The sequence below is a fragment of the Tripterygium wilfordii genome, chromosome 22, assembly GCF_013401445.1.
Source record: "Tripterygium wilfordii isolate XIE 37 chromosome 22, ASM1340144v1, whole genome shotgun sequence".
Lineage (NCBI taxonomy): Eukaryota > Viridiplantae > Streptophyta > Magnoliopsida > Celastrales > Celastraceae > Tripterygium > Tripterygium wilfordii.
This window is the reverse complement of record NC_052253.1, coordinates 6444152-6514427: the sequence shown is the minus strand read 5'-3', so window position 1 is coordinate 6514427 and position 70276 is coordinate 6444152. Positions and strand designations below refer to the sequence as shown.

The 70276-nt window shown below is 36.0% G+C and overlaps 8 protein-coding genes and 2 non-coding genes across 19 annotated transcripts in view; 3 read left to right on the top strand and 7 right to left on the bottom strand.

The window, feature by feature from the left end:
- LOC119991455 overlaps positions 1 to 3363 on the bottom strand; it is a 4728-nt gene extending 1365 nt beyond the window's left edge. The window contains exons 1-8 of the mRNA XM_038837808.1: positions 3357 to 3363; positions 2469 to 2539; positions 1933 to 2133; positions 1176 to 1607; positions 672 to 1057; positions 388 to 487; positions 213 to 272; positions 47 to 133 (exon numbers count right to left, since the gene is read on the bottom strand). Coding sequence (XP_038693736.1) covers positions 47 to 133; positions 213 to 272; positions 388 to 487; positions 672 to 1057; positions 1176 to 1607; positions 1933 to 2133; positions 2469 to 2539; positions 3357 to 3363 — 1344 coding nt within the window. The remainder of the gene's footprint in view (positions 1 to 46; positions 134 to 212; positions 273 to 387; positions 488 to 671; positions 1058 to 1175; positions 1608 to 1932; positions 2134 to 2468; positions 2540 to 3356) is intronic.
- Positions 3364 to 12085: 8722 nt separating this feature from the next.
- Positions 12086 to 34291, bottom strand: LOC119991132 (phospholipase A-2-activating protein). Of its 2 annotated transcripts, none has more exons than XM_038837362.1 (24): positions 33548 to 34291; positions 33236 to 33482; positions 32475 to 32806; positions 32186 to 32289; positions 28910 to 28978; positions 27516 to 27576; positions 26856 to 26995; positions 26029 to 26218; positions 25589 to 25650; positions 24938 to 25026; positions 24186 to 24258; positions 24023 to 24082; positions 21333 to 21479; positions 21188 to 21226; positions 21018 to 21058; positions 19930 to 20016; positions 18738 to 18903; positions 17944 to 18021; positions 17465 to 17604; positions 15946 to 16022; positions 14998 to 15067; positions 14385 to 14450; positions 13533 to 13682; positions 12086 to 12568 (listed from the first exon to the last, which is right to left on the bottom strand). In XM_038837362.1, the coding sequence occupies exons 2-23, from the start codon at positions 33293 to 33295 to the stop codon at positions 13548 to 13550; spliced, it is 2286 nt and encodes a 761-aa protein (XP_038693290.1). In that variant the 5' UTR covers positions 33296 to 33482; positions 33548 to 34291; the 3' UTR covers positions 12086 to 12568; positions 13533 to 13547. The 2 variants fall into 2 exon arrangements, with proteins under 2 accessions (XP_038693290.1, XP_038693291.1); XM_038837363.1 differs by having other exon boundaries at positions 17465 to 17601; positions 33548 to 34286.
- Positions 29533 to 32177, bottom strand: LOC119991133. Of its 2 annotated transcripts, none has more exons than XM_038837364.1 (2): positions 29958 to 32177; positions 29533 to 29878 (listed from the first exon to the last, which is right to left on the bottom strand). In XM_038837364.1, exons 1-2 carry the CDS (start codon positions 30435 to 30437, stop codon positions 29720 to 29722), a joined length of 639 nt encoding a protein of 212 aa, XP_038693292.1. In that variant the 5' UTR covers positions 30438 to 32177; the 3' UTR covers positions 29533 to 29719. The 2 variants fall into 2 exon arrangements, with proteins under 2 accessions (XP_038693292.1, XP_038693293.1); XM_038837365.1 differs by having other exon boundaries at positions 29963 to 32177.
- Positions 34292 to 43229: 8938 nt separating the features above from the next.
- On the top strand, positions 43230 to 47331 carry LOC119991796 (probable 1-acyl-sn-glycerol-3-phosphate acyltransferase 5). 3 transcript variants are annotated; one of them, XM_038838269.1, is made up of 6 exons: positions 43230 to 43426; positions 44364 to 44512; positions 44656 to 45233; positions 45462 to 45592; positions 46770 to 46970; positions 47160 to 47331. In XM_038838269.1, exons 2-6 carry the CDS (start codon positions 44402 to 44404, stop codon positions 47195 to 47197), a joined length of 1059 nt encoding a protein of 352 aa, XP_038694197.1. In that variant the 5' UTR covers positions 43230 to 43426; positions 44364 to 44401; the 3' UTR covers positions 47198 to 47331. The 3 variants fall into 3 exon arrangements, with proteins under 3 accessions (XP_038694197.1, XP_038694195.1, XP_038694194.1); XM_038838267.1 differs by adding an exon at positions 44088 to 44232 and having other exon boundaries at positions 43232 to 43426; positions 46770 to 47331; XM_038838266.1 differs by having other exon boundaries at positions 43232 to 43426; positions 46770 to 47331.
- Positions 47332 to 47822: 491 nt separating this feature from the next.
- On the bottom strand, positions 47823 to 49890 carry LOC119991797 (UPF0496 protein At4g34320-like). The gene has a single exon (XM_038838270.1). It carries the CDS (start codon positions 49170 to 49172, stop codon positions 48048 to 48050), a length of 1125 nt encoding a protein of 374 aa, XP_038694198.1. The 5' UTR covers positions 49173 to 49890; the 3' UTR covers positions 47823 to 48047.
- A 1420-nt stretch (positions 49891 to 51310) lies between these two features.
- On the bottom strand, positions 51311 to 54423 carry LOC119991454 (pentatricopeptide repeat-containing protein At4g33990-like). Its single transcript, XM_038837807.1, has 4 exons — positions 54234 to 54423; positions 53544 to 53643; positions 52252 to 53047; positions 51311 to 51535 (listed from the first exon to the last, which is right to left on the bottom strand). Exons 1-4 carry the CDS (start codon positions 54421 to 54423, stop codon positions 51311 to 51313), a joined length of 1311 nt encoding a protein of 436 aa, XP_038693735.1.
- Positions 54370 to 67611, bottom strand: LOC119990987 (HVA22-like protein k). Of its 6 annotated transcripts, XM_038837141.1 has the most exons (11): positions 61961 to 62062; positions 61748 to 61884; positions 61267 to 61320; positions 60321 to 60338; positions 58724 to 58782; positions 57807 to 57904; positions 57274 to 57325; positions 56228 to 56291; positions 55882 to 55977; positions 55314 to 55386; positions 54409 to 54799 (listed from the first exon to the last, which is right to left on the bottom strand). In XM_038837141.1, the coding sequence occupies exons 1-11, from the start codon at positions 61971 to 61973 to the stop codon at positions 54636 to 54638; spliced, it is 828 nt and encodes a 275-aa protein (XP_038693069.1). In that variant the 5' UTR covers positions 61974 to 62062; the 3' UTR covers positions 54409 to 54635. The 6 variants fall into 6 exon arrangements, with proteins under 6 accessions (XP_038693070.1, XP_038693071.1, XP_038693074.1 ...); XM_038837142.1 differs by lacking the exons at positions 61748 to 61884; positions 61961 to 62062 and adding an exon at positions 67237 to 67611 and having other exon boundaries at positions 54370 to 54799; positions 55882 to 56022; XM_038837143.1 differs by lacking the exons at positions 61748 to 61884; positions 61961 to 62062 and adding an exon at positions 67412 to 67610 and having other exon boundaries at positions 54370 to 54799; positions 55882 to 56022.
- Positions 60482 to 60589, top strand: LOC119992363. The gene has a single exon (XR_005466367.1). It is a non-coding gene; the product is annotated as a small nucleolar RNA snoR83 (small nucleolar RNA).
- LOC119990986 (pentatricopeptide repeat-containing protein At4g33990) lies at positions 62166 to 65304 on the bottom strand. The gene is made up of 2 exons (XM_038837140.1): positions 62963 to 65304; positions 62166 to 62868 (listed from the first exon to the last, which is right to left on the bottom strand). Exon 1 carries the CDS (start codon positions 65011 to 65013, stop codon positions 63109 to 63111), a length of 1905 nt encoding a protein of 634 aa, XP_038693068.1. The 5' UTR covers positions 65014 to 65304; the 3' UTR covers positions 62166 to 62868; positions 62963 to 63108.
- A 2055-nt stretch (positions 67612 to 69666) lies between the features above and the next one.
- On the top strand, positions 69667 to 69789 carry LOC119992362. The gene has a single exon (XR_005466366.1). It is a non-coding gene; the product is annotated as a small nucleolar RNA snoR83 (small nucleolar RNA).
- Positions 69790 to 70276: the final 487 nt, after the last annotated feature.

The window sequence follows — 70276 nt, the reverse complement described above, 5'->3', positions numbered from 1 at the left end:
TCTTGTCTACATTTGATGACAGAGGGAAATCCAGAAAAAGTCTTACTTGTCCTGGACGAGGCAATCGGCAACCAAGAATAGAAGTCTGTATCATGTCTACACTAATGTCGTGACCTCCTATATTGTATGCAGCCTGAAGCATCCACCATGTTATGATTTATAAGCTACAGAAGATTTTCTTCTTTGAAGTTGACCAGAAAAGCTTAGCTCACCTTAAGTAGGATAGACATTCTTTTTGTACTACTTTGTGGAATCCTATAAACTAAAAATGCCTGTAAAGACAGCAAAAACAGAAATGGTGTTACTATTTATGTCGGCAAAAAGAAACAAGAGAAAGAAACTACAAAATAGAATCTCCATGCCAAAATTTTTGCTGTAGAATTTTACATGCATCACTAGTGCATTGTGCACATTAATCCAAAAGGCTAGCTTCTCCTCATGCTTCAACTTTCTAGTATCAACTTGTTCCAACTGATAAACGAGTGACCTGCAATTGAATAGTTGTCATACTGCATTGAATGTGTGCAGGAGAGTAAATAAGACCAGAGATGGATAAATGGTCAGCACTCGGCAGTTTCTTCTTACCCTTTAAAATTATTTCAAACCACCAAGCATGAAAGAAATATAGAAGCATGATGAGAGAAAGTATAAAGAACTCAGAAGAGACGCACCTAAACTTTTGCAGCTTATCTTCAACATCTCTCAACTTCTGACCATCTCTACAAATCCGTTCTACCTTTGCCATCATGCAATAAGGTCCACTGAACTCATTGGACTCTCTAATGTGGAAAGGGTTATCAAATTTTGAATTGAAGGATGAAAATTTCCTGGACTGTGGACTCCACATGTTACCCTGGCCTTGTGCTGGAGATCCATTCACTGAAGATGAGTATGAAATAGGAGAGGAGTAGTCGGAATTGATCAAAGGCGGGTCTGCAAGTTCACAGTAAATAGCAGAGATGCACTTGATCATTTCCTCTGAAAGATCATTTGGTGTTTCTAGACCATGATTGCATGTACAGGTCCCAATATGATCAGGATTACTGCTCTGAGCTTTCTGCATAAAGAGCATTCCCAAATTATATGGACGCTAAGCACGCCACTAATTAAGGAAACAATATTTGAGGCAACTAATAGTACAAACGTCCCTTCAAGTATGTTTCATATTTAGTTACCTCTAGCATTGACAAAGGTAGAGAATGGTATGAGTCTACTGCATTAACCGGAGATTTGACCGGGGGAGGAGAGATTCTAGCTGAACGGTGAGATAGTGAGGAGTGGCTGCGGTGAATACTAGAATCTATCAGTCCATGATTTGCCCACTTGTCACTAAGGTCTTCTGATTGATTTTCAACAGAATTTAGAGGTGAGATAAGATGACTAGAATGAATAACTGAATTGTCTGCCTTTGATGTGATCCTATGTCCAGGAACTTCTGGAAATTTCCCTTTGTGCATGCTTGAATGGGATTTCAACATCTCATCCATAGTTGACAGAGATGATACTTCTTGATCGAATTTTTTCCTATACATTGAGAGAATATATCTTTCCAAGTACACAATTTCAAGCTCAAGTACTGCAACTTCTTTCATCAGATCCTTGACAGGCTGAAAGTCAAGTAAAAGAAATATCAAATGACTACGCAAGACATGCTGCTCGAATATATATAGCATGCGTTAAATTTGTTGAAATTTAATCCTTCGAAATATAAGTATTGAACGATGCAGTGCCAAATGCAGCTACATGGGAAACATGTCCGATATGATTTTCCATGAAAATAACACAGTTAGTTATTCTTCTATCCAGAAAATTAGAAAAGAAATAAGAAGGAAGTTAATAGTGGTCAATGCAAAATACTTATTGAGCAAAGCTATTTTGCAGAACATAAGTAATTAAGCATGGTAAGAAGCTACTCGAATGAACAAACAATACCTTGGGAATTGATGGATCAGACATAGTTTCATAGGAAAAAGGCCTGCGACTTAATGCCTTTTCCAGAGCACACCGTACTGCAAATTGGTCCTTTGAAGATGTGCTATCTGCAGAAGAAAACAAACAAGAGATGGTAAATAGAGTTGATGCGTCCCAAAGGCTCTTACTAAACCATTTAGAAAGAGGGTCTCCTGTGTTTCCCTGTCTCAAACAACTTGGTAGGGCAGTATCGATATTATTAACCAAAATTTAGATGTCTATCAGAAAAAGGGGAAAAAAAAAAAAACCTTAGCTTGTTGTATAATAAAAGATCCGTGCTGTTTAACATTCCTTTTCCTTAAAATTTGTGCTCTATACTGGCACTCATTGTTTTAGACTTTAGGATACTAAGAACAAAAGACACATGAAAGAAAGTCATTCTAGATAGATCAACAATTGAGGTCATTGACGAAGCAACCATTCTAGATAGAACAATGACAATCAAGGTTCCAATGCACTACACATATCCCAAACCTACAAAAATGTGAACTTTATACCTCTAGCTTTAGTGAATTTTGAACCACTAGGTTAGGGGGTTGCCTCTTCTTGGGTTCAACTGTCCCATTTCCTTCAGTGAAAAAATTGTACGGTCAAACAGTTGGATCTTATGGACCATAATTTTAAATAAGCTGGAAAATGTTCGGACGGAAAATGTTCAACTGTAAACATGCGAACTTTTTCCAGTTTATAACTACCATAATTTGTAAGTGTAGTTAATATGGCACAGATGATTAGAGAAATACATTACAGGGGACATAACAGAAGTGAAAGTTTGTCACTGAGAAGTTTTGCTCATGATGCTATAGAGTAAGTAGAAGAAAGACACTCACACCCATAATGGCTTACAATAATTTTTTGCAAAATTATGTGATAAAATCAAACACTGAATTTGATTTCTCTCTCTATTCTCTTCTAATTGAATCACTGTTTATTGAAAATAACATAACGGTTCCTGCTGAAATCCAGCAAAAGAGGTTAATAAAGTATGGAAGGCAAGAAAAAAAAAACTCATTCTACACATAATAATATAAAGATTTCTTCTCTCAAAATGGTCAAATGAAGCAAATTTGCTTGAAGTTCTTGAAACTTCTCACTTAATAGCGCGCCTGCATTATACAAATCTTGAGATCTTCTTCCTAGCAAAACCCATTTCAGATTTCTTGAGAGAACTTGCACAAACTCTAGTTAGAAGTCCTAAGAGGCATTTCATCTAACGGCTGGCGGGCGAATGTACACATAAAGCTGCCCGAAGTGTAAATGTTTTGTTTAGGCAAAAACTGTTATGTTTAGCTGCTTTTGAATTCTAAACTCAGACACAAACACACACACACGCACACATACATATCATCAATCATCACCTCTTGAAATGCATACACGAGACTTACCTGACATCCGTGGTTAATGATGAAAAAAAAATATTGTAAGAGAAACCAAAAATGAAAGTTATAGTGCTGGTTTGCTACCTCACAGAATGCTTGTTTCTTGCCACTTACAGTTCCACAAACTTGTTGTGCTTCAAACGAGAATAAACCAGCGCTTTGTGCAAAGAAGTACCAAAATTGGTTTCAGACCCCACAGTTCAAAATTCCCTGGAAACGTATCAATGCAGAAAATACTCCCATTAGATACCGACAAGTTCATAAACAAAAGGGTAAAGATTGTAGAAAAACAGAACATGACAGAAACATCCAAAAATATTAATTGCAACAGAATAAACTCTGATTATAGAGGGAGACCACTCACACAAATGGGGTTTTGGATTTTATAAGAGCTGAACCAAAAACCCAACAATTTAGGGGACCAAATGCGTTTGTTCTGAGCTATATCTGATACAAAATGCAAAACCCACAAAAGACCACTATTCTCCTTACTGATATGAATTGACACAACAATGATGCAAGCATTGGGTATGCATAAGTGAGACATAAATAGGCGTATATAGAAATGGATAGTACTTGAAAAGGTTGGACAGTCTTTTCTAGTCCCTTGTCCTTAGAAAGCAAAACCACATTTGAAGCTTTTCTGCAATGGCGGGCTTTTTGCATTGCATGAAAAGAAGCAAATCTGTTCGTGGGGTTTAGATTGATTGAAGGGGATGTGCTTAAAAAGGTGGAGGAACATATGGAGAAGAAACAAACAAAGAGGGGATTACTGATTAAATGTCATATATGGCTAGAGTTCATGTGACTTGGACTCTAAAATCTAAATACAATTTACTCATATATTTCTCATTATGTCATGAAACCATGGTGATATGAATATTATAATCATATTAATTACGAGGGAATGGGACCCATTTTAGGGTTTGGTATCAACACCAAGTGGGGACTGGTCAAACTAGTTGGGGTGAATCTTTTCATGTTTGAAGACTCAAAGTTTGACTCATCACAATATTGTCATCTATTAAGGTGTTTCAAAACAATAAGAAGATAAATCAGTCCAGGAACTCTACAATTTCTTAGAGTATGAGATTCGCATCTTATGATTTAGGAGATGTACCATATCATTCTATTAAATTTTGTATAGATCACATCACTCTATTATGATTATTTCTGTACCATTAGATACGCATTTGAAGGAGGGTCAATCGAATTGCAGAGTTCAAAATAAACACTCATAATTTACACAAAATCACTTGACTAACTCGTAAATAGTTGAATTTACTATGAAGAATCATTTTAATTGAAAAATTCAAGTTCGATTCACTATATGAATCCCAACATTACCAAATCAATGTAAAGAAGTTGTTTACCTAACTTTAAACTTGTAACGCATACATTGGACAAACATCTATGTATTTAATAGAACATCTCATTGATGGGTACAAATGATTTATGCTTTTCATTGATAGTGCATAAAAGATCTTTGTTTGTGTTGAAAATCCGCACTTTCAGACATATCAATAATATTATTTATTTTGGATTGTCCGGTTCTCGTGAATACATCAAGCCCATAATGAGTTATCCGATTCCCGTGCATAATATATCTCATGCTTATGAAAAAAAAAAAAGAGAAAGAGGATCTTTGTTATATGTGAAAAGCAAGGCAAACAAAAGCAGCTTAACTTGTTTACACAACATGATTGCAAATAGTGGTGGTTGAATCTTGCTTTATATATCTCCCAAATCATGCAACAAATTAGTGCTAGCTGCTACCAACCATGCATATCCAGAGGAATAAAAATGATTAGTGCTGAAAAAAAGCAAAAAAGGTGCAGCATTTTAAAGAGAGGTTAAAGGCACCTCAAAAGGGCTGAAAGATGGGAGGGTCAAAGCATGTGTGATATGAAATGACTTTGTTTTTATTTAGAATTTTTCTTATTATCTTTGTGATTAATCGACAATATACAAACCATGCAAAGCCCTTTTCTGGGGTCAAAAAAATTAGTTGTAAAGCTTATTGCCTTTTTTTCTTCGTTAGTGTGATGTGGGCAATACATCACATAGCACATGATGCATATACATACACCAAATTAGAATGAGAATTAAATTTGTGGCTGATCTGAAGTATGTGTTGGGTCGCATTGTTTTTCCTAAGTTTTAACATATAGAATAAGGATTTAGGGTGCAAACTTGCATTTTGAACATCCAATATAAGTATAAATTCAAATCGTCAAGTTAATGTACACAGAAGTTTTTTCATTTGAATACATGATAAGATAGGACAAAACTAAGCACGTGGTCACAAGAGTATTGTTCCCAGTGGGAATCGAAATTAAGACATCCCAAGTCCATACAGTTTGACCCCAGATAGATTCACCAATCAAGCTATCATCCAAATGGTTTTTACTTTTTAGACAAGTTATCGTTCGAGAATAAAAAAATGTATTCTATAATATCTCTAATGTATTTTGGTAACCGAGAATTGCACTATACAACTTTGTCTTTTAATTTTGACATCCTAAATGAATCTATACTCGAGTTGTCAGATTCGCGCGTATAGAAATTTCTCACCTGATCGCAAATTGGACTAGAGCTCAACGTGTGACCACAAAAATATTTTTCTCAATAGGAATCGAACACAGGATCTTTCTGAGTTCATACAGTTTGGCTCCATATCAGAAAGGTTATCATCAAAGAAGAAATAAAGGAAATGTAAATTATAGTATCTCTAATGTAGTTAGAAAACTAGAAGTAGATGACCATCTATGGTTGTATATCTTAATCGAGATAAATAGTTTTTTGGTATCTCAAGAAGTTTCTACTTTGTTGTTTGTGTGATGGGTCAACTTACAAGATCCATAACCACATGATCCATTACAAGTTCAGTAATTTATTCTTTCTTACATACACCAATGCATGTTTCTTAAAATAAAGATATATGGATCATAAACAACCAACAAAACAATCCTGTTCTCCAAGATCACAAGACTGACAGACATCCTTGTAGTTTGTTAAAAAAATGAACCTGACTTAATTGCATTAATTATTTTGTTCAACCAAAAACAAACAGAAATTCTACACACTCCAAAGCCCATTTGAATTATTGCAAGAAGATGATTTTCATCTTCTTCTTCACAAAAGTCAAATCCAACAAACTTGAACATGAAACCACTGTACATATATTGAATTCATAGTATATAAAACACTTGGTTAATTTTTCACGACCCAATGTCAGTGCAATCGAAGAGCTAAGAACCGAATCTCTCTACATCGATATTGATAAAATTATAAAAAATAAAAAAAATAAAAAAAACCCTGGTTCTCACTAGCAGAAGAGTAGAAACTAGAAACCCAAGATGAGACGTACATGTGAGTAAGGCTACCTTTCCAAAGGCAAAACCTCCTCCGAACGTAGACACCAAAAGACATTTCTATTTCAACTTCTTTTCTTCTCTTCAATATGTCAGTCTACACTAGAGGTGGCAAACAAGCTGGTAGCGGATGAGCTCAACACGGCTCGCCTCGCCCGATATAAATAATACACTCAACACCACTTTTTATCATGAATTCACCAATTTATTCTAATTTCTCTCTACCATATAATTCTGATTTTGCCTTCAACAAAATTGATATGTTTCGGTGTCCATTATACGGTGCAACCACATTTCTTCAAGGTGGACCTAGATCATCCCAAGATGCTTAATTTTGGTCTTTTCGATTTTTTTTTTTTTTTTTTTTTTATATATAGTGGGCAATTACATATATATTACAAAAACTAATCGTTTAATAGGGTATTTTGGACTTTTAAACACAAAATTTTAAATTTAAATAGGTGGCCCGCTGGTCCGAATAGGCCCAGCCCGGCCACTTATTTTCAAAATTGCAGGCCGGCCCGTCCCACCACGACAACAGACCTCATTGTGAACCGTTTCGAGGCAGACCGAGCGAACCCATATTACACCTCCAGTCTACAGTAATAACCTATTATATTATCCCATGTTTAAATGCCAAGGCATATATTTGTAGTCCAAACTTCTTATTAACCAAACAACAGTAGCAAACAAGCTTGTCAAAAGAATAAAAAAAAAAAACCAACAGCAAACAACAAAATCGTCAAACAGATATGCAGTGGAAAAGGTCATGAATTCAAAATTTTCTCACCAGAATAACTTGTCTTTACTTGAGATCTTACCCAAGACCAAACATATTACAAGTCCACATAAACTGTTGGCGACCTCAACAACTCGTTATATATGATTATTATGATACGACCTATAAAACTGTTAAGAAGATTTGGAAATATTATACTGAATAAGCTAGAGCATAGAAGTATGTTGCTAGTAACTTCTGCTGCTATCAAATGGTGGACAACAAGTTTGTGGTCTGTGGTAGATAAAGCCCAAGAGTTCCAAATGTAAGCAATCAAGGTGCGATCCGAAGGCATGAAAATGTTTGACATCATTGTGGCGGGATAATTTACAAGCTATTTCCAAACTGGAAGGATATCCAAAAATAACTACTCCACAAGCAAAAGGACTTACCCTCGATGAGCCCATAACACGTCTCCGAGTGGATGAGGAGGTGAAGAGTCAAGATGTGAAGATGTCACAAGAACACAACAACCATTTCGCCTATAAGAAAAAGCAGTTTTTCGCAAATCTTAAATTTCCTAGAGATTACAAAAATACTAGTTTGATGCCAAATAGAAAACCTATGAAATAGCAAACCAAACCTCAAAGTAGTAGAAACTCAAGACCACCTTTCACAAATTCAAGATGAAATATGTTTTGTTTGTGGCAAAGTTGGGCACATTGCTCTCCATTGCAGATTCCAGAAACATAAGCCTGCTCCGCAAGCTAACGTGGTCAAAGAACCTTTAGTAGTTATATTACATACATTAACATAGTGCAAAGTGTGGAAGGTTGGCAGGCAAACTCTTGTGTCATTAGGCGCATCTGCTATGTCAAAAATTGGTTCAACAAGTACACTCCTTCTGAGGAGGAAATGCCGAAAATACTTGTTCACTCTAGCAATACTAAGGTACTTGAAAGTGGATACGTTGACCAAAAGTTCACATTTAGATGCGTGCTTATTCTCAAAGATGTGCTATATACTTCATTAATGAGGAAGAACCTGATGTCATGCTTCTTGCTTAACAAAGTTGGCTTTAAACATACTTTTGAGTCTGGTCAATTTATAAATAGTCATGATAATATGCATGTCTTAGTTAATCTCTATATTGATGATATGATGATCTTTGACTCTAACTTGCATATTATTTGTGAGACTAAAAATATGCTTAGTAATCATTTTGATATAAAATATCTTAATGAGACTAATTTCATAATACTATGTATGAAAATAACTAAGACATATGATAAAATATTCTTAGATTAGTCATATTATATTAAGAAAATCTTCAAAAATATGATTTTCATGATTGTAAGTATGTTCCAACTTCTTTCCATCCTAGTGTGCAACTCCATTGGGATAGTAAAGAATCATTATTATAAAGGAAAGCCCATACCTATCAGGAGAAAAACATAATAGTAAAATCTTATATGTGTAATGGTGTTATAAATGTGGATTATGTGAAATTTTGTGATAATATTGCAAATCCACTAACAAAGGCCTTAACAAAGATAGGGTCTGGACTACATCGAGGGGATGGGTTGAAAGCCCATAGAGTCATCAATCACGTATGAAGATACTCAACTCAAGGACCAAAGATCTTGAAACTGGGTTCAAAAGGAATAACGAATCATGAGTTGGTTGACAATACACCATTTCATCTTCCATCCTATGATGAGTGTGCACTAATTAATCTGTACTGTTTTGGATGGTGAGTTTTTTAATTAAAACTCTTAATGAATTTTCGTACCTCATGTGAGTGAGGTGTTAGATGTACAGGAACACCATTGACAGAATTCACCAATATATGTGTTGGAGTGGGGTCGCTCCTAATGAGAATTTTGGTCGAATTCTCAAAAAACACTTATGTAAACTAGGATCAGCACAAGGCCGTAACATGCTGGTGTGGAAGTCTATGTCTACACCTGGACTATAATGTGTGATCGTCAACACTTCATTTTCTCGAAACAGTCATATATAGTTCAAGTACGATATCACTATTGGCTCTAGAGTAATGGTTGCCAGTTCACTAAGTTGAGGTTCAATGCAGAAGAACACCTTCATGATGCATAATGATCAGCGCTGCCCGGGTATATAAACCCCTTTAATCCTAGCCACCACACTTCTCAATGCTCTGCACTAACATAACCAAACCAAGAAATGATTAGAATCTATAAGAGCAGAAAACCAAAGCAGAACAAGATAGAGAGAGGAGCAGAGGCACAACATGGATTTTTAAAGATAAACTCATGCAAAGTGCTTGCATGAATAGAAAATCAAGCTATATTTGACCCCCCTCTCCTTCTTTGGAAAAGCAGAGATGTCCGTCCAATATCAATGAATCATGTAACTAAAACCTTTACTCTAAAAGCAGCAGTGTGATAATGATTTCCAAGTTTTGGGATGCAGATGAACAAGAAAATGTTTCTCTTACAACATGCGAAAATATGAACATATAATCCAAACCATAACAACATATATCTAGCAGCAGACAATACTACACCCATATATGTCTTCCACCCTTGGAAATATTATGACAACATTTGTCCACTCCCCCTTAAAGGCTTCCAGCTTGAGTCAGGGTCAAGGTAGGGTAGGCTGGAAGCCTTTTAAGGGAGAGTGAACAATGGTAGCCATTCTCGGACCACATTTACTTATGGAATAACAGCTTGTTCGTAGACCTTCCACAAGCTCTTCCAGCCTGCAGTCTTGCTTGCTCAGAAGTAAAGGATTGAGACCTTTTTATAGGCCACCATGGCCTTTCTATGAGCTAAGAAAGTGCTTTATGGCGGGGGACAAAGAACAATGTTGACAGTCACTCCACCTGAATAAAGAATAAAGCGGGTTTATGCATGATTGTATGACAACTCGAGTCTCGTTAATTTTACGCAAAGGAAGTTCTAAATATAGTTATATTCCATACCCATTACAGGAGGAACAATGTTCTCGATCTCTCTCATGTCTTTATCTGCTGGTCACTATACAGAGGTTCTCAAACAGTCCCTCCCCACCGCACTTATACACAATCATACGCTAGCATGCATGTTAATGAATTTGAACCTGACGAAGGAATTTCCTAGTTTCAGGAGAATTAGTCTCTCTCTCTTTTTTTTTTTGTTAGAAGTGTATTTCTCATAGATTATAAGATCATTAGAAATTTTAGTGTCTTACTAAATTGGTATTTTTAATTTTATTATAAATATATTTTTGGTAATTTTGTGTTTATTAGGATTTTATGGTTTTAGTATTTAGAGGGTTGCATTGTAACTGTCTTCAGCAAAAAGAATGAACCATGAGTTAATATAATTTTTGAGGTTTTTTCAATTTTCTTGATGGATTCCAAATTATATTGGTTAATTTAATCGTGAACAAACCAATCGATCTTTACTTTCACATTGCGTCAGAACCCCAACCTCTCAGGAATCTAAAGCACTACAAAATTTTCATGCTGAGACAAAACTAAGCAACAATCTCACCAATCAAACTGGAATCAATTAGCCCCTTGATACATCCATCTAGGGCGATAGAAACAAAGCTTGTTCAGTCTCCTTCCAGTTCCAGTTCTTTCTTTGATGTCAAGCAAATGCTGGAAGAGATCTGCCTGATGAAAAACTATGCCGAGTTATAGAATAGGGTTGGAGGATGATGGTAACCTTATCCTAAAACTTTGTCACACCCTGTAAACCTGAAATGAAAATTCTATATCGTTCAATATAAAGCTGAAACATTTTATGTCCTTTACACATTCAATATAATTTTTGTTTGGGACGAAAAAATATTGTTGGAATCGTAAACCCAATCAAAACATATTCAAGATTTATTCAAAAAAATAAATAAAATTGTAGTGACTTTAAAGGCCACTAAAGCAGGGTGACCCCATTTGTTCAAACCAGAAATCAATCTTCCTTATCTACTTCATTACAATCCAAAATAACGACTGCAAAAAGGTATTCTCTTCAAACTAGTTAATCACCTCCACTCTTCATCAAATTCAAAATATCGTGCCACGAAAATCTCTGGTACCTCTAGCACATTGGCATAATCGATCTCCAAACAAAAACCCACGTCCACGCATGGTTTAAGAACTGCAAGTACGGTTATAGACAGACATTAATCGCTTTAACATCATAGGTGTAACCTCGCCTCAATCTTTCGTTTGAAATATTGTTCATTCGTTCTTATAATTACATACTCTAATCAATATACGTTTGTGTTAATTTTGCTAACCAATTTATATTTTCTTAGTCTCAGATCAATACAAGTTATATCTGAGCTAAATACCCAATTGAATGTCCACAATATTTAAATGCACATATTCTCTACGCAAGAGTCATAAACTACGAGCCAAGATAAGTTCCTCAAGAGCTAAGGGTTTTCATACGAAGAGGCAAAACGAGCTTGTGCAAGAATGCCAGCCATATTTGGTTACAGCATTGACACAAAATGCTGTTGCTCAGTGACACGAGCTTTTACAAGAAGTGGAGCAAAACTCTGGCATGTAGGTCTGTTTTCTTTATTATTATTATTTCCATTTGGGCACCACCCACAAGATTTTGAGGTAAATTAATCCTTCCAGCAGTGCCTGCGTAAATAAAAATCTGTTATGCAAAATATGATAACTTCTCTTGATTCTTTGATGCTATAATTTCCAGCGCGACAGATTTTGAAAGAGTACCACTTCAGTACAATGTGTTTACAGGCTGTGGAGGCAAATGTTGGCGAACCAACCCAGAATCAAAGATAAGGAAATCAGATGAGGCGCCATACTAGTAGCTGGCCTGGGGAATAAACTAGTAGAGCAAATGAAACCAGAAAAGAAACAGAAAAGGTTTTGATCTGTTCGTTGCTTTTACAAAGATGTATCACCGTAACTAGATGTAATCTGCAGTTGTTTTTTTCCTCCTTTTGTATCTCCCATCAATGAGGTAACACCCCACAAATGGCTCGTTACGATTATACTACAGGCTCAGTCAACCTTTTGAATGAATCAGTCTACGCATACAATTAGAGGTGCACCTTTCCCCTGATGCAATATGTCTGGTGTAATCAACAAAGTTTTGTCTCGAATATGATTGATACTGAACCTGTACAGAGTAAGATTTATTAGAATATGAATGCACGCTACTAAATCAATCTAGATCTCAAATGACTATAGTTATGGATGACCAATTGACCACACAAAAAACATAAACATTGACGAGGGTTAATAACTCCTTCCTTGATATGTATCACAGTTCCATCATACATGTAAACTTGATCAAGTCATATAAAATTGAGATCCTTACGAATGTAGGGTAAGCAATCGTGTAAGATTTAGTCCATTGCACAGACAGAGTTATCTAGACTGAAATTGAGAGTAAAATGTCGCACATAGACTGAAAGGCATCACCTCACCAAAAGCTCAGTAGTTAAAATACCATCTACCAGAGAGAGGAATCTAGAAAGGCCTAATTGCTCATCTAGACTGAAATTGCGAGTAAAATGTCGCACATAGACTGAAAGGCATCACCTCACCAAAAGTTCTCTAGTAAAAATACCATCTACCAGAGAAAAAAATCTAGAGAGGCCTAATTGCTCATCTCGACTGAAATTGTGAGTAAAATGTCAAATTGTGAGTAAAATGTCACACATAGACAGAAAGGCATCACCTCACCAAAAGTTTTCTAGTAAAAATACCATCGACCAGAGAAAGAAATCTAGAAAGGCCTAATTGCTCATCTAGACTGAAATTGTGAGTAAAATGTCACACGTAGACTGAAAGGCATCACCTCACCAAAAGCTCTCCAGTAAAAATACCATCTACCAGAGAGAGAAATCTAGAATGGCCTAATTGGATATATTGACATTTATCAATGGAGAAAGATTCTAGACAGTCAATTGAAAGTACTATAGATCAAGGGGTTGTCACTACCCTGTAATAAGGGCAAGAGAGAGAGAGAGAGAGAGAGAGAGGGAGAGAGAGAGAGACGCTTTTAGCCACATCGCCTGCATACATTCATACATCCAACTAGAATGTGACGTACAATTGACAGAACGGATAATATTTACCAGGCTGTGAAATTTTCAACTTCGTTGTACTAGCAACTCAATGTCAGCTCCAACTTCAGCAATCTTGGTTTCTTTAGAAGCCTTTGCTATCTTGGCAACATTTGCAACATCAAAGTCCAACGCAATTTTTTTCACAAGACCATCTAACATCTGTTTTGGGAGACAAAAGATTAAAACATTAAAATGAGAAAAATAATAAGGCACCTAACCGGATATTTCAGACAAACTAAAATCAAGTTAAACTATATCACAGAAGTTTCCTGCTAATAATCACAAAGGATTTATAAAATGCAGCAAGTAGTATAAAATAAGTTTTCTGTTCATGCATCCACTTTTACAAATCCACGTGACAATAAATGGCTAAGTCAACCACCGTCCAAGTACACTTCAAATCACGAGGGTTTCTTTACATGCATGTGGCATCCACCATTAACTGATCGATATACAACTTGACACCAGTAATTTAACCAAATATATTCAGACCACTTAGCGATCTGACTAGATTTGGCCTAATCACCAAGACACCAACAGATGGTGCTTAGAAAAAACACTAATTGACGATGTTATCCCATAGCTTTTATTTTACGTGTATTGTCTTCTATAATGAGAGCCAATAGGACATAGCACAAGAGACAAGCACACTTGTGTCCAAAAGTGAAACTCAAATCACAACCCTGAAATAAAAGTCAATATTTACTGATGGGAAATATCAAAAGATTTTATAGGCAACTTATAAGTTATAACATGCAGAGTCGCACACCACAATTTCTAAGTTAAGGCAGAGTTGACTAAAACTGGTTTTTGCAAATGCAATAATGCTTCTAAGCACAAGTATAGTGTTTCCAAATATACCAGTGATCCAATGGCAACTAAAACTCGGAATCTTGAATCAACTTCCATATTTTCTTCTTCCGCAATCTGTCAAAACCAATAATACCGTCATAATGATTAAATTATAAGAACCCTGCATCCAGATATCTAATGGAATCTAATGAAGACTACCCACCAGACATCACTTGTTTTTGCTTGGTTCACAGTTAATCATAATACTGCAGTAGGTACTGAAAGTGCTAGTGAAATGGAAGCCTGTACCAGTTAATTATTAGTACTTGTAAAGCATGTGCCACCATATAGCGTTTGTCGTGTTTGCCGAATAAAAGAACCTTAAGGCTGAAAACTTTCCCCATCACATTTGCTTTCATTTTATCTTTAGAAGCCTTTTTACCTTTTTCTCTCATTGTTCTTATAATCTTATGTCCTTAAGATTCATTCAAAAGTTTTATCTTTTTCACCTCATTTTATCTGATTTTCCTGTTGTTTGATCTTCAAATTGCATATACATAATGCGACTGCATACTACTTTTTGTCCTTTCATCATTACAACCCCCATTAGAAAGAGCACAAAGTCATGAAAAAATGTAAAATATTCCACTTACAATTGGTCGATATAAATGACAAGATGTACCTCAAGAGCTGCAGAAAGAACTTGAGATTGACCCTCTTGATCCTTCTTATCAATTAATAGTACTCCATAACTGTAGTAAAGCATACAAATGATAAGCTTAGACCAAGCTAATGGGACTGTCTCGAAACAAGAACAGCATTGGTCTTAGAACTTGCAGCAACAAGACAAGATATGACATATGAATGTAGATCATTCAGGAGGTTTTCCTAAATATTGGCCACACCTTTTTTTCCCTTTCGATTTCCTTAGTATGTCACAAGTTGACAAATGGGAGGAAAAAAACAGTTTTCGATCTCATTTACCAGGAAGCCTTTTCTTGGTTTTACTTTGAAATATGTTCTGTATTAATACAGCTTTTAAAAAAAAAAAGTCTCACAGCCAGTGTCATCCTATGATAGACTCTGGGTTTAGAAGGCTGAGTATAAGGAAGAGCGTATCAGCCGGAAGGAAGGGGCTAAGAAACAGTTTTCGATCTCATTTACCAGGAAGCCTTTTCCTGGTTTTACTTCGAAATGAGTTTTCTGTATTAATGTTCAAAAAGAAAAGGTCTCACAGCCAGTGTCACCCTATGTGACTTGATCTTGTTATCCAATGGAAAATAGAATTTATTAATTTTCCACATGGGTGCTGTCAGAGAGATGATAGGTACCATACAAAATAAAATCATAAGAGTGATTCATGATAAGGAGCCACACTAAAAACTGTAAGACAACAAAAGAGGTGGAAAACAGAAAACCCATGATTTGAGTTAACAGCATGGTCAAATATACATCGACAAGGAGGAGAAAATGAAAGATAAAGAAAGCGGAATACAAGAAAGGCCGAAAAGAGCTTCTTGGGGAATATAACCGAAAAATCCTGCACCAATTAAAATATTGATACAACCAATACAATTGTAAGAAGGCTTAGTCAATTAAATATTTCATGAAGTTTGAAGTCAATGCTTACTTGAGTATCAAGGTGGAATAAGACAACTGCAGATTCTTGTTTCCAGATGAATAACAGCTTGAAAAAGCATCAAGTATCTGCCAGAGAAATTAAAATGAAACAATTTGCAATGTACAAAAATTTTAAAAATTAAATGATTTGCAACATATATGGTTATACATTATCAAGAAAACAAAACGTACTCAGTGTCATATGTCATCCAAACTTCACCATAATAACCAGACTCAGTACAATTTGACTACAAAAACTCTCCCTAGTGAATTGACCAAAGAAAATCTCTTTGCTTAACAGCCCATTAAGGGTAACAATTTCAAAACTTACATCAGCCTAACGTTTTGCTTTCAACTGTAAATTTTTAAACCCATGACCTTCAGGTTGTTGCAAAATAACCTTACAACTAGACCATGGGTCGTCTTTACCGTGATATGTGGATGTCATTTTTGCAATCAACATGCATGTTAACACACAGTCATGATTGATATATAGATTCAAAAAGCTGGAAATCAATGGCGAAACATGAAATTATCAATTATGTTGTGAAACAGATTGGGAATAGTGTTAAAAGGAAAGCATAACCTCTACTTGTATAATATTTATAAAGAAAAAAATTCCACATGCATGCTGAAGAATGAACGAGTCGCACTCACAAAGAAGAAAAAGAAGACAAGAAATACGACTAAAGCAATTGAATATGCGAAATTACCCATCATCTCATATTTCAGAAACCCAATTGGTTATAATAGTTGAACGTAAAAGACTAGATAGGATCTAGGGGTATTTTATGTTTCCTGAATCCATGTACATATACCAATACAATGATATGGTCAACCATAGCAATTTAAACCGCATGAACTTTTTAACTACATGTGTGATGCATATGACAAATGGGATTAACATCGATGATTGGTAAACAGCATTACCGAGCATTGCAAGACTTGCTCCTCACCGGCTTCCTAGTTTCTGGATCACAACACTCCTCTTCCTATAACCAGAACTACCACTCCAGCTAAATCAGATACAATGGACCTAACAATAACTCAAACTCAGCAACCCCATCCTAAACCTACTACAACCCCAAGGCAATGCCTCATCTCAGAAGTCTCTCTTTTCTCCCAAATTCCTCACCAAATGCGATTCTTCTCAATTTCCAACCTACCAACCCGACCCGCATTAAGATACACAAACAATAGCCAACTTCCATGTTCACTGCCAAAACTTATTTTGTACAACCATTTTTCATTGAAACACTGTAATGTACAGCCAACATCATTGGCACTTAGCAGTGACTACCATCACAAGTTTTACTGCTGTGTCAGACATTCAACCCTCACTTGCAATACAGTTTTCTTAAGAATATACACAGAGGAGACTACGAATGAGATGATACTCAACAATGTATTTTTTTAAAAACCTCTCAGGACATAACAATGCATATTCACCTTGCAGTAGCCATTATCATTTAGTTTCTAAGGTTTTATATAATATGCGACCACAATAGCAGAGCAGAGGATGCACCTACCTCACTACGATGCTTTAGAAGCCAGTTGGAGTAGCACGAATTCTTGAACAAATTAGTCACAAGACGGATGCTAGTTAAAAGATTTGGAGGAAGAGCAGGATCCGTTGTGATTCTCTTAATCATTTCTTTTAGTTTATCTGCTACAAGCATATAAGGTAATGTAAGGTCTATGATAAAGACCAAAATGAACCCAAAATAAATAAAATAAATCTGAACCAAGAACATGCATCATAAATAATACTCCAACGCACCAAGCACCGGACATAAGAATGTAAGGGACTAATTTCAAAGCAATAATTACTTAAAGGCCCATAATTGAACATCTGGCCCATTAACTAACACGTGCATGCTTCATCAATTAAATGAAATAGTTCAAGATGTAAGGCAAGAAAAAGTAAAAGGAACTGTTCTGAATCTTCTGACAAAAAAATAGCATAAGGAGAAGGTCAAAATATATGAAAAGTCCGAGGCTTAAATACCATTCCCATCTTCAAAATGCTTGCAAAATACAGTTGCCCCATCTGGGTGTAGAACAATCATTCTCAGAATATCAATCACTGCAAAGACAAAAGGTTAGTAGCCTGAAACAGATAATTATTGGCAGAGACAAAGCAGAAAACAAATTACTCTTGTGAATTTGCCTGGTTTAATAACATATTGGAAGAAAATGGATTTCAGAATTCCCTACTTGTGGACTTAATGCGTGACAAATAAGCAGCTATTTATATTGTTGTAACCCAGAGTACAGCGAAATGGAGAGCATATTGAAGTTGACTGTCATTTTGTTCGTGAGATACTAGTAAGTTCTAAGGAAAGCAACTAAAAGACTCAAGCGAGATTATAGATCAGCTAGCTGATTTGTTTACTAAGTCTTAAAAGGGTAATTGTGTGAAGTTAATCTGTATCAGGGTTGGAATTTATGATATATATGCTCCAAATTTTGCATAGGTCATCTCCAGATCTCAAAAACCAAATATAAATAATTCAACTTGTGATTAGGGTAATCTCTGAAATGAACTCAGTTGGCAAGTCATCAGCATTAATTCATTCTTCAATCAAAAGTAAAATAATATGTAGCCAACTCAACATGAGCCTAATTGAATGTAAAATTGCAGATCAGAAGCACAGAAGGATATTAAATTACTCCAGGTGCCATACAGCAAAAGTACTGTCTGTTTGCATCGAGAATTTAGTAGCATACTAACATCAAGAATGAATGTCACAAAAGAAGTTGAGGAGAAGAAAATACTACAATGAAATATAGCAGATTTACCTGGAAATATCTTTTCAAGTGGCCAAGATTGTACCAATTTCAGTAATAACGAAATGTCAGCATCTGCAAATCTACTAGAATGGTAATGTGATGTGTCCTTCAAAATCTTAACAGCATACCCAAGTCTGGATATCTCACTCTCAGTCAGAGACAAGTTCCTTTTGTCCTTTCAAAAGAGAGCAACAAAATGGGGTTAAAATCTATCAATAAGCTAAAAAAAATGTTGATTTTATAATAAATTAAGATTCAAATACATATCTCTCAATAAGCAATGATATTCATGCACAAAAATGGGGTTAAAAGGTAAACAAGAGACAGCTGAAGCTCAAGCTGGCCAAAGATTGATCTAAACGAACAACAAGTAAAATATAATATGCCAAATGTACAAGGGAAAACATATTTACATTTTCAAAGGAATGGAAACTGATGCTGAATACCAGTGTTTTCATCATCATCTAAGCATGTACCCCAAACAATGTGGGGATTTTCAAACACCGGTGTTCCGATCAAAAACTAGGATACATACTAGTCTTATAGAGCCCACATTGTTTCTCAGAATAGTGGTTTTCCAATGAAGAAAAAGTGAATGACCAATCAAAATATAGAAACGCCAGTAGTGGGAAGATATATACAAAAAGACAGGGAGAAGAAAATAAAGTGGTAGTGAATCATTATGCAATATATTTCTCAAGAAATGTCTAAAAATTATAAAAGGTAAAAAACTCCCGTGCACAAGGCTCTCGCAGTGGACGGGGTCAAAGACATGCAGAATGTACGCTGACCTTACCCCGCATAATATACGGAGAGGTTGTTTACATGAAGTGAAAATGTGACCTCTAGGTTGCACCACTGCAACTCCACCACTAGGCGACATGTTCACCCGCAAAGTAAACAATGCTCGAGCACAAGGAATTTAACAATCTATCATTGAATAAGTTGAGGTGAATAAGCTTCACTAACTTTTAACATCAACCAAATAAGCTTTCCAAGGTACACTACAGTATATATGGCAAACCTTGCCTTTTGTGACATAAGAAATCAAAAGCACAGCCATACAAGGTTCATGATAAAAGATGGGGAAGGAATAGCAGAATAGCAACAGTGTGCAACATAAACTGTTTTATTTGCAATGCAGAGAGAGAGAGAGAGAGAGAGTACACAAATAAAAATTTAAACCATATGAATAACCTACCGGCTCAGATAGCAAAGCATTGTTGAACTCTATTATCTTCTTGAAGATGCCATCAAACTGGGCAAGATCAAAAACAAGCATTCCTTTCTGTAAAAAAAATGACAAATAACAATCGTAAAACAAGCCATTCCTTCATGCTTCCTGAACTACAAAGGAAAAGGCTAACCAGACATAACTTGTAGCTAAAGCCAATGAGGAGAAACAATTTTATCAAAAAGGAAGTAGAAATGGAAGCTCCAATCATTTTCAGAGAAAGAATCAAACCTGCTGTGCACAAAAAAAATGTAAATGAAAAAAAGAATTTATTCAAGAGACCCCAAGAGGTCTGCCAAATTTGAGAGAACTGAATTTGGGCAATAAGTTCTGGAATCTTTTTTATGAAGCAAAACAATAAAATCTGACTGTTCCTAGAATTTAAAAACAATGTCGACATAAGAAATTAGTACACCACATAACTGTTGAATAATAAGCCTGTTGTCCGCCATGAAAGCCTTAATAGCAATATTTGAGGTCGTCCACACAAATATGTATCATGTAATGAAAAATATTTGCTAGTTCACTATACTTCATGGACAAGATTGTACACTGAGTTGTAAATATAATCTATTTAAAACTCAACCACGGGTTCATTCCTTCTAACATAGAACAATATTTCGCATTTGCGTAGATCGTGTGCCAGAAAAGGATGTCAAAAGCCTCTGTCAGTGAGGTGCGAATCTACATTGCAATACAGTGCAACAACGCCCACTTTGTTGGCTTTTGTTAGCATGTGGGTTGTCGGGCTTGGGCCCATGTTAACTTATTATGTTGAATTCAATTGACCTAGAGTAAAAAAGATATAAATAAGAGGCTCTCTCAAATGAGAGGGTATGAGTTTTCTCCTCTCTAAACTCTCTTATCTCCTCTCAACTATCTCTTCTTCTCAAACAACACCTTTAATTTGAGAAACATTCAGATAACCTATGCATGTTTATATTACAATCAATATATTCCCGTCAAGATTTACAACCATAAAATACAAGGAAAAATTCACTTTAATTCTCAAACAGTTTGACAAATATTTCCAAACAAGAGCTGTATAAGCACACCTTAGGGATATGTCTGAAAGAAGGCTTCACCGTAACGGCAGCTACACAAATATGAATATGAAATATATTAGATCCAAAATACAGATCAAGAACAATATAAGCAAATGCATTGAGCAAACTTCTGACACAGGAAAACCATGGGGAAAGGAATGGTGTTAATTGATACGTACCAGATGTATTGGAAAACTGTCCAGGTATATATGCATTTGCTGAGAAGCGAAAGATAATGAATGTGTCATATACAACATAGCCATTGATAACAACACACGCCATCTGCCATGCCCACTTGTCATGCCAGCATAACATTATACTTACAGCCAGTAAAGGGGTCACGAAATGATGGGTCGAATACAGCACTGCTTTGTCCAGAATTTTGGAGTATGAAGTCTACAATCTGTTGTCGGTAAGAAAGGGGAAGATTCTCCTTAAGAAGCCACTTGTCAGCAGTAGCATATGGATTATCTGAAAAAAATTAAATGTCGGTACTTATTCCTCAAGTTTAAACATAAACGCAAGACTCGTCTCATACAAGCAGACCAATTAAGTAAAACAAATTACATTCAAAAGTTATTATAAGAAGTGACTACAACAGCTGAAATAATCATTTAAAAACATAAATGATTTAGCAAATGAAGGTACAACTGTTCCTCAAAATGAAAATATAGGTGCAACGGGGAAGCGCCGACACGGGATGCGGGTGTGGGGACATGGGGATTCGCAAAATCTCCAAGAATCCAGGATTTGAGTGCGGGGAGACTCGGCAAATAAAAAATATATTTATATATTTTATATACATATTCTAGAATGGTAAACTGTAATATAAATAAGGGCCTTTTATATACATATTCAAGAAATTAGATGGAGAGGAGATGAGAACAGACAAAGGAGGATGAAGAAGAGAGTTCAGACGATGAGAGAAGAAGAAAGATGATTGTATTCAACTTGAATTCAAAAGTGTACAGCTCATAATGAAATGACCTTATAAATTAATAAATTAGTACATAAAATAATTGGAAACCAAAACGATGAGTATTGGCCTAAACGGTGCACTTAAGTTATTGACCCAAGTAAATAATTTTGACTTGACTAAAAAGACTACAGTTAACTAACTCTGGTATGTGAGATACAACCCACACGTGAACTAGGTTTAGAACCATCTTCAACCTCTGAAAGACCAAAGAACCTGCCGCCATAGAAGTCGACGACCAGACCAGCCGATTCTGAGAAGAAGACTTCAACATCTAAAAGACCAAAGAACCTTGCCGCCGTAGAAGTAGATGACCAGACCAGTCAATTCAGAGAAGAAGTCGACGACCAGACCAGTTGATTCGAGTTCAGAGAAGGTGTGAGTTCTGAGTTTTAGGGCTTTAGTCGCGTGGATTTAAGTTGCAAAACGAGTCCCTCCCGCGTCGAAGCCGAGTCCAAGGTGAGTCTTTGCTGTGTTGACTATTCCAACGCGTGTCACAGCAGTATTTTGGCTCGTCAATCACGCATACGAACTGAATTCGTACTCGGCACCCATTTTGCTGAGTCCGTGCTTCCTAGTACTGCAACCACACTGATATTTCTGGAAATTTATGAAGAGAGTACTTACCTGATACAATTCCCCCCTCGTATTAGCCTAGGTCCTAACAACCATGAGTCAGCATCTAGGACTCAACATTTTCAACATGTTCACTAGTTTGAAAGCTAGAATAATAGAAACAACCTCTATACATATTATGTGGGGTAAGATCTGTGTACATCCTATTTGTCCCCCACCCAGCCCACGGCAGGAGCCTTGTGTACGGGGGTTGTTTACCTTTACCTGAAAGCTAGAATAATCCTAATTATGTGCACTGAATGGGTGTCAAAGATAGATTGTAGATGCAAGAGTAATGTTTTTACTTCGAATGTTCTGGTTATTGCATTTCTCAGAACTATATCGAGAAGACCTAAATAACTACCGTAACACTTGATCTTGGACCAAAACATCTCCAAAGTAAGCATAGTAATTACTCTAGTCTTAAGCCACCATACTATATTTTTTCTATCCATGATATGGATGAGCATCACATCAACCGAAATAGATAGGAGGTGAAGCTTCTCAATTCAATTTACGGCATCTTTGAGTGTATATTTGTAGAGAATTTTCTAATAGTAACTGAGGATTCCTCATTTATCCAAGGAAATAGCCTGGGTGGTGAGGAACTAATTTCCTTGGGAGCCACCCCCACTGCCCATGGACCTGGTAATAACCAGGCGCATGTGAGACAGGGGGACTGGATATGGCCAAGGGTGGATACCCTTGTTTGGCAAAAAAATGAGGATTCCTCGTGGTGTTTGAAATACTTGTTCAAAACTATCTTGCAAATCCAATACTATCACCAAGTATGCCATTCTCCATCACTCTCCCAAGCTATTCTAATCTCCAGGAATGCTTCACCCTCCCAATCTATTTTAAAGTGGTGAGGAAGGGAGTTGGGGATAGAGGAAAAAAAAAGTTTATTACATCTGCATAACATAAAATGGAGAGAAAGCAAAACTAAGTCATACTGGCTAGGTTCCACAGTATAATGAGAGCCTGCCTAAGTAGGAAAAACAGAAAAATGAGCGAATTAATATCATAAACCAAACTCCTCGAAGAATAAGAAAAATAATCCATAAGCTGAAGATAATCATATTTTGATGACTAACATTGATAATTATATCAATTATGCTTGTCCTGCAAATTATATTTGCTTCTCATAATTTCTAACAAAATATCAACAAGTAGAATCCTTTGCAGCACCATGAAATCAAGAACACAACAAAAAATCAGAGAAGCAACAAAAATTCTAGAGCCGTCTTTCAAAAATTGAAACAATATGTAAGTGAGATTTTGATTTCGTAATGGCAAAGAATGGGAAGCTACAGTAAGTACGAGAAAGCAACAGAAAGCACCAACATCCACCAGATGCAGTGGCAATAAAGTAAAAAAAAAAAGGGGGCAACAACAGTCATACAAGCAGAAAAAATGATCAAACCTGATCGATTGTAAGGAAGCTTACGGATAGGCTCTCCATCTCCAATATCGACATCAAATACTGAGTGACAACAGCACAAAAAGGCAAGATATACAAAACTTTAAATTGAGCAAAACAGCCAACGAATGAAAATGAAAATAGTGAAAAACTGTACACCACTAACCATGATCATATTCAACACCGTCAAGAACAGGGCGCTTCATGCCATCATCTGGTCCATCAATGACTTCACCAATCTTCAGGAAAGTAGAGCAATAAATAGTGAGTTTAACCATTGGGAAGGATATTCAACTCTTTAAGTGGTTAAAATATCAACCAACATATTGAATTTATTGGAGCATTTATAATCATATCTTCCGAGTTTCATCAGAATGAAATAAAGAAGAGTTTCTTCTTCATTAGGTGCAGAAGGATGTTAGACAACTTCATTAGTTACAATCAGCAACGACATAGCCCAAGTAATTTTCACATACCCCCAACTATTCTTATGCTAAGATTTATTTCTGTAGTCCATATAAATGCCAGAAGAGCTTCACTAGAAATGTTTTACAGGTAAAGATCAGTGACCCTCCCTTTCTTTATATCAGTGACATTTTACTAGCTAATTCACAAGGAGATTCCTTTTCTACCAGGGGAAAAGGTGCTCCTCCAAGTTTCAAAACCTTGTATGCTAAAAACATAACCAGCCATCAAACTAAGCTTTCACCTATTGAGTTTCCTATAAAATAAAGTAAAAAGCTTTTCTTTTTTTTTAAAATTCCTCACCTAAATTTCTAAAGAGTAAATTGCTAAACAACAATGGTCCTTCACCTTTTACCAAGAAAAAGATATTAGAACTATTTTTTTTAAAAAGAAAAATTTTATAAACAGCACCAAGAACAGACGACCACACAGTATAAAATGCCAAGAAATTACCTTATCCCACTTTTGTTCTCTCAGATTCCAAGCATATGCAACACCATTGTCCCCTTCCCTGATAACTTTAGTCTGTCCATCATGGGCTCCTGATCAAAAGATTATTAAAATGCCTTTAATTAGTGACTGCTTCACAGCATTAATGAACTTCTAATAACTCTACTGAATGGAATATTGGAATCCCCAATAAACACACCTCCCCAACCTGATAAAAAGGTACAACAAGAATAGGTGAGTGGAACAATTTGCTATAGCAATATGGCAACATTTTAATATGTCAATAGTTTGACATGTTAACAACCTGAGCCTATGCATACTATAAACAAAAGCTGATGAAAAATGACTTGGCAAGTTGGCATGCATATAAAATGTCATCACTTACTCTCCCATATAACAAATATTCAGACAGAAGGTAATTTTCACTCAGTCTCAATATATATACTGGTATTGACTGTCTATGGAGATGAAAAAGAAAAGTTCGCAATTTCGCAATACAATTACAAGTCAAGCTCGTTAAACTTGGAAATCTTTAAATGGATTCATCCAGCAAAAGATAATAACTAACAACATCAAAAAATAAAGAGTCAAAATCAAACAATGAAGGTTAACATGGAGCTATATGCTACCAAAGAGCATGCATTAAAACCCCACCTGGAATTTGTAAAGCTTCTAGCCCAGGTAAGTCATCCAACTTCATTCCCCCGACCCGCTTCCTAAGGAAAACAAACAGCAAAGTGCATATAAGGCAATTGAAAAGTCACTAGTCACTGCCAATAAGCTCTAAATACAGTCAAATGACTAATGAAAAACTAGTATATCTACTTATATATAAGTTGAGGATAAAGCTATTGTAAATTCAAAAAAAATCAAGTAACAGATTTCAGATAAAGTAATGTGAGTCTACGGTTTACTAGTGGTAAAAAGCCCACAAAACAAGAAGGGAGAAACAAAGATCAGTATGTATCATGCGACCTTTATGGAAAATTGGTTGTTAATTAATACCAAGACCAAGAAGAGCATAAAACCCATATCATTAGCCACGAAAAGTGCATAGATATTTATCCATGTAAGTAGCTGGTGGATTATTATACCTGCTTAACTTGTATCTAGAAAGTTGGGAAACATAAGATTCAAGTTCTTGGGTTTCTGCAACTTTATCGTTGTGTACTGTCCAAATACGTACAACTCCATCTGAACATGCTGTGACAAAATCCCCAGTATCCAAGAATCTGGCATCCCAAACACAACCAGGATGCTCTATGCTCTGAACACATATTCCATCTGCCACACACCCAATACACATATATTTCAGGAAAACAAATGATTAATTTCATAGCAAGGGTATTACTTGAACCTTTGATATTCTACAACAATGCCAATACCCAGTACGGCGGAATCAATAATGTAATCTCAGTAATATATCAAAAATGGAACAACATAACATTACTGATGAGGATTAAAAAATGAAAATGGCATCACAACATCACGGCAATATAATGAAGTCGAAGATATCTCCTAGTCATTTATGAAAAAAAAATTTTATCTCTCCAATTACATAATAAAATTTTGTACATCCACTCAGTTTCCATGATAAAGCATTTCCACGTCCTGAAGCCAACAAATGGACAAATAAAGATACCAAAGAAAAAATATCAAAAGCAATAAGATCTGTGATAAAGCTTTGATGTTTATTAATGTTCACCAAATAGCATTGGCCAACAAAGCCAAAGTGATATCACAAATATCTTATTAACTGTTTACAAGAAAAGCCCACTAACAAACAATCAAGACACAAGAGATTCAAAACCCAGACCTGAGCCAGGCAGAAACAGGGCAATTACAGCAACCGTAGCTAAAAACAGCAAGAAGATACAGAAAATTTCTACATGGAGAAGCACAGAAGACAATAAATGAATACCCTTCCATATCTTCGCAGAACAATCTTCACTGCTACTGACAATGAGGCCAGATACATGAGCATCAACTGAATAGACAATTGAAGTATGACCAACCATCTCCATTAATACTTCACCACTTTGTGCCCATAACCTGACAGAACTGTTGGAAAAGAAACATACTAAATATAGGGAATGCCAAATCAATAAGAACAGCCAATACATGTGAATGCACTTGCGTATATACAAATTTCAACATATATAATTACATGCATTTGTATACACATAAATGCATGTACCAGCACCAATAAATATATATGAGAAACCTGGAGTCTAGGTGAAATGCGCAAGTCTTTAATTTGTAAGAACCTAGAGCAAGCCAAAACCAATTGGCAAACTTTTTCCAAGTTTTTCATCACAATTTTTTTTTATATGCTCAAAATCAAAGTAAAAGATTTATTAAAACACATGATCTTACTAAAAATCATCAGCAACCCGATGTGAAATTTATGAGCAATATGATTCTCCTGCATCAATTGAGTTCCCATATATAGGCACCGTTATAGAACTTTAGTTTTTTTAGGCCCCTTATCATCCACTTATTACTACTCCATGAGCTATTACATTGAGCTGGAAAACCAAATATGGGCTCAAAACCACTCAAACAGTAAAGACAAACTCACCCATCATGTGATGCCGAAAGAATCCCCAAACCAGGCACTGTTGCCAAGCCTCGCACTGTATCTGAATGACCATCAACATTTATGGAAACATACATTAGAGTTCAAGAGCTTATATATGTATAAAAGAATATGAGAAAATATTCTTTACACATGACAAGAAGTGATAAACAAGTGCGGATGCATCCACACTATGAGGAATGGCATATCCTGCCATTCACAGCTCAACAAAGGAATTTAAAATAAAGTTAAAGATGCAACAAAAGTTTTCCCAATTATGCAAGTCAAGGAAGTGAATCTATTTTACACATCTCTTACACAACTTTAAATGAGTCAGCATTCAATTACCATTTATGATTGGGGGAGCGAAATGGCAATGAAAAATAAAAAAGTTGCAACTTTCTTTCCGTCAATAATTTCATTAAGCAAAAATCAGAAACAAAATCAATCTTTCAATCTAGAGTTGTTAATAAGAATTTAACCCAAATTCCACATGCAATCCCATGGAAATTTTAAAAAAAAAAAACAAGAAGGAGTCTAGCAGAACTAGGTACAAAGACAAATGGAGCCCCAAAGGAAAAGAAAGCAACAACGAAGAAAAGTAAAGACATAAAGGAAAACAAAGTCCATAACAGAGGATGCTACTCAATCTGATCTCACTATTCTACAATGCATGAACATCAAACACAAAAAGAGATAATAAGAAGCCGTGAAGCATGAGCTGAGCACCTTTTTTTCAATGGAAGAAAAGTTTATTAGCCGACCAAGGAGTGCGACCCAAAGGATTACAAGGGAGCTAGGATAATTGCCTCGAGAAAATTGAAACAGTGAGAGGAACAACAAAATTTAATGCAACTAAACCAGTTATCAACAAAAAAAATCAAAAGAGGTCTCCTTTGGGTAAAAAAAATCTAAGTTTTCTCTCTTTCCAGATGCACCACAATGAAATGGCTAGCATTATAAGGATTTCTTTTTGGTCTTGTCACTGGAGAGAAAGCTCCACCAGAGTAACTCATTGTCTACAGAGCCACTAATGGCCCAAATGAGATGTGCAACTAGGATTCTGAAGAATCAGCTTTAGAAAATTAAAAAGTTTTAAAATCCAGTCCATGGCTCAAAACAACCCTCATACTTAATGTCTATACAGTTAAAACCCATTCGAAAACCAGACAAATAAAGGATCTGCCAAGATAGATCAAACAAGCTCATCTCACTAAAATGAGACATCCAACAAGATGTATTATGTCATATGAACGTATGTAAAGACAAAATAACAAAGCGTACGCACACATGTGCGCGTCTTTAAGCACTATGTATGATAATCAGTATTGTTAATACCTAACATTAACTCACAAAAATAATTTGTTTAGGAAAAGACCCCAAGAAAAAGAACAAACCCGTATGTCCAACAAAAGTATGCACACATGTCTTTCCTTTCCAAATTTTCAAAGTTGTGTCGCTTGAACCTGCAGCACAAGGAAAACAAAATCAGTTCATAATTTCATAACGATCAAATATTGGATCTAAGAATTGCAATCAGCTAACCACACAGTTACTATACCATGTTAAATAAATAGAGGTGCAGGTGTGTTCATTTTTCACAAGAAATTGAAGCAATTATCGATTGCTGAATGCAATGACATATACGTAAACAACATTAAATGCAGAAAAAGTAGCATATGATGAAAAAAAATTGCACAAAGAACGTCACAACTGGCATTCAAAAGGAATATACAGCTACTTTTTGCAGATGGCAACAGGCTCAAGCACAAAACAACATTAAAGGCCAAGGCGCCAAAGAAACTACTATTGCAGTCTGAATATGATATAGAAATCAGTAAGCCTAATAAAGGCCTTAATTCATCTTCATTTCAGCTTTTAATTAATCAGTTTTCTTACTTTTAATGCTTATTTGGGTTACATGGTTGTTTGGTATCTATTGAATAAGTAATATTTCATTCTTAGAGCCAAACAGCAAACAGTCTAATGTACAATTTACTTTTATGTAACTTTTTCTTTCTTTTGAACGGAAAAGAAATTTATTAAACACCAATAAGGTGCAAAGGAGCAAATACAAGGAGGCTAGAGCGAAGGCCTCCAGAAAATTATTACAAATGCCGGAACACCATAGTTTCAATGTGCTAAAGTAAAATTCCTTGACAACATTTATGGAGGTTTCCCTACTGTTGAAGATGCTATTGTTCCTTTCATTCCATAAAATCCACATTAGAGCCATAGGAACCATCTGCATAGCCTTCCTCTTGGTCTTCAGTGGCTAAGCGAATTCCATGCTCAGATCTATCTCCAATATTGCAACTTGTTACCCAATTTATCACCACTATATTCAAGGCAGTCATCCAATGCTCCTAGACCAAGGACAATGAAGAAGCATGTGATTTATCAGTTGATGGTCAGCATTACAAAGAGTGAATTTGTTAACCATACCAAACCTCTTCTCAAAAGTTTAACAATCGCCAGAATTCTTTCCCAAATAGCTTCCCAGCAAAAGAAAGCCACCTGTAGTGGAGCTGTGGAGCTCCAAACAGAGTGCCAAGCATGGTAAGTATTACTGTGATGGCAGCTTTCCTTAATCAGATCTATACAATAGGAATTGACAGAGAACAATTGTCCCTCAAATGCTTGTAGCATATTTTGTGATTTTATTAGGATCCGCCTTAGAACAACTAGAGCAAATCCCAAGAAAGAAAGAATCAGCTTCCCCGTCTTGGACATTTCATAGTCCAACAAATGCCTGTTGGGCTGAAAAAAATCCTTGACAAGACCTTCCCTCTCAGATGCAAAGCTTGACAGATGAGAAATAGACTTTCTTTTTTTTTTTTTTGATTGGAAAAGAATTTTATTCAAACACCAAGGGGGTGCAACCCAGCAGAAATTACAGGGAAGTATCACCAGTCCAATGATCATCCAAGAATTATATGGTGTTGCTCTCGCCAAATTTGAAGAAAAGTTACCAATCCGATCTTCCCACCACTTTCTAATGAAGATCCACAAACTAAAGCCATAAGATTCCCTTCTGAGAATGGAGGTCCATCCATTGATTGAAATGCCATACTTTGAGAAAATTACTTTCCTCCAGAGGCGCTCATTATTGATGTAGAATTTCCATAACCATTTTCCAAGAAGAACTTTGTTGAAAGAATTGAGAGATCTAATGCCAAGAAGACCAATTTCCTTAGGCAATTTGACCACATCCCACTTGAGAAGATGAAATTTCTTGCTCTCTAGAGAGTCACCCAAAGAAACTGAAACTGAATTGCCTCTAATTTAGAGACACCAGAGGAGGGAGGAGGGCATATAAAAGAGAGACATTTGATAGACTGTAAGGTTTGACAAGATGCCCTTTATGTGCGTCAATCTACCAGCTTTAGAAGACAGTTTCTTTTCTACTCGGTGAGCCTTTTTCAAATTGTCTACCACAGGATTCCATATGCCTACAGTGTTATGCTTAGCACCAAGAGGGAGACCAAGGTATTTGATGGGAAGAGGGCATATACCATATGCTAATACAGCAGCCAAGGCTTCTAAATGTTAGTTACTTCCAATTAAGTCCAAGTGCAAGCTGCAGTCTCAGTCAATCAAAAGTGAAAGTCGTAGTCTTATTAGTTTTGCATTAAAAATTCATGGAAAGGTAGACAAAATTCATGTAGCTATTATAATTAGGATTACTAGGAAGTCTTCAACACATGTAACCCATATGAAGAACGCATCAAACCAATAATTCTGACAATAAATGAATCTTTAGATAAATCCCATCACTAATATGCTCTAAGATTGTGAGACATGTTCTGTAACTTCTGATTCCAAGCAAGCCTATCTATAAATCTGTCTCTGCTTCTTAACAATGACAATCCAAGTACTTATAGAGCTTATTTTCACTCAATAAATTGCTTTTTGCTGCTACAAAAGATTTCCATTATCTGAAACCCAATAACTCTCTATATAGCCTATACATATACATTTTTCATTTCGATAACCACAATGGTAGTGAAGCGTTTTGCATTAAGATTGACCTTCTCTTTTCTTCCTCCTTAGTACGTGTCCAATTATTTAAAACAAGCTTTCTGAATTAGACGCCAAGGCCAATGCACCCACTCTCTCCACGTCGTCGAAATAGGTATGAATTTTTTTATGTAAGAAATAAGCATGATTTTAGAGTTGGGTATATTCAACTCCGAGCTCCACCGTCAACTTTAGCACCAATCAAACACCAACTACAACCTGGGATTGTTGATCACCTCCAACATCGCCGTGACCATTTTGTTGACCTGCACTTTAGTGCACCACCACCCCTTATCGTTAGTAACTTAGTATCAATGCATCAGCATCCCACCACAACACCATGACTGACACCAGTTCAATGAGGGTATAGCTTAGCCTTAAAAATTGAACCAAAAAGCAATTGGTACTGTAAGACCTCTTAGAACCCAGTTTCACAAAAACAAATGCAACCTCGATTATGAGACCAATTAAATAAACTCTGAGCGCACTGGAAGAGTAGCTCATGCATAAGTTCATATCACATTACTCCCCCACAATTATCTAACATTCATATGAAAGAATCATACAAGTATTAGTTGGAGAGGAAAAAAAGAAAAATCATAACTCAACCAATAATCCGTATGACATTTCCTACAGCAAGCAAAATCTCATACCAGTAACGAGCTCGCCTGATGGAAGCTTTATAACAGCTTGGATGGCCGCCTTGTGAGCCTCCCAGAACTCAACAGGTTGGCCGTTCCTCCACCGCCTAAGAGTACTACAAACAAGAAGCACAGCAAGTTAAGATATTTCCAGTAATTCAAAGTTCATAAAAAAAAAAGGTCACCTGATCATAACCTCGGATAGTAAGCAGCATTTCCAAAATAAATGGCCAGATTTAGCATAAAATTGGTTTGCCATGCATATTATACATTATTGATTATCATGCTTGCAAAAGCTCACCAGTCAACTGAGCATGAGACAATGTCCCCATCATCAATTGTGATGCCAGTGACTTGCAACTTATGGCCCTTCAATGTCTGCACTTTCTCCCCAGTCCTCAGGTCCCATACCAAAACATGTGTGTCCATGCCACCAGAGACAATCTGACCTTCCGGATATTCATCATTTGGTGAAATCCAAGTCAATGGACCCACAAAACTCGTATGCCCCAACAGAATCTTTGATGAAGTGTACTTGCGGCTATCTGATGGATCCAGAGACCAGAACCTTACAGTCCGGTCCCTTGATGATGTCGCTATACCCCCATTGCCACACACACATATACCACGAACCTGATTTTCATGAAAATACATATCACAATGATCAGAGTTGAAATTCTGTTCACAGCAAGAAAACACATGAAAAAAACTCAATAACAAACCGTTGGCAGTTGTAAATTCCACTGAATTTCTCGACTATGGAAAAATGTTATTATACATTGCAGTCCGATTCAAAGAAATACAACCCAAAACCATTCTCATACGAATCTGTGATTAAACACTGCCTAAGAATTCAAGTGATTTTCTTCTACGAAGTGGATTTAGGCGATCAACAGCTCAAACAGAATCACCTTAAATTCAAGTCATAGATAGCACGCAAACAGGCGTGCATATGATTATATCCGTTAATAATTATACTGCAAAAAAAAGTTAAGTAAAAGAAAATGATAGGGAAAATAATGGCGAAGAAAAATACAAATCGAAACAAAATTTGAATCTTACATCGTCATCGTGGCCTCGAAGTTCGCACCTCAGCTGGTATTCTTTGAAATCGATATCCATTAGAGCGAGAGATGGTTGTTCGGAGAAAAGGAATAGAGTTTGATTGAAAGACACGATAGAGGGTTTTAACTTTTAAGACTTGGGAAGAAACTAAGCGTAGTTATACTGTGCGATCGGCCTCACAGGAAGGATAATGTGAGCGGCGCTTGCCTCGTGTGCTTTGCGTTTGCGATCGCAAGCCATAAGCCTACACATAAAAAATTAAAAAATAAATAAAAAACAAAGAAAAATTAGTCACACCCCAATATTTACCATGTATATCTCGATTTTGGTTGACTTTGCATTGATCGTGTCTTTTTTTAGAACTCAGCTCTCAACACTAACACGATGTATATGAAGAAGAAAACAGAATGGATTGCCTCCTTCACCATGAGAAGGCTAGGACACCGTTGAGTACGTCGTGGAGCAAGGCTCTGTTGCTAGTCCCATCAAACTCAACCATGGCTGCGATATAGCCATCAATTAGGCCGGTGGCCTTAATTAATCCTCAATTGGGAAGTAGAGAAGAAGTTGCAATGTCCCACCAATGCTGGCGGATCTTGCTGTCATCTTTTGACTCTCTTCCCCATCAATCCTCAATTGGGTTAGCGTCCCTTCTCTCTCTATTTTTTCTTTATGAAAACCCACTAAACCCTACTTTGGATATGATTGTCTTGCCTTCTTTTCCAAAGTTTGAAAATACCAAGAAGGGAAGCCTCTACAAAGAAGAAGACCCATGTTGTTGAGCTTTTGAAGGAAAAAATGGGTAGGCCACCTTGTTGTGACAAATGAGTATGAACTTGTTGTGACAAAATTGGTGTGAAAAAGGGCCTTGGATCTTTTGGGTTTTAATTTGTATGATTGCTTAGATGCAGCAAGAGTTTCACGTTTACTTCTGTTAAACTTATGTTGGTGGTGCAGTCAAGCTCAACTATGGTTGCGATATCGCCATCAATTGAGGCGGTGGCTCTTTGGCAGCTCCTTCCCCAATTTTTTGCTCTTTTTATTGGTTTGGGGTGTACTTCTAAAAAGTATGAGATTTTGTGTACTTTTGGTGTCTTTATAAAAATCTAAAAAAAAAATTTGGTGCAGTTAACAAGGGGTGTCTTTATAAAAATATGGTGTGTGACTAAAGCTTTCCAAAAGCAAAAAATTCATGGGCTTGTAATTTATCATGGGCTTACCAACATGAATTGTGATTTGTGGTTTATTACGTAGACAGTGGATCTAATAAAACTTAAATGAAAATGTTTTATGTCCATAATTTAGGTGGCATGTCAACTCAATATTTCACCTAGATTAAAATGAAAAAAAATCAAAATAGATGTATAGAGTGTGTTTGGAAATGTTTTTGTAAATTCATTTTTAAAATCATTTTGAATTTAGCTTTTTGAAAGAGTTTTAAGAAATAAAAAACTGTAAAAAATTCATTTGGTTTGTGTTTTTCAAAATTTGTTTTGGAAACAAAAAACACAAAAATCCATTTGGAAGATGCTATTTCTGAAAAATTGAAGCAGAAAATTTGTTTGGATAGATGCATATTGTTAAAACAGAGAATACAAATACATACTATAATGATATTTTTTTATGACTATAGATTACATTATTTTATTCATCATTTGATGTATTACAATGATCGATCCACATCATATTAGATATGTGTTTACAATATTGGGACATGATAGTAGCTCCTTGATCATTCGCAATATTGTTGCTCGAGTTTGCCCCGCTTGAGTTTGCCCTGCTTGAAGTTGACGGTTGCATATATGAAGGATCATTACAAAAAGCTCCAAAACAATCAATTATAGAAAAAGACAGAAAACAGAAAAAGCAAAGAAACTAATAAATATGTTATAGGGGATAAGACAGATGCATATACAAGTCCATGAAGTGAAAGCAAAGAAATTAATAATATGTTCCCTAAACCCATAAAACAGATAAAATGAAGTTGCAAATAAAGTAACCATGTTGTGAAAAAATGAAGTAGCAAAGAAACATAGACTAACTAAAGCATGATACATATTTTACCTTCACATAATTTTCCCATACTTCTTCCGCAGCCATAACCGTAATGGTACCTGGATTCCATCCAAACCCAGTATGGTTGAGCAAATTTGAAAAAGCACGGTGCTCATCTTCAACCGTTGAAAATTTTCTTTTATTTGTTTTAGTGTGTAGGTCCTGCCAGTCTTCGTATTAATTTCCACCAGTATTGCGTTCCAAATCTTGTTATGGAAGACCCCATTCTTCATGTTCCCTCTACTAGCTTGCTCAACCATAATATTAATAAATAACTTCTCCAAGACAGTGTTCCACAAAGAATTTTCATCCGCATTCTTATGCGATGACTCCATATCAATAATAATATTTGCATATGTAAGAGTTCAGTTTAACACCACGAATTAACTAATCACTCACAAACATTAATGCCTAATGGTGTGAAGCAAAACCAACCAAACCAAAAAACCACTTATATAATCGGTATCGTAGCATATCTAATTGATCATATGCAAAGTAACCACACAAAAAACACAAAGCAGTATATGCCCAATGTCAGGTGAGATTAGCCAATAACAACATATAATAACTAAATAAACATGTCTAATTGGGCACACTCTTAAGAAGATCCCTAATGATGCTAACTCAAAATTATACTAATAGCACATAGAACATAAATAAATTAGAGTACGAAGTAATCATGAAAAAAACATTGAGCAGACTGAAACATATATGGTGGATATGCTAATTCCTAGACAAGTATGTTAACAACTGTATTTCTCTTCCTTTTGGTGATACAAACAAAGAAGATAATTACAGAGTACTTTCTATAGGTACGAGACATACAGAGCAAAGATATACGATAATGGCTAAACCCTAAAACCATAGTAAAATCCAAACCAAATCAACATAATAAAGCCAAAAAAACTATTCAAAGGAAATGAGTTATACAAAAACCCAGTAACATCTACCTCCACTAGAATTCAGCAAGACGTAACCAAAAATCGACAAAGAGAAGTAACCGAAAGATAGAAGAATCATAGATGTATAAAAAATGGAGGAACGAAAAAGAAGAGATGCAAGATTCATACTTGAATTAAGATGGCTCTGGTAAGGGGAGAGGCACTTCTTGCGTGCGGCTAGGGTTAGAGAGAGAACAAAGAGAAGCGTTGAATAAGGAGACGCACTCGTCTTTACAAAAAATTCATCCCGTCAGTTTTCAAAATCAGAGATGTAGACAAAATGGAGGAAAGAAGAAGCGACGATGCAAGATTCGTACCTGAATTGAGAGCTCTGGTAAAGGGAGAGACACTTCTCGCGTGACGGCTAGAGTTAGAGAAAGACGAGAGAGAAGGGTTGAATGAGGAGACGCACGCGTCTTTACAAAAAATTCATCCCGTCAGTTTCCAAAATAATTTCGCGTGTTTTTGTTGAAAATTGTCCAAAACTATTTTTTTTGTTTTCATTTTCTGGTTTTTGAAAACCAAATATGAGTTACAATTTTTCAAAATTATTTCTTTCAAACTACAACTAAATTAATTTTCAAAACCAAAATAATTTTTTAAAACAGAAAATTGTTTTCAAAATCCTTTCCAAACAGACTCATAATGTTTTCCCGCTTCTCTTTCCTAGGGATTTTCATTTTTACTTTTGCACCTCTCTTTTCTTCTCTCTCAATCATTCTCTCTTTATTCCTCTTTTCTCTCATCTCTCTCTCTCTCTTCTCACCCAAGCTCACCACTACCCAGGTGCGTACCTGAGTCTACGGGGGCCCTGGCGAATTCTAAAAAGGGACCCACTAAATTTTTTTTGTCGCAATTTTCATATAGTTTTTAAGAGTCTAACTCTAAAAAAATATATATTACTTAAATATAACTCGTCAAGCATTTTGAGATGCAAAATCACTAATTACATTAGTATAATCAACCTTTTCTGCCAAATCACTCTCAATAGATAACATAGCTAATCCATTTAACCTTTTTTGCGACATGGTGGACCAAAGATATTACCTGCAACAGTGCAACTCTCAAGGCCCCCTCCTCCTTCTAGTTCCAAAATCCCAAACGGAAACCAAATCAATGTATGAGAGAACTTAGCAAAATCAAAGATTTAGAAATAATTATAATTATAATTGCTCAATTGCTGTAGATAGTAGAAATGAAGCGAAGTTGGAAGTCGAGAACTGAGAAGAATAGGGAATAAGGAATAGTGAATGAGCCAATGAGGCCTTTTGATATTTTTTCCTTAAAATTTATTCTCTTTTTGTGGATTTTAACATTAACATTTTTTAATGGGCTGGTATTGGCCTTTTTAGTTGGGCCACGACTTCTCAAATTTTCTTTATTTCTTTATGAGCTTTATAAACTAATACATATGGGGTTTTAAAATGGGCTGAGAGGATAAATGGACTACTATATATAACTAACATTATTAAAAATTAGGGGCCCTAAAATTTTCAAGGGACCTGGGCTGCGGTCCAGCTTGCCTAGCCCTAGGGCCGCCCCTGCCACTACCTACATGGCAAATATGTCGTCCAATCATCCTTTGTGACGTGGCTAGTCCCAAAAGAACCATAAACAAACGCGACTAGTCTCAACAACAATCTCGATGGGAGAGAGGATTGGGGTTTGGAAAGAGGCATGTAGATCTTGTCGGTGTTGAAGATGTAGATTTTGTAGGTTTTTTCTTCACGCACTTCTTCTTCTTGTAGGTCTCCAGATCTTGGGTTTGAGTTTTCTTCAAGCTCTAGTGATTGATGAGGTGAATCTGGGCAGTATAGGACCGTTTTCTCCAAGCTCTTGACAGTGGATTTCCTCTTCATTAGAGAAAAGGAAGATAGAGAGCAATAATAGAGTGATCGAAAATTGAAAAATATTTAGGATCTTTATGTGGATCTAAGAGAGACAACATAATGGAGGAGAAAGAAGGTTAGAAATGTTCATATACTTGCAGATTCTTGCTTCTTTTGGGGAGTTGGTGAAAGAACATTGTTAGGACTCCAATAACCACTGAAGTCGAATCGATTTGTGACCTGGGTTTGTGGGCAATGAAGAGAGGCCGAGATATGAAGTTTTTCAAGTGAGAGAGTCGAGTAAGAGGTAGTAGTGAAATTTTTGGGTTTGTGATCTTGTCGGAGATGGGAGCTTTACTGGAGAAGACGATTATGATTTTTTTGATTTTTTGATGTTTTAATTATTAATTCCAAAATGACATGTATCATCATTTTATTGGTCAATGTCACATGTTATGCCACGTCAATAATCATAAAAAAAAACATGGCATAAATTTAACGGCCACTTCAGTACTGTTATAACATAATGAACACTAAATGTCCATAAGTGTACATACACTTGCCACATAGATATATAGGTGTTCAAGTAATTACATTATATCCACGTAGGTATTAGACAGAAGCATTGGTTCGTGTGCTGCCTTTTGCTCATACAGAGGAGGTTCTCTCTCCTATGTCTTATTCATGTAAGAAATGTATACTTACCTAGATCAGCGTTTTGAAAAATCTGAACTTTTTTACTTTTTTTCTCTCTCATCCACGAGAACCAAGACAACATGTATATCACATGTATAAATATGACCACAATAATGTAATTAGAAATTATGAATGTGTTATTCCGAATTGAAATAATGTAATTATCCCATGTTATTTTGTAATCCTCCAGACTGTTTATGATATATAATTAAGAAAATATGATGTGTAATTATAAATTTCTCTAGTGTAATTGCACTTGCAAACAATGTAATTACATATATATTGTCAAGTGCATCAAAACAGAAAATAAATTGGTTTCACATTTATATTTGTATGTTTTGAACTCAGTCTTTTTGATGATTCAATATATTGTTATATAATTTTGAGAAGATAATTTTTAATTATGACGTTAGAGCAATATATTGTGAACTATGTAATTAAACCACTATAATGTAATTACAAATTATCAACGTTTAATTACGCATTGGAATAATACAATTTTCACTGTTGTTTTGTAATTAAAAATTATTAATGTAATTACACATTGGAATAATGTAATTAAAACATATCTATATGTAATTATGCATTAGAATAATGTAATTATTCACTTCGAATAGAGATTTGAACGTCCAGAGAAAGAGAAAAGCACCCCAACTAGCTCTAAGACAAAAACAACACAAGCACCAAAGATAGTTATTCCCACAACATGAAAGGCCCCAAACACCAAAGCCACAACATGGAAGACCCCAAACAAACAAACCCACAACATGGAAGACTCTAAACAGCAGGCGTAGTAGCTAAAGCCGCCCTCGCAAATAAGAACAGTGGTCAACCAACCAAGAAAGAACAGTAGCGGCCCATAAGCCTAAACAAATCAAGTTATGAAGATATGACTATCTCATTTTATACAGGTCTTAATTACATTGTTTCAGTTTATAATTTCACAATATATAGCCTTCAATTTACAAACCGATTCCCAAACAAAATCAAAATTGTTAAACAAAATCAAGGTCGTTCACTCTTCTCAATGATAATCCTAAAAGAATCAATTTTTTTAGAGATTTGACACTCTCTTCCCTTACTTTAAAATGTCTCACCTTTATAAATCTTCAAGGCCACCACCAACCTCCACTATTGCTTCTCCACGGCTTCCTCATCACCATCTAACAGTAGTGTCATCATCTTCCTCGTCACCAGATCTACGGCATCGTCTGCTGAAGATGAAGAGAGAGAGAGAGAGGTTGTAGGTGGAGAGTGGTTGGAGAGAGAGAAAGGTTACAGATGGAGATTGGTTGGAGAGAGAGAATGGAAATAAGGAGAGAAGGGAGAGAAGTTAGAGAGATGTGAGAGAAGTGAGACAAATGTGAGAGAAGTGACTGAGATGTGAGATAAGTGAGGGATAAGTGAAAGAGACGTGAGAGAAGCGAGAGAAGCCCGCCCATTTTTTTTTCTTGATTTTTGTTTGGTTTGAATTTGTCATGTCAAGTCCCATGTGGCATGCCACATAAATCTATGTATACTTATGGATGTTTGTTTTATGTATGACTAGTGCTACCGTAACAGAATAAGCAGGAGGGCCTTGTTTAGCCCATTCTTCAAAGTATGAGGGCTTAACCCGAAAAAGAGTAAGAGGGCTCAATTAACCTGTTTTGTAAAGTATAAGAGCTTTTGTGATGCTTACCCCTTTCAAAAGCATGAATTCATATGATACTCTTCACACACAAAAAACTAAGAACACAAATTTTCTCATAATATCCATTTCATACCCCTATTTTATAGTATTACATAGATTGAATGTGTTTTGCAAAATTTTGATGACTGATATCCATGAGCGGAAGACATAGTTTGAAATTCACTATCACTAAAGATAAACTTTGAAATTCAATGAAGTCATACTAGAATGATAGTGATGATATTTTTCATTGTGTTACACCCTACATCTTTCAAATTTAAAATTTACCACACACGAGACTAACATGTCTAAGCACACCGGCCATAATGATAATAATGATACATATAATAGAATTAAACTTACTTGAATCATTATGAACATTATTAACTTGTCACCAACCTAGAGAACTAAATTAATGAACGTTGAAGGAAGTAATTCTTGGACTAGTGGCCAAGCCTCATATGCTAAGACTCTTGACCTAAAATAAGTCATGGGTTCAAATCCCCTTCCCCAACTTGTCTATAAAATAAAAAATAAAAAAATAAACGAATTTTGCAAGGACTTGGAAATTGAATGGCCATTCCCGAGAATGAAGTCTATTTGCTGAGTTTAAAAAACTCTTTCAAGGGCGAGAATGAAAGTGCTTATTCTCGACAGAATACTCAGTTTACTTCTACGTACAAATATTGTTCCATTCAGTATTCTCATTCCCATTCCTATCCAAATCAAAAAGACATTTTAATTTTCAATTTCGTTACTGTCCCATTTTTATACTCAATCCCCTCTTCATTCCCTTTGACAATTAAATGTACTCTAGTTTGTTCCAAAAAAAAGAACTTTGAGTGTCCATCACGGAACATTCGATAAAATACATATATATATTTTTAAGATAAAATCTCGAAGAGACAATTACATTCGTATCTTACACCACCCTAAATTCTAAATAAACCCTCACCCCTATTCCCAATGGGTTTCTCTCCAAAAGGCCTTATTTCAATGGAGATGGTTCATACTTTATATAATCAACCATCTTCCCATATTTAACCAATGTGGTATTTTTATTTGCACACAACAATTCTCTCCACGAACAAAGGACCATAATGCCTCCCCTCAAGCGATATCCGCCCATCCATCTTCCTCACTTAGGAAGGGTCTTGCTTAACTGAGGTCAACTACTCCACTCCATGTGTTGGAGGCACACGCATTACATTAAGCTTCAGAATGTCAGCAGCATCCCGCAAACATTGACACGCGAGCTAATAGGGCACCACCTTTGTGAAGTTATCCGCGGATTCATCCACATGGCTAAGTTTAGGGGCCGACTTCGATACCATTTATTAGGACTATGGATCACACACATCTCCATATTGGAATAATATTATCCGTTTTGGGCCCAAGCCCGCGTGGATTTGTTTTTGGGTTTCTCTCCAAAATGTCTTATTCCAATGGAGATAGTCCATACTTTATATACTCAACCATCTTCCCATGTTTAACCAATATGGTATTTTTGTTCGCACACAATAATTTGAGCCCACGAATTTTGAGTGTACAATAACATATTTAACCAATGTGATATTTTTGTTCGCACATAGTAATTTAAGCCCCCGAAATTTGAGTGTACAATAGCAGTAGAAATCAATTTTTTAATGGAAATTAAAAGGATATAAAGAAATAAACACCGACATAAATTAAATTCTCATTATTTTTCTTATAAACTTATGTAACCGATCATAACTTTTTGGGATAAAAACTCGAATAAGAAATCAACACCAACATTAATAAAAGCCAAGGGAAAATTTTGTGATTGTTAGACATAAAGGTCAAAGAGAAGACAATTAAGAATGAAAAAAAGAATATAAACAATATAAAAGAAATGATAATGCAATGTAATGTAATGTAATAATGAGAACCAAGAAAAACATATGCCTAGCATAAATATGAGCAGAAAGAGAGAAAGAAAATGGTTACATTATTATAGAAAAAATAAATAAAATACATGGTGCCTGTTTGGTGCAGCGGATCCGCTTCATCCCGCTCTCATCATTTCCGCTGCACGGGTTGTCGCGGAACCGCTGCCATATGAGAAGCTCCAACATGGAGCTTCTCAGGTGGATCCGCCTAAATATTATATTTTTTTGATTTTTTTAATTGTAGGACCCATGTAATGATTATATCTTTAAATTTTATAATAATTAATGTGGACCCCATAATTTAAATAATATATACACTGTTTCTGCTTAATATTATAATATTATATATTTTTCTACTTAATAAAATTATTTTGAGTTGTGATATAAATTCTTTTCTAATATACTTAATTTTTTTAATAATAAATTATATTTATTAAATTTAATTTAATGATAAAAACAATTTATTAATATTTAACAGTTATAATACTTAAAATAATGTAAGATTAATAAAAATAAAAAATATTATAAAATCATTATATTTAATATTTAATAAAAATAAATTATTTTATTAGTTTATTAACAAAACTATATTTATTATATTAAATTTAATAACAAAATTTGATATAAAAATTATACAATCGAATATTATAATATTTTAATTCAACAACTTTTCCACTAGCATCAATTTTTAGTTCGCCAAATATCTCACAACATATTCCACAGCTTTAAACTCAGCATATTTCATACAGCATTTCTGTTAACATTGAAAATCAAGATTTTCGCTATGTCAAACAGAGCTATGATTTGGCAGAGAAAATGCTAACGTCATGTCCAAAGCTCCGACAACGGCCAAACACCGTTATTGCGATCACACTTCACACGCTGTCCAAACTCTCCATTTTAATGTTTCCCACCCAAACCAAAGAGAAGAATCTCGAGGGCAGTGGCATAATTCGTAATTTCAGCCACTTCTCAGCCCATTTTCCTTTCCTTCTCCCTACAATAACCATACTCTCGCGGCACAGTTCGGAGGAGCATTGCAGACTCTAGTTCACTGTACTGTCGATATCTAATGATGCGAACAGGTAACACTGCTTTCGTTTCTCCTTTTCTGTTTCTTTTTTGCTTGTTCGGAGCTTTGTTTGGTTGCCGAGAAAATGTGAGAAAAGCACCCTTTTGGATTGCATTCGTGTTCTTTTCGTGGAATTTTTTTATTTGAAATTTGATCGGATGCGTTGTTGCGATGTTTGTAATGGCGATTCTTTTAGTACTGTTTGGCTACTGATGCTGATATGTCCGTTGTGGTGGTTTTCTTAGCGTATGTGGTTCTTATTGCTTATTAGTTAATTAATTGATTAGCCGTCTTGTGGATTTGATAATGAGAAATGAAGTGATTCTCAGCTGAGCAAGCTTGTATACAGGATTTGATTGAACGACTAATGGACTAGGATTTTAATGTAATTTGTTATGTGCATTTGAAAAGGTATATGTATATATACATATACATATGCATATGCGTGTGATTTGTCCAAAGTGCAAGCTTGTATGATGTCATTCTCAGTTACTAAAAAAAGTCTGTGTAATTTGTTGCTAGCATGTATAGATGTAGGACTCCTGAATATAAGCAAGGATATTTGGTGTATTTCCACTTGTGTTAATTGAGGAGCCGTCTAAATTATACAGAGTGGTTTGATTTACTTAAATGTCTTTCTGAAGAGTGTGATGGCTACTGGTGATCTCTTGCAGGAATAAATTGACTAAGGAAAATTTGTGCCATTGTCATTTGGTGCTCCTACTATAAACCTTGTAGCAGCAGTAATTCAACCTTGTTACATACTGCCATACTGGAAACAATTTGCACTTTTGCACATTTTGATTTTGCTTTCTGCTGGTTAGGGCATCTTAATTTCGCAAATCATACCGCTGTTATCTTTACAGCCATTCTTTCCACAAATGTCCTTCTTTACTGACTCCTTTTGTTAAAATTGAAAATTGAATCTTTATATGACTTTGTTTCTGCAGGATAAATATTATAAATCATCCAGCTGTAGCTTTTTGTGATGCTTCTATGGTGCTGTGAAATTGCTGCATTAATAATTGATTATCCTTTTCAAATGGTGTTATCTTCCAGTTGGTGCTGGGCCTCAACTTGGAATCTAAAACTGGACTATGTAATGTAGCAAACTTGTCTCTTATCTCTCGGAGCCTGTTCTAAACTTAAATTTTTTACACAAGGACCTTGTGGGAGGTATTAAGCAGGATTAATATCTCAGGGGGTTAGCCTAGTGTTTTCTGAGTTGGTGATTTTCATTAGGTTGCAGTCATGGAAGTTAGAGGAGCTAAAAGTTCAAATGACAGAAGCCGCTATCTGTTGAGCCCTGTGCGAGCTGTTAGGGGTCTGATATGCCTATTAGTGCTGCTTTCCACAGTATTCTTTATGCTAGTATATGTTGGCTTTGTAACTGCTGTCATATTGCGGCTTTTCAGCATACATTACAGCAGGAGAGCAACATCCTTTTTCTTTGGTGCTTGGCTAGGTTTGTGGCCTTCTCTATTTGAAAAGATAAACAAAACTAAAGTCATTTTTTCAGGGGAAACTGTTCCTGCAGAGGAACGTGTTTTGCTTATTGCAAACCACAGAACTGAAGTAGACTGGATGTACTTGTGGGACCTTGCATGGCGAAAAGGATGCCTGGGATACATAAAGTATGTCCTCAAGAGCAGTTTGATGAAATTACCTATATTTGGATGGGGGTTCCATATATTAGAATTCATCTCAGTGGAAAGAAAGTGGGAAATTGATGAAGCAAGGATGCACCAAACTCTTTCGACTTTCAAAGACCCCCGTGATTCAATTTGGCTTGCTCTTTTCCCAGAAGGAACTGATTTCACGTAAAAAATTTTCTGCCACTTCTTTCTGTATTCCTTCTGTTCAGTGTTCACTATACATCCTTTTAAATACATGTTATTTTTTTCCTGGTAGTTCGCTACAAGTATGCACAGGTAGGTTTCCTGCCTATGTGAATCTTATTCAGCAATGGGCCATGAAAGTAATCTTGCTTCCTGCATAACATTTTTTATGCTTTCAGTTATTAATTTCCTTGTTTCTTTTGGCTGTAGTGAGCAAAAGTGCTTGCAAAGTCAAAAGTATGCAGCTGAGAATGGATTACCTATACTGAAAAATGTTTTGCTTCCAAAAAGAAAGGGTTTCTGTGCCTGCTTGGAAGATTTGAGAGGCTCTCTGGATGCAGGTTGCCTTCTTCTTTTCTGCACTGCTTTAATGTTTTGACTTTTGAATATGCTTCTTTAAATGTCCATGGCAGTTCGTCTTTTAAATACATTTCAAAATTTGAAATATAATCGTGCAAATGATGTAGAATATACCTGCTATGCACTGCAAGTCTTATTCTGAAAAACCTTCTTTCTTTTTATGATTATTTTTGGGTGTGGGATGGAGGCCTTTAATAGAGTAAGAAACAGTGTTTTCCTTCTGGAATGACCAAATAAATTTCTCCTTCATTGGGACCATGTCAACAATAGAACTTTCAGTGCACTCAAACAACTATGACTATAACAGATGCTCCTTGAAGAGCAACAACTAGAACTCATAGATTGGGGCCATGTCATCTAGGACTCATACAACTAGTACTCATACAATGCAGCTTATTCCGAGGAAGACAACAAGATCTCACACCACTTATAAATTGATAAATTTCCCCATTTATGCTATTCAAATTGTATTTGGGCTTTACCAATTGTCTGTACTTCATTACCGTCAAGGGCCCTTGCTCTTGTATGGTTAATGGTTGAAACCTTTATTTGACCCCTTTTATTGTTGTTTCTTACTAGTCTGTGAAAAGAGACTTATTAAATTTTCATTCTTGGTTTCTTAAATACTTCGTTTTCGTTGTTAAAACCTCTAATAATACTTGTTTGACTTCAAAATTCGTTGCCCAGTTGATATTAGTTGCTAGCTTGCTGCCAGTGGAAGTTTAAAAATCATACATTTTAAGGGCAAAGTAAATCTTGGGAGGAGTCGTAATCCCATTCAGATGAAATGAAGGCTGCATTTCCTGTCTATGGTTGTCAAAAGCTGGAAGGTTATGCTATTTGCCTACATAGGAGACAGGCAGCAGACTTACCAAAATCCTTCCATCGGGCACATACTTGAATTTTTCATATGGAAGAGACTGAAGCTACTGTGGTATCCAATAGGATGAAAATTTAACCGAGGCTTACTTGTCCATTAATCATTTTATCTAAGTGGCATATTGATTAATTAGATTTTTTACTACCAGTTACTAACACTATGAAATCAGATTGTTCAAATCAACTTACAAAACTATTTTTTCAAAACTTTGACACTATTCTGGTAATTCCCTCACTTACTCTTCATCTTCCTGACGCTTTATTTTGTACTCGCTGCAGTTTATGATGTGACCATTGGGTACAAGCATCGGTGCCCAACTTTTCTGGACAATGTCTTTGGGGTGGAGCCTTCTGAAGTCCATATTCACGTTCAGCGTATAACACTTGATAATATCCCATTATCTGAAGAGAAAGCCGCTGCTTGGTTGATAGAAAGATTCCAGCTAAAGGATCAGTTACTATCTGATTTTTCTTCTCAAGGTCAGTTTCCTCACCAAGGAACAGAAAGGGATCTCTCTACAGTAAAGTGCCTTGTTAATTTTGCTGCAGTAACTATCTTGATTGGCACATGCATGTTTTTAACTTTTTTCTCATCCATTTGGTTTAAGATTTTCGTGTCTTTGTCGTGTTCATACCTGGCATCTGCAACCTATTTTAATTTTCATCCAGTGCCACTTCTACACTTGGAGAAAGCTGTGAAAGGTTAGAACTTGGAAGTTCACGTTTGAGTTTTTAAATTTTAAGGCAAGTGTTTAAAAACTTTAAATAAACAGCAACTTATGAATAAGATGTTCACTATTGATGCATGTAAACAGCTGAAAAGTCTTATGTTCTTTGGCGTCATCCAGTTATTTGTGGTATGATTTCTAAAGATTGTCTTTTTTTCATGATATATTGAGTTGTCATTATCATCAGTTACTACATTAAAGCTCTATGCTCCAGGGGTAAAAAAAATTTGTATGCAAAATTTGGTTGTTAGAGGACCGTTGAAGGGGTAAATTGATAGAGAAACAGCTACATTCAGTAATCCTAGAGAGATGAATAGGACAACAGAAGAAAATAGAAAGTAAGAAATTCATGCAAAGAACTCAAAAGAGTCCCTGCCACATAATGGCTTGGTTTGATGGTATGTCCTTCAGGCCTTGTCCCTTCAGCCACTAAAAATCTGGATAAGTTTTGAAATGGATCCTTTTTTATCTGTCAAACTGGGTAGTAATCTGGGAGGTTTTCAGAGTGTAGTTTTAGAAACATCTTATAGTCTTAACATGGTAAAAAGACATAGGCTTTGCTTCTGTTCACTGGTCAATTGATAAAGATATCCATACGTAGTCAAAATAGAAATTCAAAAGAAGTCCATTCTTTTGTCTAAAAATAAAAAACAAAATGGTGAAATGAAGTACAAAGTTTTAAATCAACTTCTAAAAACATGGATCCCATCACTGGGGGTCCTAAATACAACAAATAAAGGAATTAATCATTATAACACAAGATCAGACAAGTCCTTAAAAATAACAAACCAGTGGTCACCAGTTGAAGGTAACTGGAGGCACATCCTTTTCAGTGATTGGGATGTCTTATGATCCTCTGTAGAACTACAGTCCTAGCCCTTCTGATATCCCGGCTGCACATATCAGCATGTACTCCCAGCTCCTCAACATTCTTCATAAACACTCCCAGCTTCTTCTTAATCTCCTCTATTGCAATCTTCACAGCTTCTTTTTCAATCGCGAAATCCACGTTTACCATTAATGCTTCAATTTCAATCTCCAATCGATCAATCAGAACCCGAATGTTGTCCAAGTCCTTAATAGCAACATATGATCCTGCTTGCATTGAAGTAATCACCTCCTTCTGCCCCTTCAATACATTCTCATAGTTTCTCCATAGAGAATCAATCCATTTCCCCATTGAACCCAATGGAATAGAAGTTGCTGCTGCAAGTGCTGCTGCCACAGGCGGTGCAGCCATAGCTGTCGCCACGACAGAGCAAATTAGTACAGCAGCAAAAGTTGCAACAAATATCATACTTGAAACTTTCCTCCAGGCATGAATGTACTTGAGCTTCTTGTCAAGCTTGTTCTTTTTAAGCTGCAGTTTCTCAAGCATCAACATCTGCTGCTTATAAACAGATTGAAAGATATGAAAGAACTCTTCATCGAAAGGGTCACCAGCTGCCTTGAAATTCTTAAATTCCTCTAGAGTCTTCACATACTTTATCCCTCCAGCTTCACTTTCCTCTTCGAATTGCTGCAATGCTACAAGAATTAGCAATTGATTATCACGAGTTCGCTTTAGGCACTTCTCCAATACTGTACAGAAATCTAGAGTCTGCAAGCTATTCTCAAAGTACTCTTCGACAAGCTCGAACAATTCTTGGCTCTTCCATATGTCGTTCTTGCATTCCAAAATAACCTTAACAACCTCTTGATTCATCTCTAGAAGGCACCCTGTAACTTCCTTCAAGGAATCAAATGAAAGTGCTCTAACCTCAGCACCAACAGCCAGAGTGTTGATGACATGATTGGTGCGCGCTTGGAGGTTGTTGTCGAAGGACTGCAAGTCCTCGTCGAGCCTGCAGGCAGCCTCATAGGAGCTCAATTCAGTTGAGTACTGCAAATTATTGTTGAGACTCATAGCAGATGAAGCTTCTGCAGCCTTGTTCTTGCTCATATGCCCTCCCATGGCTTCAATTCAGATCCAAACAAAAGCAAGAAAAAAAAAAAAAAACAAAACCCAAGATTCAATCAGAGCCTTCAAAACCACTACACCAAATCCAAGATTTCAACAGAATATTCTGAGATTAGGAATTCCTATTGTCATAATAGATCAGCATGAATGAATATGCACCAGATATTGAAGGCTTTTAAAACAAACAAGGAACCAGAGATTAAGAAAGACGCAGATAGAGGAGTAGTACAAGTTTGACAAAACAGAATTAGTGATTATAAAAAAAACAAGGGGGGAGGTGATGATTTGGGAGTTTTGTCTTCATGTAAAGCAAAGAGAAGTAGGGGTGAATGAGGAATGAAGAAGCTTAAAGAGAGTTAGAACCGTTAAGGACCAAGAAAATGAGCCTCTGCTGCCCTGCTTTGGAGAGGTTTGGTAATAGCTTGCACGCATAGTAAGATCAATAAAGAGAGAGAAAGAGAACACGGGAACAAGCAAGCAAGCAATATGTTTATATGTATAGGTTTGTTTCTCTCTCTAGAAAAACTCTTCCTGTTCAGTTTTAACGCGCAAAGCAAAGGGTTGCCAAACAAGAGAGAGAGAGTTGTTCATTCTTGTGGCCATACATTTGAGAGAGAGAGTGAAATGTATATGGAGACAACAGAAACTTGGGTTCCAAGACTAGGTGGTTTTTTAGTGTGTAATAATTTTAAGAGATGAATAAATAAAAGCTAGGTTTGGTTTTGTTTGGGTGTTCATGAACGATGAATGATTTGTGTTGTGTCGAGTAAGATTGTCAAAAGGAAAGGTAAAGGTCAAAAGAAAGTGAGCTGTAGGTCAAAAAGCTGTTGTGGTTTTGCGTTAAGATTACTAAAATACCTTAAAAGTCAAAGATAGTGGTCAAATTTATCAACAATTTTCTGGACTCTGTAATTCTTTAAAATCTGAAATTTTTATTTAATTGTTTGAGAGGTGTGTCATATTATATTATTTTATCAGATTATATTTACACCACATCAGTCTGTCAGATTATTTCTACACCCATAATTGAGCTTGAGTTTAAATCTTTTGATGGAGATAGAAAGAGAAATCCATGTGAAAGATTAAGAAAAGAGTATGAATGATTTGTTGGAAAAAATTTCCAAGTATGAAAATGTGAATTACTCAACTAAGTTTGTTTGGTTCCCTTTTCTTTCTCCTAAGATTTGCGGCAAATCGAAGAGATTGCTATTTATATGGAATCAAACAGGGATCTTTTTTTTTTTTTTTCAACAATCAGTCTCTCAACCTTTTAAGAAATGAAAAGAAAAGAAAAGAAAATAGACGAAATAAAAGCATCAGGTAGAAATAGAATGCAACATACCCCTTTTGTTGCTCTTGATGGAATCTGTCTGATAACCAAAGCAAATTACTCACAGAACTTAAATGTTAAATGCTACTGCTGCTGCTCCCTGTGCTGAAACAGTGAATCCTATTTATAATCTTCAAGAAAATAACTTGATTGCCAAGAAATTCATTGTTTCTCTCTCGTTCCAGCTAGCATTATCCCCAATTCGAATGTGTAGTGATGATGACGTAAGTTTTGTGTTTGTTTCACACACTTAATTTTAAGAACAACGCGTACTGTGTGTTTTTTTTTTCCTTTCTCCAGAATAATAAAGATTTCAATAGTTTACATCCAGTTATGTCAAAATAAAAATAAAAAAATTATTGAATTGGATGCATAAAATTAAATGAATTCATAGGCTCCGCACATGAAATAATTGGGATACCAAGTTCTGTGGTTTGGACCCTATTAATATTATATGTATTTTATTTTTGAAAAATGTTAATAAGTGCCCTAACTGGATAAGGATGAAAAAAATGCATTGAAACCTTAAAAAAACCATATATTTTAAGTTTTAAAAAATAGGTGAGATAATATTCATCACACATACTGTATATTGTGATATACTGTAATTAATTCTTAACAAGTGCTCATAGTAGGATATTCGTTAATTTAATTCTAGCTGTATTTTTTTGGTTTCTTGTATGAAAAAAATCACGTGCTTAACATAGAAAATGACTCGACTTACGTAAGACCACTACAGCCATCCAAAGTTACTTAATGCATAATCAAATTTAGAATGGCAATATCGTAATTTATGAGAGATTCATGGGTGTTTAATATCTTGAATAAAGAATTCAAAAAAAGAAAAGAGGACACGTTGTTCTCGCGTTTGAAAGCTAAGGCGTGCTTCCGACACGTCACGATTGTCAACACGCGTCAAAAAGAGATTGGATGGCGTCTGAGGGAGATGTTTAACATGATTCCACGCTACGTCAGAGGAGAATTTCTTGGTTTGTAACGCAACGATCCTCCGCTTCTCTTGCTTTTCCTAAAATTTGAAACAAAGAAGACCAGGCCACATCCACACATCATGATATATCAATATATACATGCGAATCTAAATCGATAGACACCAAAATGAAATTTCAAGCCACTAGTTGAGTGGTAAGATTTATGTGTATTATCCTGATGATCAAGAGTTCAAATTATCCCTCTTCTGTTTCAAAAAACTATACTAGATTTTTCCATAATTCAAATCTTATGCAAGGATGACAAAAAAATCGGTCTCTTGTTAGACAATAACACGTAAAACACTACACTCAAATCTTATATAAGGGTGACAAAAAAATTGATCCCGACAATACATTTTTACGAAATATCTATTTGTTTAAACCCTAATCCGGATTAGATTTCTAACTTGTTTAATCGATCAAACCCGAATTGATTTAAATCCGGACAAGTAAAACGAACCATAATTTAATCCGGATTAGGATCTGAACAAGTAAAGCGAACAATATTTATGTGATTAAACCTTGACCGGATTTTAATTCGAAAAATTTTTTTGTATTTAAACCCAAATTTCAAACATATCACTAATGTCCAAACTTAATTTAATCTGAATCAAACAAATTCAATCACCCAAGCCGGACAAAATTTTACAACCCCTAATCTTTATGTATGATTATTATGTGCTAAATCTTACATTATTGCTTCATTTTGCTCATATGAAGCAATTATCGAGTTCCATGAAACTAAATCTCTTACCACCATTTGATAAAAAACCCTTTGCGCTAGCCCAAGTTTACCAAATTTCGCATACATGTTAATTAAAGCATTGGAAACAAACAATTCAAATTCCAACCCATGCTTAATAACATGCAAGTGAATCAACAACCCACTTAAGATATCATCCAATTGTGCACAAATTGAAAGAATACTTGTGACAGTAACTGAATCCATTCTATTTCCATCCAATTTCATCTCATCCAAGAGATTCAATGCCTCTACCGCATTTCCATTTTGACAATATCCAGAAATCATGGCATTCCAGGAACCCCTGTCTCGGCTGGGCATATCATCGAACAATTGGCGTGCAACAATCATTATACCAAAACGAGTATACATATGGATTAAAGAAGCAGCTACAAAGACATCCCACTCAAGACCAAGCTTTAAAGCCGAACAATGTATCTTCCTCCCGTCAAATAGATTTCTACAAGCTTTCAACACGGGAGGAAAAGTGTAAAAATCAGGATGAAGACCCGATGTAAGTAAAAATTGGTAGAAACAATCCACAGTTTCTCGGTAATGTCCACTTCGAACCAATGCAGACACGATCGAATTCCAAGTATAGACATCCTTGTTGGCGATTTGATTAAAAGTGGTGCGAGAGGATGGTACATCACGTAAGAAGGCGTATCTGTTAACAAGCCTAGTTGAAAGAAAGCTACTCTGAGAATTCCCTGACACCACAAGAAACGCGTGAAGACATTTGGTTCGACCCAGATCGATGCAGAAGTCAAATAAAATGCCGAAATTACAGCAGGCCCCACTGTAATACCTATTTGAGGGTGAATTTTTTTTTTATTTTGAAAAAATTATAGATGTGTAGTTTATGGTCTAACGAATCCAACGATATATTTTTTGTTCAAAAAAAAAATCATATGCTATATGAAAAATGCTTAACAATTTTAGACCGTCAGATATAAACTCAAAACTTTCGGTGTCTGGATCACGATGAATTTGATTTTTGTTTTGAACAAAAAATATATCGTTGGATTCGTTAGATCATAAACTACACATTTATAATTTTTTCAAAATAAAATAAAAAAAATTTTGTGATCCAAATCACCTACAACGGGATCTGCTGTAGTTTTTACTACAACAGACCCTTGCCACCCACCAAGCATTACGTTTTGTAAGAGAAGAACACAAAAATTGTTCATAAGGAGTACTTTCTTGGGTAAGTGAGTTGGGATTCGGACTTGGACACCATCAAATTAAGTATCTGTCTTAATCATTTCGGTTGAAAGATTATTTGAGTTCATAAGGGGTACCTCAAACGGTAGACTGAAATCAATGTACTAAGGTATAATATAAGGTTTTTAATCGAATTTGGAAGGTTCTTAATACTTAAAATGGATTGGGCACAAACCCCTGCAAATACAAATACGAAGTAAAAAAAAATCACTGGGGCATTTTGTCGAACATCTTTGCAGCGAAGGACTTGAGCAGCGGTGCTTGGCATCATTTCTTCCCCAACCGGCATTCAGATGGCAACTCGTATAAAAGACTTTACAATCCCAATGAACTTTCACAGCTGTTTCTGATGTTGTTTTAGTGCCAATTCCTTATTCCTTGATATGTATATACATGCGTCTGTGTAGCCCATGCAACAACGAAGACGTTTACTTAAACCAAGTCCAATTCTTCTTTTGCATGAATCAAGGCACCAAATCTTTTCTCTTCTATTATTTATTTATTCTTTTATTTTATAAAACAAATCTTTTTTTATTTTATTTATGAGAATCGGGTGCTACTGCACCCTTTTCTGTTTCATTTTTTTTTAATTAAAACTCAATATTTTCCCATTTCTACTTTTGACCCTAAATTGTTTTTTTTTTTTAAATATCCTTTAAACCCTTTTGAAATTTCTTTCTACCCTAATTTTTTTAATTTATTTCATAACTAAGTATCTATTTATTTCTATTTTACTTTTATCTTCTTTTATGAAGACGGGGTATTACGCAACTTGTGCACAAAAGCTCCCGCGGTGAATGAAATCGGGAGATGCACACAAACCTCATCTTCACATAATATGTGGAGAATATTTTCAAGAATTGAATCTCTAACCTCTAAGTCGCAGTGCCACATGCTCATCTGTTTCTGAATGTTTGATTTCATATATCCAAGATATTCATATACAAGTAAATCCATCAACCGACTTTTGTTGATGACACAACAGGTTTCCAAGATCTTAAACAGTAATGTGTAATTACAACGCAGATAAACCAGAGGGAAAGAAATTTAATTAAAAAAGATTTGAGCTCATGGAAGCAAGCGAAATAGCATTTACATTAAGGCAATCAAAAATGTGAAAAATATTATCAGACCTACTTCTCTTTCTCTAAAACCAAAATTCTGGCATCCTACATAATAATACTGAAGCATCTTATAAAGTAAGCATCACTCTTCAACATCATCATCATCATCATCATCATCATCATCATCATCAGGTGGTGCATCCTGTATTTGTCTTCTTGGTCCTTCAATGGTACCATGTATCTGAGTTTGCCTTGGGTGAACAATTTCCCTAACTATTTGGGTCATTGATCCAAACAATCAAGAAAAAAGAGTTCAAATCAGAAAAGTCCAGAGGCATTGTCACATGTCGATCCGTATCAAGTGTATAAAGGTACCAAAGAAATGGCAAAAAAAAAAAAAAGTACAAGAAAGAAAAGTCCAGAGGCATTAGCACATGTTGATCCATATCAAGTCTATACAAGAACCAAAGAAATAGCAAAAACCTAAAATTCATACATTACAATTTACAAGATTGGCCTGCCAAGTCTACAAATTTCGACTCAATTTTAAAATGCTTTAACAAATTTGACTTTTTTATGTCAGAACTTTATCAAACAAAGATGATTTTATATCAATAGTTTTTTTCCCTTTTTTTGAATGGAATATATCAAGAGGTGTTGAAACAATCTTACTTTCTGGACGAACTTTTTCCTAAGCTTTTTGAACTAAAAATTAATATTTAGATAACAAGTGAAATTCACCATTCTACTCAAACCAAGAGCTGAACTGGTCCAAAAGCACACCTGATCTCAGAATCTTGATACTAAGGGCCCTTGCAAACTGGATCTCTGATTGATGCTTACTGACAAACTTACCCTGCAAATACAACAATCAGTCAAAATTCTTGAATTTGCAACCACATTTCATAAGAACCCCAAATCTTGTTGTGTATACTGAGTGGCATGAAGAATGAGGGTATCAACAGACTCATGCTAGTTTCCATCGAATATTACAGCCAAAAGTTCCCATACAACGGGGTATTTCACAATACTGTGAACTTAAAGTGGTTTCTTGTTGATTCGATGGAAGAGTGTTGGAGCTAAAGTAAGCTGAAAAAAGACAGACATCCACGTAGTGTCTTTGACATCAAAGTTTTAAGGAGGCCCAAGAACAGAAATGAAAAGAGAAAAAAAAAAATCATCTCAGTCTCATTACATTGTTTTAGCACACTCTCCAAGTAGACTCAAAATTTAACAATAAATACTGTGATAGTAACATTGCCTGACGAAGGCCTCTTGTGGACTTGAAAAAAAACCATATCCATTCAACAAGAATCAAAATGATGAATGGTAAAACAATACAAATACTTACCATTTCAGAGTACACAAGATCCACAATTTGGTCAAGTCTAGCTTGATGTCTTAGTAAGAATGGGCGCAGATGGCTCATATACAGTTGCCTAGCTCCCTGTTCAGAAACAAGCACTTCATCAGGCTGGTATTTCATGCCTTTCTGTTCAATCAATGATGTAAGATCCCACTTGAATAAAATTTCCAAAATAAACAGCTAAAAGCTGCAGTACAGCTACAGCAATTTCATTTGAAAGGCCAAAAATTTAAAAGGTCCATAATAACAACTAATGCCTTTGGAAAATTGAATAAATGCAAGAGCTAGTAAGAAGTGACTACCATTTGCGAAAAATAGAATTCACACTTACATTAATTGATGGAAGTTGTAGCCACACAAGGAAAGCAAACTTCACGTGGTAATATAGTGGAAACCTGATGAAACAAGGCAAAAAGCCAAAAACACCTCCTACGATTAAAATGATATCGAATAAAGCGGATAAAACAAGAAGTCCACATCTCAAATCAAATGCAGGGTTTGAACTTTGCAGTAAATCCAACAGACATGGTCATCAATTGTTCCTCAGACAAAAGTTTTGCAATCCTTCCTTCAGAACCATCAATCACTTAGAAAGCTAAAGAAGGATTTGCAACAAATACAAACTGACAAATACATACCAATACAGAAAAGGAATACCCGAAAAGAGGGGGGAAAGGAGAAGGTACTCAAGCTGTTGTTGGCAGAGTTTCCACTAGCCAAAATTCATACCGTTATAGATGCAGAAGAGATCAGTCGAAAGACTTTATTTCATGCACACAGCTCATCTAGTTCACCATTTCACGCTCTATAGCATTCTTCCTTTCGGAGGTCATACTCCATAGTGCATGGTTTAGAGATCATATTTTTTTTTATCTTCACAAAGGTCGAAATAGCTTATATAGCCATCAATGTATCTGAATATTGCCAACTATGAAGAATAGCCTATGCACGCAGCACGTATCACCTTCATCTAAATGTCTTTGTGCATTGGTACATAAAGATATGTTATATCTTTAGTTATGCTCCAGCTTCCTTTTGATTTTTGCTGCTCCATGAGCAGCACTATTCCCTTTTAACCTTGCCATCCATACATCACATCCCAAGTTGCTCATAACTTTTTTTTTACATGCAAGAGAACTTTATTAAGGGGCACAAAGAAAGTGCAGCCCAAAGAAAAAGAACAAGATTAGGCTAAATCAGGAGAATTTCATCAATGAACTTATAACAATATCTATCCAACCTAAGTTGCCCATAACTGAAAAGGAAAACACAGTATTTCTCCGCTACGATTTTATTCCTTTTCTTTTTATTCTAAAGGAAATCAATCTCTCTCTCTCTCACACACACACACGAGAGAGAAGAGGAGAGAGAGAGTACCAGGAGAGTAGTTTGTCTGTAAACACTTCTGCTATGCTAAAAGATCCATAGGCTGCAATGCCAAAAAACAAGGAGATGTCATTCTATAGGCAAAATAAATCTGACATTCCGACTAATAATAGCAGCTATATACAGGAAGTTTCAGGTATTCTAATAAAATAGAGGCTTGTATGAGTTGTGCCTGCAACCACACATCATGACAAGCAGATTAGCATTGATTAAAGTCTACTTCAATATTTTAAGCCCCCTGAACTTGCACCTTGACATTTCTAAGAAGTTTCTTAGACAATAAATATAAATGGCAGCAAGCTAATTCTCATTTTCCACCAGTATAATAGTCTATTTAAGATCATTTTCCAGATCAATTTGGTACACAGAGTACACCTAGAAGAGATGTGGTCTTTCATAAAATTTTAGAAACTAACTAGTTGCAAATTTAGATAATATGTTTGTCAAGTTTTTTAGAAAATGAGAAGTAAAAAACTAGAGACAAAATTTCAAATCATAAGAAGTTAATGTCATGATGGCAATACCTGCCCAATAGAGAAGCCACTTTTGTTGCTCATTCTGATCCTTGTTCTCAATAGCCTTAAATGTTGAGTAATCAGGTAAAACAAGCCCAACTGTGCAACTGCAGAAGCAATTCGCCAGTGATGCATTCAAAACTAAGCATTTGATCATATATCGATTCTTGATCATCTTTTTTTTGAAAAAACTTTACTGGAAAAAATATGTTAATCTTAAACCACCAACTCCTTATGCACAAAATTGAGCAACATAAAGACATCAGAGAACAGGGGATCATAAGCCACAAGTCTATAAGCAAACTGCAAAATCATAGTAAACATCTTGGAGTAATATTATATAAAACCACTAACTCAAGGTGCAAGCTAAACACCAGCAAAACTATACGATCCGGCCCCGAGAGCCACAGGTTGGTTAGCACCAAGGCTTTAATATTAGGAACCATAAAAGATAAGTTTAGTTACTTGAACTGGCTTGAAGGGAAAGGGCTGATAATGGGTTCATATTGTTTCAGTTGAGTTTACAACCACGGACGAAAAAAAAAAGTGCAACAATCCAGAATGTGAGCAGCAACAGAGAAAAAAAAAGAAAAAAGAAAATTACCAAGTGCCATCTAAAATTTCTCAGGAATCAGAAAAAGGACCACGGAAGTCAACTTTGCAGCCCAAAACTAGTAAGATTAGAGGCTCCCCAAGCTCACCGACCATTTTTCTATACTCCAGAAATTCTAGCATTTCCCCCTCCCACAGAACAACAAAAAAACGATAGGAGCCATTTCAAATGTGAACTACAAGTTATTCACGCAAACGTTGAAGCTAAATTTCTGATTCAAATGACTAAGGTCGATTACGTTCTCTCACTATGGAAATCCGGCATCACAATTGGAAAAAAAAAGAAAAAGAAAAATGGAATCATTGCGACTCACCAAGCTGTTCGGACAACTACGTTGGAACCAAGGGGGGAAAGCAGCAACTGCAAGCCGACCTACAATTCCAAAAGAATAAATATGTCTTAGGATTCTTTCACGTCGCAATCAGATTTCTATGTACAGACAGGTTGCAATTTTGATTTTGAACCATTCTGTGCAAATAAAAAAAAGAACTTTGGAGAAAAAGTTTTTCCCTGGAACAAACGGAAGATTTAAAAAGAGAAGCGCTGCGAAGATGAAAAACATATTGAATAAGGAATGATCAAAAGATGCGAGAAAAAAAGGTGAAAACCCTAATTCATATAAGAAAAAAGAACAAAGATTGAGCGATTGCAGACCTCGCCAGGGAAGGCCATGAATTGAATTTGCAGGGAAAGAGGAATGCAGTAAACATACAAAAATGATATTATTTACTCCAAAACTTGGATTCTTAATGAAGGATCAACTATTATCGGGTAGCTCTGCGGGCGTCGGGTTTGGCAACTCCGATAACTTTGTATGATTCGTTGCAACTTATGGGCTTGCCCGACCCGGCCCATAAGCCCTCGTTCCGTCCCACTAGTCCAATCCAGTCTACTAGGGAGTAAGGTGGCACTGACTCGGATGCGGCTACAAGGGATACGATGACACAGGAATTCATAAATTCTCAAAGGATTCAGGATGCGGGTGCGGGGGACTCGGCAAATACAAAACATTTATTTATTTATATATTTTACAAGCATACGCTATAATTATAAATTATAATATAAATAACTCCATTCATATTTCAATTGTAATAGAAGTCAATGCAACACTACTTATAAAGCATGTTCACAATAATATAAATAAATATACTAGTCTATCAGTTAAGCAACATCATCATCATCATCATCACCGCGATCAACATCTTCTATGAAAAGAACTCATTCCATTTCGGGTTCATCAAGAGACGTCCAAAATCTCTAGGATACATGCATCATCCATAAAATCAAAAGCATCTCCACCAACGTCCCACATCTTATTTTCATCTGTCATATATTGATGACTTTTCCTCGATAGAAAACAAAGATTAGTGTGTACAAATACTAATTCTTCAGCACGATGTGGCAGTATCTTATTCCTCTTCATTGAATGAATGAATGGATATGTGCTCCAATTCCATTCCAAACAAGATGAATATGAGGATTGACCCAATCATTTCAATGCTAGTGTTTGCAAAGTAAGAGTGGAAGCTCCGCACATAACCCACCAAATTTTGGGATCAATTGATGCCCAATCTTTCGAAAAGTCATATAATGGAAAAAAATATCCATAAAACTAGGGATGACAATTCGTGCCCGAACCACTTTGACCTGCACAGATTTTCCCCGATCTGAGCCTTGTTGTAATACCCCAAACTTCTTTTTCTTTTAGAAATTAAGTAGGATCAACATGTGTTGAGTATATATATATGTATAAAATCATTACAAATTAATACCGAGTGAATTGGGGGTGTACGGGTGGTTTCAAAACTGAAAATTTTGACTACATATGTAACTGTCTGGACAGCTTTTAAAAGCCATCCGGACAGCTATAGAAGAAACTGAAACAGAGAGGGTTTCAGGCGACGTTGTACCTTCAGTAATCGGCAATGCTGCAAACACAAAGAACAAGTAAAACCTACATGTTATTTGTTAATGGAACTGCAGTACTCAATCATATAACTAACAAAGCAGTGAGTGTACAGGGCTGTATATGACCATCAATCACATGATGCTACTCAAAGACCTTGAATTAATCAAAAAATCGATAAACAGCTCATCTGATTAATGGGAGGCCAAAAGCAATGCTGGGTGGTTCTGCTGACTTGAAGTGTCTATTAGTTAGTAACTTTTCCATATATGACCTTTGATTTCAAACAGTAAGCGCATCTTCCTTCTTTCCCCAGAAAATGTAGTTACGGTCACGAAACCATCTCTACTTCTTTACTAGTTTAAAATCGAGCTTCATTTGATTCTTTCTTACATAAAAACCAAAAGTAATCTAAGAATTTTTTTCCTCTTTAGCTACCTTACTTTTCTACCTCCTCATTCTTGGGTAGAATAAATCCACTTCTGTCAGACTGGAAAAATTCATTTTTCTATTTGTCATCTTAATTTATTTATGGTCTTAAATACTTCCAGGAATTTCAACCACATTAGGACCATCCAACTTAAAATACATACACAGAAACTAGGGAGAAGGCTGGAATTAGGCAATTTCAGTAAGAGAGAGCAAATTAAGAAGATAAGAGTAAGATAAAAACATCAATACCAATTTCATAGAGCAAGACACTTATGAAAGCATCGCATAAGAACTATATAAGCATTATCCTGAATGATTGAAACTAATGAGAGCAGTTTCAGTAAAAGATGGAGGACTTGACTATTTGGATTTGGGGTTCGCAGAGTAGGCTGAAGGAGAAACAGAGAGAACTTTTAATACCCACAAATGAAGCCACCATCATCAAAGACGAGAAAGCATAATGAAGAAGGGGCCAAGTGGCCAACCAACAATTGCAAGCATAAACTGAACCATCTTACCAGGCCATTGGCAGGATTTAACATGTGGCCAATCCCCTGGAAAAGTACAGGAGCCTGTGACATATTCATCAAATAACTAGTCAGATATAAACCAAAAACTTAAACATTATACGCCAACTTATGAGATGAGCAAATGTAGACACTTGACGCAATATAACAGCAGTTGCATTGCTCATAATTTGTGTTTATGGGACTCGCAGAATCTAAAGGCAACAAAAAGATACTCACCCATCATAAAATAAGAAATAATGACCTAATTTCATTGTCAGTCACAAGTCACAACATTGTTGAGTCTACACAACTCGAGGGATATTTATGGCATCAAGATTTTTTGCACAATCAAATGTACAAATTCATATTATAAGACAAATGTCAGGGAATATAAGAACTATAGAATACAAGCTGCTATACCATCACACACATAATCTAGTATAATATAACGCCTATATTTAAAAGTAACCAGCACGAAGCTTACAATTACCTCAATTTTCTGGCTTCCCAAAATCACATGAGACTTGATAAATTCATCACTATCAATCAATGAATGATCTCCCCCAGTTTCTGAAACTGCATAGATAGTGTGATCAATGACCATTGCTGCAGGTCTTGTTCCCACAACTGACATAAAGAAGCAGTAAAATACCCATAAAATTGCTAGTTATGCAGAAAAGAAAGAGGAATAAAAGAGGAATACCGGCGTATTCCATCAAGAATTAAAATTTTCTTTCACCAACCTCGCCGCATTCAACTCCACACTCTATGGCAACTTCTCAAATGAAATCCGAAGCATTTGCATCAAAAGCAAGAATCAAATCATGACCCAAATCCACAAAGTCCAAGACAGCATCCAAATCAACTGATCCTCCATACGCCCCAAAATAAAAACAGAATATAAAGTATACAAACAAAACGGTAGAGATTCAATTGAAAATCAAGACTACAAGATTACAAGAGTTGTTCTTGGGAGCTCAAAGTTTACCCACCATGCACAAAGCTTAGAGAATTTAATAATCCAAAAACTACCTATTTCTCTACTCCAACCAAAGTGATATACGAATGGCTCACACCAGAGTCTCCCACAAAGTCCAAAGCCTAGGCTATGTTCAACTTTACAAAGAGTCATAATTAGGTACAATTTTCAAAATGTAAACACTAAAATACAAAGTGTCCCAACTAGTGGACCACAACATGAAAATAAACTAACAACTAATAAGAAACTAGGCACCACATCAAAGGTTCACATATATAAGATGTGAGGGTATCCCCTCCATGTTGGAATAAGAGTTTATTTCAAAACTTGGGTGGTATGACGGATCAATTCATAACTCTTGATGAGGCTATAGGTAAGAGCCTTATTTCACCCGATAAGAGCCCTAACCTAAGTCAAAATGGCTATAAGTATTCTTTGAGCACAATTTATATTCAGAAGACAGAGAATATTGGCCTTGGCCATTTGAGAGCTTTGTGGCAATTTGAGAGCTTGAAAGCTAAACAATGGGTACAACAACCTACCACATATGTTACACACACTAACATCATCAAATTGAAAGCTTCACTCACTTAATTGAGCTCCCAAGGTTCTGCACCTCAGATCTGAAAAATCTGCAAAGAGAACAAACATAGATAACTAGTGTTAATATGCATCAACAAAAGGGACGGACGCAATATTAAGTAGAGTTGAATTGCTTATTCTCACCTGGTTTAGCCTATATTTGGTGAAAAAGCAATGTGTATGGGACATATAATGTCTTACTTGCTTCCTAGGAAGCATCTTCCATACAAGAAATCAAGAAAACATGTTGGACATCATCCAAGTTGAGTACAAAAATTAAATCAATCATGTCACCAATAATCCCCACATGAGCATATTCCATCCTTAAAGTGGTGAAAACGATTAGAATCCCTCACAATGATTTCCCTCTCAGTAATTTTGGATATAAATTTAGTTGCATTATGACAATCACCACACACCCGCAAGTTCTTGAAGATACGAAGACTACTTTTAGGTGGGGTGCTAATAATTCCAAATGCAATTGCCAATCTCTCACAATGACTTGTGAGGATATGTTCCTTTTCATCCTCCTCAACATCTTGTAACACAAAGCTATAGTCCGGAGTATATCCCATGCTCTTTATCTTCTCAGTCAAAGTTCTCAACTCCTTGTATATCTCTTCACATTTGGGATGGGTCTGGTTTGCAGTGTAAAAGACATTGACGTTGTTGTTCACTTCAATTGAGCTCCACCCAGGAGTTTTCTTCAATCCTCTTTCCATAGCCAACAGCCTAACTTTACCCATTCTCTCCCATTTTCCAGCATTCGCATACATATTTGACAACAAAACATAGTAGCCAACATTCTCAGGATCAACCTCAAATAAGCGATCTGAAGCATAAGTTCCCAACTCAATGTTTCCATGTATTCTGCAGGCACTAAGAAGAGCACCCCAAATAGAAGCATCAGGCCTTACAGGCATATTTCTAATCAAATTATTTGCCATATCCAAAAGCCCAGCTCTACCATATAAATCCACCATACAGCCATAATGTCTCAAGCTAGGTTTAATTCCATACTCTTCCTGCATCATATGGAAGTACAATTGACCCTCATTAACCAACCCTGAATGGCTACAAGCTGCTAATATGGATACAAAGGTGACATGATCTGGTTTCACCTGCTCATTTAGCATATCTTTAAATAGTTCCAAAACTTTCTCACCATGCCCATGAATTCCATGACAGGAAATAATGGCATTCCAAGGAACTGAATTCTTTTTGGGCACTTGGCAGAACATAAACATTGCATCGTCTAGTCTCCCACATTTCCCATAGAAGTCAATAAGGCATGTGCCAATGAAGACATCAAAGTCAAGACAGCTCTTGATAACGCACCCATGAATTCTCATCCCTTGTTGCAAGGCTCCTACATGGGAATAAGCTGGTAGTATGCTTACCCAAGTCCCCTGATTTGGAATTATCTCTTCACATTCTCTCATAGAACGATGTACTTCAATTGCCTCACTAGCAAAGCCATTTTGGGCATAGCCTGTTATCATAGTGTTCCATGAAATCACATCTTTAACAGGGAGTCCATCGAAAACTGCACGTGCAGAATCTGTGGCACCCAATTTGGCATACATGTCCACAATTGCATTCCCAATCACAACATCTTCCAAGAGGCAAGCTTTTCGCAGGACAAATCCATGAACAGATTTACCACTCCGACAATCATTCAACTGAGAAACAATAGAAGTCAAACTCACTAGTGTCAACAAATCGGGCTGAACTCCACTTTCTTGCATTTTTTTGTATAACTTATACGCGGCAGTTGGATCTTCATTTTGCTCATATGAAGCAATTATCGAGTTCCATGAAACTAAATCTCTTACCACCATTTGATAAAAAACCCTTTGCGCTAGCCCAAGTTTACCAAATTTCGCATACATGTTAATTAAAGCATTGGAAACAAACAATTCAAATTCCAACCCATGCTTAATAACATGCAAGTGAATCAACAACCCACTTAAGATATCATCCAATTGTGCACAAATTGAAAGAATACTTGTGACAGTAACTGAATCCATTCTATTTCCATCCAATTTCATCTCATCCAAGAGATTCAATGCCTCTACCGCATTTCCATTTTGACAATATCCAGAAATCATGGCATTCCAGGAACCCCTGTCTCGGCTGGGCATATCATCGAACAATTGGCGTGCAGCAATCATTATACCAAAACGAGAATACATATGGATTAAAGAAGCAGCTACAAAGACATCCCACTCAAGACCAAGCTTTAAAGCCAAACAATGTATCTTCCTCCCGTCAAATAGATTTCTACAAGCTTTCAACACGGGAGGAAAAGTGTAAAAATCAGGATGAAGACCCGATGTAAGTAAAAATTGGTAGAAACAATCCACAGCTTCTCGGTAATGTCCACTCCGAACCAATGCAGACACGATCGAATTCCAAGTATAGACATCCTTGTTGGCGATTTGATTAAAAGTGGTGCGAGAGGATGGTACATCACGTAAGAAGGTGTATCTGTTAACAAGCCTAGTTGAAAGAAAGATGCTCTGAGAATTCCCTGACACCACAAGTAACGCGTGAAGACATTTGGTTCGACTCAGATCGATGCAGGAGTCAAATAAAAGACCGAAATTGATTGTTTTCTCCGAAGTAAGTCGCAAATGCGTTGCAGTTGCAGGAAAAAAGTGGCGATGGAGCTGAAGCAAGAGCCGACCCTGGTTTCTTAGTGGAGAACGTGCGGTGCACATAATCAACCAAAACTAGGGAAATTTAGTCGACTACAGTTAAATCGTAATGCTTGTAATAGCATTGCTGTAACTGCATCTTTGGTTTAATGAAATGTCTCTTCTTCCTAAAAACAAAAACATAACATGGGGTCAATCCAACAAGATAAAATAAATATATACAAATATATATGTAACAAGATTACCAGAAATCCCGATTGCAAAGTATATATTCATATGTATGAGCTTTAGGCGACGTTGTACCTTCAGTCATTGGCAATGCTGCAAACGCAAAGAAAAAGTAAAACCCACATGTTATTTGTTAATGGAACTGCAGTACTAAATCATATAACTAACAAAGCAGTGAGTGTACAGGGCTGTATATGACCGTCAATCACAAGATGCTACTCAAAGACCTTAAATTAATCAAAAAATCAATAAACAGCTCATCTGATTCATGGGAGGCCAAAAGCAACGCTGGGTAGTTTTGCTGACTTGAAGCGTTTATTAGTAACTTTTTCATATATGACCTTCGATTTCAAACAGTAAGAGCATCTTCCTTCTTTCCCCAGAAAATGCAGTTACGGTCACGGAACCATCTCTACTTCTTCACTAGTTTAAAATCGAGCTTCATGTGTTTTTTTTTACATAAAAACCAAAAGTAATCCAAGAGTTTTTTTCCTCTTTAGCTACCTTGCTTTTCTACCTCCTCATTCTTGGGTAGAATAAATCCACTTCTGTCAGACTGGAAAAATTCCTTTTTCTATTTGTCATCTTAATTTATTTATGGTCTTAAATACTTCCGGGAATTTCAACCACATTAGGACCATCCAACTTAAAATACATACACAGAAACTAGGGAGAAGGCTGGAATTAGGCAATTCCAGTAAGAGATAGCAAATTAAGAAGATAAAAGTAAGATAAAAACATCAATACCAATTTCATAGAGCAAGACACTTATGAAAGCATCACATAAGAACTATATAAGCATTATCTTGAATGATTGAAACTAATGAGAGCAGTTCCAGTAAAAGATGGAGGACTTGACAATTTGGATTTGGGGTTCACAGAGTAGGCTGAAGGAGAAACAGGAGAACTTTTAATACCCACAAATGAAGCCACTAAATTGCAAGCATAAACTGAACCATCTTACCAGGCCATTGGCAGGATTTAACATGTGGCCAATCCCCTGTGACATATCCATCAAATAACTAGTCAGATATAAACCAACACCTTAAACATTATACGCCAACTTATGAGATGAGCAAATGTAGACACTTGACGCTATATAACAGCAGTTGCATTGCTCATAATTTGTGTTTTATGGGACTCGCAGAATCTAAAGGCCATGGTTGCAAAAATTGCTCGTCAGCCGCTAGGCAGTTCGCGGGGACTAGGTACAATATAAATGAAAATAATACCTTGAACACATACAGATTAATGACAAATTATCAACCAGAACAAATATTTCATCACAAAAACAAATTCAAGGTAAATTAAGCAATCATCATATATTCATATGCAATACCAAACCAAATTCAATACTAACAGAGTCAAACACAAATTAAAGTTAAACACTCCAGTGTGAAACATAAAGGCATAAAGCCATTAATTGACAAAAAAAATTAGCTGAAGACAGAGCATTTCTGTACTCTGTAGTGGGGGCACATGTTCGTAAGATTTTACATATTATGTAAAAATAAGCATAATTTTCAATACCATGACATGTTACAACAGATGCTCAGGCACAACGGCAGATTGTTGGTCTGTCGGTGTCATCTTATTTGAACTGATTATGGGCATTCCTCCTTTCAATACAGAACACAACAGCAGAGACTAGCAGACAGAATACAGAACACGAGAGGGTACAAGAATAGCAGATAGAATACAGAACCTGAGTCGACCAGCAGACTAGAACAAGCGACAAACAGGAACCGAGTCGAAATCACCAGCGTCTCAGTCGTTTTGTACTCCCCGAATCCCCGAAGCAATCGGTTGCAGCAACAAGCGAACATACATATGCAAATTGATAGCAATTGAAAGGTGAAGTCGCGTCGCGTAGAAGACTGGAAGAGGGAATTTTTGGGCTTTTATGACTTGGACTTGAATGAGAAACTGGGCCAAAAGAAGAAAAATGGGGCGCAAAAGAAGAAAAAGCCTCAGTCACCAAACAAAAGGCCCATGCCCAAAAAAAAGGTTCAATCAAAAAAAGACTCATGTCCAAAAAAAGGGATTTGGCCGACTAACCCAGACTAGTCAGTATTTAATTGGGTCACCGATTAAGTGACCCGATTACCCTCTAATCGAAGCGGCAAGCCTCGACTAGCAACTAGTATTCGACTACTCCAATTTTTGCAAGATTGCTAAAGGCAACAACTTGAGGGATATTTTTGGCATTAAGATTTTTTGCACAATCAAATGTACAAATTCATATTATAAGACAAATGTAAGGGAATATAAGAACTATAGAATACAAGCTGCTATACCATCACACACAGAATCTAGTATAATATAACGCCTATATTTAAAGGGATAAGTATCACAGAAGCCCTTTAACTTATCAAAAAGAGTCAATTCAGCCCTCAAGCTTTTTTTCATGTCAAATGAGCTCTTTGATTTCAACACACTATCCAAAGAAGCCCTTTGACCACTTTTTCGTTATAACGGAGATGACGTGGCCGTTAATCGGTAACGTATAATTTTTTTTGTTTAATTAATATTTCACTTTGGAAAAACAATACTTTTTTATTTGTATTTTGTTACCATGTGGAAAACAAAAGATTCAAAAATCAAACCTGCAAGATCAATGGGTTTTGGGGGAGTTCAAACCTGCAACAACAAAACACAAAAATCAAACCTGCAAGATCAATGGGCTTTGGGAGAGTTCAAACTTGCAAGATCAAAAATCAGAAATCAGAAAAGGTTGTGAAAAAATCAAAAATAAAACCTGCGTCTATGCTCATAAATCAAACCAACAAGATCAAAAATCAAAACGTAGTGCACAAATCGACTGCTAATGAGGAAGGGCGGCAGATCTTCGGTCCACTTGAGTTTGAAGCGTATTGCACAAATCGACCTATCAGAGATCTCAAATCTATCTCTGAAGATGACGTCAACAGATTCGTATTATTTTAACCTAGATTCATCACACCCGTCGATTATTTTAACTCAGATTCGAATATGGGAGCTGCAATTATTTGAACCTTTAATCGAAAGGATGAAGCTACAATTATTTCTCTATCTTTGAACCCAGATTCGTATTCGAACCTGTAGCCATTCAAAGGTGGGAGCTGTAATTATTTGGACCCAGATTGCTTGAGTTCAAGACCGAATCAGACGCCATCTCTCTATCTCCAAAGTCGTCTGCTCGATTGAATTAGAAATTCAGGCATGGATTGATCGGGAAAGTATAGAGAAGTTAGTGAAATCCCTGAAAGAGATTCCATAGACGGGAATTCAGGCATGGATTACTCTCTTAAACCCTAATATGATTTAGGTTTTGTAAGAATAAAATTTTACTTTTTTTTTATCAAATTCCATGTCAATAAATCCACATATTACTAATATTTAACAAATTAAATGACATGTCAGTAAATGGTGTCCACGTCAATTATTTTTAATGGTTAATGAATGGAAGGGTAAACGTGAACCATGTGTTAAAGTCCAGGGGCTCAAATAGATTTCTACAAGCTTTCAACACGGGAGGAAAAGTGTAAAAATCAGGATGAAGACCCGATGTAAGTAAAAAGGTAGAAACAATCCACAGCTTCTCGGTAATGTCCACTCCGAACCAATGCAGACACCATTGAATTCCAAGTATAGACATCCTTGTTGGGGATTTGATTAAAAGTGGTGCGAGAGGATGGTACATCACGTAAGAAGGCATATATGTTAACAAGCGCAGTTGAAAGAAAGATGCTCTGAGAATTCCCTGACACCACAAGTAACGCGTGAAGACACTTGGTTCGACATAGATCGGTGGAAGAGTTAAACAAAAGACCGAAATCGATTGTTTTCTCCGAAGTAAGTCGAAAATGCGTTGCAGCTGCAGAAAAAATATAATCATCTGAAGAAATGGCGCTGTGAAGGGTGTTGATATTCTTATGTGTTTGTCTTTTGTTCGTTCTTCTCTCTTCTTTGGACATCAGAATCCCAGATAAGCTAAAAAATTATGCTTATCTGATTCATGGGAGACCAAAAGCAATGCCGGGTAGTTTCACGATAATGCCTTCTTTTCCTTAAAGGCATTTGCTTAACTTGATTTGGTGATACCCAAATACGAATCTCCCACCGTGCTTACTTACCAAAAAAACCAACAAGAAACTTACGATTACCTCAAATTTTTTGTTTCCCAAAATCACATCAGACATGATAAAGTCATCACTACCAATCAATCAATGAATGATCTGTTGGTATTTGATCAAAGTTTGGTTTACGGTGTTGTTTCTTTGCTTAAACTCTCCAAGGAATTGAATAACAAGAACATGTATGAGACCCGTTTAAAGAAGGGAAAAGCTGGAGCAATTGTCAAAGACGTGTTAGTCTTTGCAATTTGTGTTTGTATGGCAATTATTTTCCTTTTCTCACACGTCACTTTATGTGACTTTTTTTTCTTTTATATATATGTGTGTGTGTGTGTGTGTTAAGAGAGGGAGCTAGTGGGGCTTGTGATATAGCAGAGCCAAGAGTAAAAAAACAATATTTGTGAGAGAGAATCCGATATAGAGATTTGTGGGTTAGTTCTTGAGTTCAATAGCTC

Excerpts from the sequence above, each read along its gene's own strand:
- LOC119990986 (XM_038837140.1), bottom strand. The coding sequence starts at position 65,013 with ATGTATTCTCGTTTTGGTATAATGATTGCTGCACGCCAATTGTTCGAT.
- LOC119991454 (XM_038837807.1), bottom strand. The coding sequence starts at position 54,423 with ATGGATTTACTTGTATATGAATATCTTGGATATATGAAATCAAACATT. Across the intron at positions 53,644-54,233 it reads AGCTTTTGTGCACAAGTTGC|GGGTTTGTGCCCAATCCATT; the intron begins GTAATACCCCGT and ends TTGTATTTGCAG. Across the intron at positions 51,536-52,251 it reads GGGTTTTTTATCAAATGGTG|GAAAAGCAAGAGAAGCGGAG; the intron begins GTAAGAGATTTA and ends TTCAAATTTTAG.
- LOC119991797 (XM_038838270.1), bottom strand. The coding sequence starts at position 49,172 with ATGGGAGGGCATATGAGCAAGAACAAGGCTGCAGAAGCTTCATCTGCT.
- LOC119991132 (XM_038837362.1), bottom strand. The coding sequence starts at position 33,295 with ATGGATATCGATTTCAAAGAATACCAGCTGAGGTGCGAACTTCGAGGC. Across the intron at positions 27,577-28,909 it reads TACTTTTGTTGGACATACGG|ATACAGTGCGAGGCTTGGCA; the intron begins GTTTGTTCTTTT and ends ATGGTCATTCAG. Across the intron at positions 21,059-21,187 it reads ACAGTTTTCCAATACATCTG|CTGCCGTTACGGTGAAGCCT; the intron begins GTACGTATCAAT and ends ATATTTGTGTAG.
- LOC119991796 (XM_038838266.1), top strand. The coding sequence starts at position 44,402 with ATGCTTCTATGGTGCTGTGAAATTGCTGCATTAATAATTGATTATCCT. Across the intron at positions 44,513-44,655 it reads GGAATCTAAAACTGGACTAT|GTTGCAGTCATGGAAGTTAG; the intron begins GTAATGTAGCAA and ends GATTTTCATTAG. Across the intron at positions 45,593-46,769 it reads GAGAGGCTCTCTGGATGCAG|TTTATGATGTGACCATTGGG; the intron begins GTTGCCTTCTTC and ends TACTCGCTGCAG.
- LOC119991133 (XM_038837364.1), bottom strand. The coding sequence starts at position 30,437 with ATGATCATTGGACTGGTGATACTTCCCTGTAATTTCTGCTGGGTTGCA. Across the intron at positions 29,879-29,957 it reads AACTTTTGAGAAGAGGTTTG|GAGCATTGGATGACTGCCTT; the intron begins GTATGGTTAACA and ends TCCTTGGTCTAG.
- LOC119990987 (XM_038837141.1), bottom strand. Across the intron at positions 55,387-55,881 it reads ATCTTGTGTACTCTGAAATG|GGTAAGTTTGTCAGTAAGCA; the intron begins GTAAGTATTTGT and ends TTGTATTTGCAG. Across the intron at positions 54,800-55,313 it reads TATCAAGATTCTGAGATCAG|GGAAATTGTTCACCCAAGGC; the intron begins GTGTGCTTTTGG and ends CCAAATAGTTAG.